This window comes from Podarcis gaigeae (assembly GCF_964106915.1).
Source record: "Podarcis gaigeae genome assembly, chromosome: 3".
In the NCBI taxonomy this organism is placed as follows: domain Eukaryota; kingdom Metazoa; phylum Chordata; class Lepidosauria; order Squamata; family Lacertidae; genus Podarcis; species Podarcis gaigeae.
The window spans coordinates 21,031,947-21,092,894 of record NC_139680.1 but is presented as its reverse complement, the minus strand read 5'-3'; the positions used below and the strand labels follow the sequence as shown (position 1 = coordinate 21,092,894).

The 60,948-nt window shown below is 44.4% G+C and overlaps 1 protein-coding gene and 1 long non-coding RNA gene across 3 annotated transcripts; one reads left to right on the top strand and one right to left on the bottom strand.

Annotated features, from left to right (window-relative positions):
- Positions 1-3,672: 3,672 nt before the first annotated feature.
- On the top strand, positions 3,673-40,626 carry LOC310840755. Of its 2 annotated transcripts, XR_014562095.1 has the most exons (4): positions 3,673-3,884; positions 4,531-4,590; positions 19,712-19,857; positions 40,289-40,626. It is a non-coding gene; the product is annotated as an uncharacterized lncRNA (long non-coding RNA). The 2 variants fall into 2 exon arrangements; XR_014562096.1 differs by lacking the exons at positions 3,673-3,884; positions 4,531-4,590 and adding an exon at positions 11,525-11,718.
- On the bottom strand, positions 32,536-49,422 carry LOC310840672 (uncharacterized protein). The gene is made up of 4 exons (XM_083730964.1): positions 49,165-49,422; positions 40,615-40,770; positions 35,125-35,202; positions 32,536-32,908 (listed from the first exon to the last, which is right to left on the bottom strand). Exons 1-4 carry the CDS (start codon positions 49,251-49,253, stop codon positions 32,881-32,883), a joined length of 351 nt encoding a protein of 116 aa, XP_083587090.1. The 5' UTR covers positions 49,254-49,422; the 3' UTR covers positions 32,536-32,880.
- Positions 49,423-60,948: the final 11,526 nt, after the last annotated feature.

Below are 60,948 nucleotides of genomic sequence, written 5' to 3'. Positions count from 1 at the left end.
CTCCCATCCTTACTGATGAGTGACTGAGTGTCAAGATGCTGCCAGTGGCAGTGCCAGTGGTTGGCCAGGAATTATAAAGACAAGGAAAAGTTTCTTACAGCCTTTTTAAAATTTAAGTCTTTACAGAGAGAGGCTATAGAACCCAGCCTCTTGGATAACGGCGTTGTCCTGAGTGAATCTCCACCCTCCCCTGTCTCTTCCTCATTCGTCATCATCATTATCTCCTCTACGGGTGCCGCTATGTGCCCTCTGCCTTTGAGCTCTTTGCTCTCCTACTTTTAAGGCTTGCCGGGTTCTGGGAGATGGAGGGTCTGGAATGCTTTCTAATGATGTGTCAGCCAGGTGTTGCTCTGGCTCTCCCATCATTTCCCAACTTCCCCCCTCATCTGCCTGTGAACTACAACCTCCCTCAAACCTCTGTTGTAATTCTATACTGCCTTCCTCTTCCTCCTCCCTGGAAGGGTCAGGATGGGAAGGTGGTCTCCACCATTTCGCCTCTGCCCAGTCCCAGACGCTGAGTGAGAAGTGATACTTTTAAAAGAAAGTTAAAAGAAACAATTTATAGCTGAAGCTCAGGTGCCAAACAGTATTTTAAGAATCTGTAGAAGATGGATACCTGTTTCCCCTTATTCATTTATCACCGTTATTTATACCCCACCTTTCAGGATACATATCCTTTCAAGGAGGTTTTACAAGTTACATGAAACTTTGAACAAACCGCCATAAACAATAAGAACATTTGAAAAGTCTCCGGGATTTTCCCCTCAGGACAGTTGATGGGAGAAGCTATGGGAGTTTATCTGCGGCAGGCCCCAAGACGGTCTTTGCCTCCCTTCCTCTGCTGGAATCTGACCTAAAGGCTGCTGTCCATTAGAATATAAAATAATGAGCTAAAGAGACATGTAATCTGACCAGGTTTAAGGCAGGAATCTTGATCCAGAAAGTCTTGCTGCCTTCCCTTCAAAAACAGCCTTTAAGACCAAAAAGCTGACCGCTTTTGGCAACCTGCATCACTGAGTGCTGTCGTCATGATAAACCGCCTTTGCATCCATCATACATTTTGTATCAATGACCTTAGTAAACAACTTCTGCAGGTATTGCATCTCCCATAAATAGATTGCTCCCAGTTTATGGGATACCTTCAGATCTCAATGACACAACATTTTTTTCATTGATAGAGAACATAAAGAGCTGCTGATGTATGGGATATTATAGAGCCTGGCTACTTGCATGTTTGGATTTATCGATGAACTCCTCCCTCCCTAAAAGATAAAATAAAAAATCCCAGCCGTTCAAAACTCAGTAACAGCGGCTCAGGTGATAATCTAAATGCCAGTTTTATACTTACTTGCTGCAGTTGCAAATGATTCCTTTGTTGCGTTTCCTCAGTGTGGTGCAGATATATGACAGAAAATTGATTTAGGCAGGTATTTATTGATTTACTTTCTAGCAAGAAAAGATGTACATTAACATGAATGCACTCGGGTTCTCCTCCTCTTCCCATTTCTTGTTGAATTCCCTTCTGATATGGCCATTCCCTTAAGGAAATAACATGTTCCAGTCTGGGGTTCCAGTTCTTCTGCTATGAGTTTGGCATGTGGTACCCAGGCAGAGGAAATCAGGAGAACGAAAGTGTGTGTGTGGGGATTTGGTTCAGTTTGCATTTTAATGTAAAACTACATGGCATCATGGTTCTCAGGTAAGGGACTTCCTGTGATGTCACATGACACCAGCTGTCAAACAGTTTGTTGTGAGGTGCTCACTTTCTACTACAGTGGTACCTCGGGTTACATACGCTTCAGGTTACATACGCTTCAGGTTACAGACTCTGCTAACCCAGAAATAGTACCTCAGGTTAAGAACTTTGCTTCAGGATGAGAACAGAAATTGTGCTCCGGTGGCGCGGTGGCAGCAGGAGGCCCCATTAGCTAAAGTGGTGCTTCAGGTTAAGAACAGTTTCAGGTTAAGTACGGACCTCCAGAACGAATTAAGTACTTAACCCAAGGTACCACTGTACTTACTTAGCATTGACCAAAACAAATGCATGTATATTGAAATGCAGCTCTCCTTCCAGATCTGCACTTCTTCACCCAAATAATGCATACACATATTCATATATTATGGGTGTGTGTATAAATATTAGTGAAAACAAACATAAACATGCATTATATTATAGGAAACTGCTTGTTAAAAATGTATGTAAGGCAAAGTTGCATACAAAAAAATGTATATTGAATACGCGTGGAAATGCTGGTGAATTTTCATGGGGTTGTTGTAAATAAATAAATCTGTAAACTGATGCTCAAATATGGAGAACTGAATGTAAGATAGTAAAAATGAGGTACCAAGAGAAAGTGAAATTGACAGATTCATCCATCCCTAGTATGGATGATGTATAAATGGGTTACTATACAGCTATAGTAATTGCATGTTTAGATGAGCTAAGACTAGTGCCACTTACTAAAGGAGCTGAAAACTGTATGAGTGACAGTACGAATTCTGATAAATCACCCTGAATGAATTTTTCATTCATTCCCTCCCTCCCCTCCCCTTGTTGACAATCATGTTCATAAACTAAGTGGAAGGATAACCAGCAATTACTGGTTGAAGTGAGGATGTAAGGCTAAGAAGAAATAAGAAGCATCCGACTGCACTGGCTACCAATTAGTTTCCGGTCCTTAAAGGTAAAGGTACCCCTGCCCATACGGGTCAGTCGTGTTGTGCGCCCATCTCACTTAAGAGGCCGGGGGCCAGCGCTGTCCAGAAACACTTCTGGGTCATGTTGGCGGCGTGACGAAGCTGCTCTGGCGAGCCAGCACAAGCGCAGCACACGGAAACGCCGTTTACCTTCCCGCTATAAAGAGGTACCTATATATCTACTTGCACTTAGGGGTGCTTTCAAACTGCTAGGTGGGCAGGAGCTGGGACCGAAAGACGGGAGCTCACCCCACCGCGGGGATTCGAACCGTCGACCATACGATCAGCAAGTCCTAGGCACTGAGGTTTTACCCACAGCGCCACCCGCGTTCGGGCCTTATTTTGACCTATAAACTCTTAAATGGCTCAGGACAGCAGTACCTCAAGGACAGCTTCTTCCCATATGAACCTACCTGGACCCTGAAATCATCTTCTGAGGCCCTTATTCGTGCGCCTCCTCCTCGAGAGGTCCAGAGGGTGGCAACAAGTGAACAGGCCTTTCTTTGCCATGGCTGCCCTTCTGTGGAATGTCTGGCGCCTTTATTATGTACCTTTAGGAGCCAGGTGAAAATGTTCCTCTTTAACCAGACCTTTGGTTGATTGACATCCAATGCCCTTTCAAAATGTGTGGGGTTTTTTTTAGGGGGGGCATTATTGGGTTGTTTTTATTTTTATTATGTATTTTGTGTTTTTATATTGTGATCTTATCCTGTGAACTGCCCTGAAGTCTGTGGGTATAGTGGTATAAAATTTTAATTAATAACAACAACGATAATAATTTTACATGGTTGTAACCTGCCCTGGGACCTCCTTGTGAAGGGTAATTAAATGAATAAACACGCAAGGGTTTATTCTGGTTTTCTGGACTTCTGGTTTTCCAATGTTCAGCAATATAGGACGACACAAAAAAGAAGGGTAGGACTACTTGAATATAAAAGAATAAATTTCATTTTACATACTTGCAAAAAGCTGAACATGGATTAAAAGCCATATAAGGAAATTTAGTAGTGTCAGTTGAGGGTAGTGTCAGTTGAGTGCTGGTGGTTGCTAGGTTGCGGAGGTCCTTGTGACACGCCCTTCATTGTGACACCTCCCTCTGCTGGCTCCTTGGTCACTAGGGCTCTAGAGGCATAGCCATCTCCTTTGGTTTGATCATTCAGCAAGTGAGAGAGAAAGTGGATGGAGATGTAAGTAGACTTTTTAACCAGGCCTTTGGTTGATTTGATTGACATCTTATGCCCTTTTAAAATGTGGTTCTTTTTGGGGGGGTGGGGTGTTATTGGGTTGTTGTTTTTATTTTGAATATGGTGGTTTTATATTTTGATTTTGTTCTGTACCACCCTGAGACCTCTGGGTATAGGGCGGTATATAAATTCAATCAATCAATAAAAATCAATCACTAATGACAGTGAAAAATTGGAGGTTTTAGTCTAGTGCAGGGATGGTCAGCCTTGACTTTCCCAATGAACTCCAGAACCCACCAGTCCCATTTGGCATGGTCTATGCCCAGAAATCATGGGTGCTGCAATCCAGCAACATCTACAGGGCCACCTGACCTCTGGTCTAGTGCATGAACCCAAAGGACCTAGAATTCAGTTCATACTGGGGCAGTCCTAGGTATTTGCACCCACAGTAATATTAATGACACATATTTTCATCACCACGATCTGCGGAGTTAGCGGCTTATTCTAAGTCCAAAGACCACAGAATCAAAATACTAGCCAAGACACATCGTTCATGCCAAGGCTGCTTCATAACTTACAATTATTGTGTGCACCTGTATTAGCCACACAAAAACAGCAACAAAAATATGTTTTAAAATGTGCACTACAGATGTGGATACTCAGCAAGGAGGCCCCAAATCTCATCATGGTCCACCTTTGTTGGGAAAGGGTAATGTTTTTGAGGCTGTATCATGGGAAGTGTCCCACATGACAGGAAGGAAGTGACTGGTTCTCAGAGTCGTGTGCTATGTTAGAAACATGACCAGTAACTAATCCTATGGCTCCTGGTTAACAGTCTAGTGTCCTTCTTTCTATATCCCTATAAAAAGAACTGATTAAAAACAATGGAATGGCCAGTATTGGGCCGGCTCATGTTGATTTAGGCCTTGAGGAACAGCATTTTACTCTGGAGCAGTTGAAGGAGTAATCTTTAACAACCTTGCAGGGTTTTCTTTCCTTCCTGAAGGAGAAAGGAGCTGATTAAGTTAAGTGATTGCCAAGTGTATTATAAGTTTAACAAAGCTCACATCATATTTCCCCCCTTACATGCCATACAGTAATTGTGCAAAATGCATGATTTTACTTTGGCAGCATTATTCAAACTTAATTACAGTGCTAAGAAGCAACCACAACTGAAAGAGAAAAAGCTACGTTGCTCCAGAGATCAGCGTGGCATTTCTGGCTTTAAAAAAACACAGTTCTTTTGTCAGGGAAATAAACTGTGTGGAAAGAACTTTTTTGCTGTATAGAAAGCACATTTAAAACAAACTTTAGACACCTGAATAGATTTAAACAGCTACTTGGTCCGTAGCTTTTAAGATAACACTTCTTTCATTGCCTTCCCATAGTTCTGTCCTCTATACACAATAGACACTAGACATTTTTTTAAGGCCCTGGAGGTAGATTGTTCTCTTAAGTAAAAGAGATGTTAAATAAGGAAATGACAGAAGGCCGTGCACTTCAGCAGTGGCATAGCGTTTGTTGCCAGCACCCGGGGCTGCGTGGAGGGGGGTGGAAAGGAGGAAAATGGACTGAGTACACATGCACATTCAACTGCCTAGCAGCATCTGAGACAGACACCCAGGAGATGGCTGCTGATAAGAAAAGAAGAGTTGTTCCATTGTCTGCAGAAGTCACTACCTGGTTCACATGGAAAAGCTGTTTTCAACAGAGCCCAGCAATGGAAGTGAACAGCTGTACAGAGGCAGCACCAGGTGTTGAAATTTTGCACCTCTAGCAAATTTGGGCCTGGGGCAACCACCTCTGTGCCCCCCACCACTACATTTCAGCCAGGTTGGTCAGCAAGGCACTAATGTTTGCTACCTGGATTATTTTAGCAAGGACATGTATTTGAGAGAGGAAGGGGTTTAGCCTCTCTTTTTCAGCCTAAGGGATTTTGCCCCTTTGAAGCAACCTTCTGTGGACCATATCCCCATGGAGGGCAGGGTTAAAGGCAACAGCAGACTGAGCAATGGATGTGAATTTTACCTTTGTACATAGGTTACTTTCTACACCAGGGGTCGGCAACGTTTTTGTGGCTTGGGCCAGTTCACGGTCCCACAGATGCTGTGGTGGGCCGGAGTGCGTGCGCGTGCACGCACGCACAAACACTATTTCCGACGCTCCTTCTGGCACAGAGGAGGTGTGCGCAGCTTCCCATTGGCTGCAGGAGCTTCCTGCAGCCAATGGGAAGCCGGCCAGCATCACGGAAAGTGGTCCCCGCTCTGCTCCACACTGGTTTAGCGCGGCGCACAGGAGCCAACCAAGTTGGTGGCAGGGGTTACCGAGCAGGCAGTGGGGGTCCATGGGCCGGTTAAATGACCCCCATGGGCCGCTTGTGGCCCATGGGCCTTAGGTTGCTGACCCCTGTTCTACACACACTCGCACACTCATCTTTGCCCCATCCAGACAAGAAGGAGGAATTACTGGAGGTCAAGGACACATTCCAGCCAGGCAAAAATGCCCAGGATGGGGAACATTATTGGTTGGCTGATTTAAGGAATTTGGGCCTCAGACGTGAGGCTGCCAGGCTGATATAAAGATGGACTAATGGACAATAGTTTGGGGATTTAAACCGGGGAAGGGAGGGTGGGGTTTGGAAATCCAAAGGATGTACAAAAATACTTTGATTTTTTCTATCTTTTTTTCCTTTTGTGTTGCCACTAGTTATAAAATGGGGAATTCATGGAAGGGAAACTGGGATGATCTTAGGAAAAGTCTTTAAGTATAATAATTGATGTTTATAAGCTAAAAGTTGATATATAAATTGAATTTAACATAACAATAAATTAAGGTTAAATTTAGGGATAAGAACTTGCTGAACAAACTTTTGGATGTGGAATACAAGAAGGGGAGGCGAGGGGAAGTTGCGGAAAAATGGTATTGAAAATATGGATTGTAAATGTTGAATTTTTCTTTTTTTCTTTTACTTTTTTATGTATTATTTGAAACTCCAATAAATATCATTTTTAAAAAAAAAAGATTTAAGGAATTTGGAATTCAGCTGTGGAATTTTGTGTTTTTAGGTGTACTTCTAGTGAGCTAGATCTAGATCAAGTCTTGCTTAGAGTAGATCCGTGGAAATGAAGGGATTTTTAGTTTATAACTTAAGCCCCCTTGACTTCAATGGGTCTACTTTAAATGTCAACTATGTCTGGCCACAACTCAATAGCATTTCCTTAAGAAGAATGAAATGAGGTTCTTGAATGAAGAGCAGTCTTTTGACACACATGCTGCTGGACTATCCATTGATGACTTTAAAAAAAAATCCTTTCCCAGGACAAATCACAGTAGCTGTGTGCCCACAAATTGAGGCAACTGGTTTTGACAATCAGTGCCTCTGCATAAGTGCGGTCTGGTTGTAAGCACAAAGTCGCTCTTTACTTGTTCCCCTGTGCGGTTTATCCCAATTGTGAGTTGCCACTCAACTGTAATTTGCATTGAAACAACAACTACTTCTAAAACTGGGTGTGAATGGGCGCTGGACTGCCCAGAACAGTGCATTTATTTGCTTCTGTTTCAGTTATTAGCTCTGGTACACCTGTGTATTATGGGGGGGGGGGGGGAAAGTTCAGGGCATTGTGATGCAATGTGTTTGCAAGTGTCCTGCGGCTCATCTGTTTAGCAGGGCTTTAGGGAACTGCTGTTAGAACAGCAGCTCAACATGATCCATTTAAGCAGCTCTAGAACTGGAAGGTGAGACTGATAGACTATCTGCAGATGTACAAATGGATCAGAGGGAAAGAGGGACACTTGCAAACAGAAGCATATCGAGACCAAATGCTTTGGGGACGTGAGGTGGCGTGCGATCTACCTGGCCATTTAAAAGACACAGCTAACTCCTTCTTGACTTCTGCTAACTCATCACAAGCTCACTAGCTGTTCCTCAAAAGAGTGCTCAGCATTCCCTTAAGGTCAGTCAAATGGGAGCAAAATGCACTGTGACCCTCCCTCCAGCCTCTGTACTAGAGAAGTACAGAAAAAGGCACTTACCTGGTGTTGATAATGGAGTGCTCTGCACTTTACAAGTGCTGTATGAATGATGAACAGCAACACCTAATGGAACAACAACTCCGTCAAAATAAACTTGCCCTTAAAATGTGCTGTGGGTGGCCATGGTGTGGAATGCAAAGGTAAGATTATCACTGGAGGGGGACACTTAAAATGTTGAGGAATGGCGGCAAGCAAAATGATTTCTTTCTTGTGGTTGGTGCAGATGCAGCTTTGTGACTCTTCAGTTTTATCTTCATGCACCGGTGATGTGGAACCTGTGGCCCTTCAAATGTTGCCAGACTCCAGCTACCACTATCCCTGACCACAGATCCTCCCCCATCCCTGTCCTACATCCTAGGGGAAGATGCTAAACTATCATTTGCTTAGCCAGGACATACTTATATTCAGTAAACTTCAAGGAAGCTTATCTTGATGGAAGGACACAGGGCTTACTTTTGCCCTCACAGAGGATGTTTCATGTGCTGTCATTTGTTTGGATTTTAGCAAGCTCAGGCATGGAGAGCTGCTTGAAATTACCTTTCCACCCTAAGTCGGTCTGGAACCAGTCCAGAGTATTTTCTTTCTCTCCAGGCTGCCTCTTAGTCAAATCCTTTCCATCAAAGGAGAATGAATAAGGCAACTTAATAAACAAGCTTGCACTCATCCGCTGGAAGGAGGGGGAAGAGTGAGCCAAGGAGGCACATCTCAGTGGCAACGCAAGGGCCGAGAAAGATGCAGACACTGTCCATGATGAGGACCTAGTGTGAAAGCTGGAGCTATTAGCCCAGGAAAGGTCTGGAGGACACTGGGACACATATCTGCCAGCTCCTCCTTCCCCAAGTCATCTGCGGGGTCATTCTTTACGGCTGAATCTTCTCCCACTTCCTGAATACGCCCTTTCTTACAAGGAAATATCTGTTTTCAGCCAAACAGTTTCTTCTGCTGTGACTCTGGGCTTCCCCGTGCTGCTGTCTTTGTGGTCCAGGGGTGGTGGTGGTGAAGGGAGAGAATCAGGGATCGAGGAGGGCTTGAGTTGGAGGGTTATGGGTGGGGTCTATGCAAGGTGTGCATTAGACAGGGCATTTCAGGCGGTCTTGGGAACAATTGTGGGTTCCTCCAGGTCCTCAGCTATAGGGGGTTTTCTGCAATCTTCCTAGCCCTTTTCTTTCGAAAAGGTCTTCCTGGGGTCTCGGTTGGGTGGGATCTTGACAGACTCATGGGAAGGGCCACATAGCTCAGCAGCTCATATTGTGCGTGCAGATTCAATCCCTGGCATTTCCAGGTAGCGCTGAGAAAGATCCCTGTACCCTAGAGAGTACCCTAGATTCCAGTTCACACCAACTCCAGGCTGCACTGCTAATGGTCAGAATGATGGGAGTTGTAGTTCAGTAGCATCTGGAAGTTCGCCATCCTTGGTGTGAGACAATACTGAGTTAGATGAATTAGTGGTCTGATTTGGTAGGAGGCAGCTGCCTGTGTAACGCTGTTCAGACTACTTCTGGTGTGGTTTGAAATGCCTCTTCTGGCTTCAGTATCCTATTTGGAGATAAGGAATCTTGTTTTCTTATCTCAGCCATTAGCTCAAAAATCATTTTAAAAGTACTTTTATGACGAAAATCCACATGTAGATCATTACTTGTCGCAACTGGTATCTGAAGAAGTGTTCATGCACACAAAAGTTCATACCAATAACAAACTTAGTTGGTCTCGTAAGGTGCTACTGGAAGGAATTTTTTAATTTTGTCAAAACTGGGTATCCATCTCTTTTGTCACACGTACAGATTTTGGAAAAACCAAAATCAGGCATGGGTTCCCAGCACAGACGCAGCTTCTTAAAATAAAAGAAGAGAGAAATGCTAAGCAGCTGGAGTCACACTCAATTTATCTGAATACCCTGACTCATTTGTGTTATGGCCTGCTTACTAATACATCCTGATTGATTCATTTCAGAAACGCAGTGCAGCTAATAAATCACATTACAAATCGTAACACATGACAAATCAATAAACCTTCTGCTACATTAAGATGCAAAAGCAAATCTTGACAAGACACAGCGCTAAATTCCCATCAGGCACAGCAGTTTATGCTGTAGTGCGGAACACTGACAGGGCCACCAATGTAAAGGCTCTGCACTGTAGCTCCTGAAGAATTGCTCCCAGAATGGATGGAAACCTGACCCTCTCTGGCATATCTTAATGGACTTTTCAGCTTATATAGGGCTAAAAACACAGAGCTCCGCATGTAGTTTTACTCATTTTCCTCCCTACAAGGAAGTGTAGAAACTCTGCCCTCCAATGTCACCTTCCTCTAAGCAGGGTTCTGATAACAGAAGCAAACTTGGCTGCAAGAAGGACCCATTGGATTTTGTGGTGGACAGGCAGGGAGTGCTCCCCTGTGCGACCTTTGGATCAGCTGTCCTCGCCATATTTTGCCATCGTCACATCTAGTATGGCTCTCAGCTCTCAAAGATCAAACATTAGAATTCCAGCACTGGGAGCAAGAATAACTTGCAGGAAGGCTGGATAAGGTTTTCTTGAAGCCTTCATTTGAAACCCTGCCAGTTTGTCTGAAATACAGTTGTTATTTTCCCTCCTCTTATGAATTTCTCTACACTCTCTGTATATTGGCACATCCAGGAATTGAAGTAAGGGACTATTTCAAAATATCTCTTAATGGGCGTGAGCTGAAAACGGAAACATTCCACCTTGCTGTCACTTCCCAGGATTTCTGGGTGGCTAATGTGATGGCAATCATGCTCAGAAGAGCCACCACTAAGGTTGTTGCCCAGTGTGCCAAACCATGTGTTCAATGACCACTTGCTCTGTTTTGTGCTGTAAGAACTGCATGGCTGTTTCTATAACCCAGAGCAGATTTTATTGGGTTGTGATGGGATGCCACCATAAGCTGGCCTTTGTGGAAGTACTTTGATCCCCTTGCCCCCATGCCGGGTTCTTACTGATGTCCACAGCCCCTAGTTATGGGCCACCATGTGGAGACCACTGTCAGTGCAGTCCCTGTGGCATTAATAATGTGCACTCCATTTCTAGGCAAAAGACACCAGATTAAACATTCTGAACATGTCTGGCCCCTGCTGCCATGGTTTTCTAGCTGCCTGTTCTGCACGTAGACAAAAATCTATTGAAGTGCATATAGACTATATTACATCTCCTTGCTTGATGTAATTAGTTGAGTCTCTTTTGGTTTGAGAGAACTTTTTCCCTGGAACAAAATTGATTTTTAAGTTATCTGATTTGTATTGAATAGTGTATTCAAATCTCCTTTCCCAGAATCCACAGACCATCTTTCTGACCTGCATTGACTGAAAATATCTCAGAATAGTTTTTAAACCAAATGCACTTACTCTCAGCACAGTTTTCCTTCCTAGCAAAAGAACTGAATGCTCCTTATTTGGGCTGGATTCTTTCTCAACACCCCCCCCCCCCCGTTTCATTGTTTAAAGCCAGGTTCTCATTTTCTGAGATCTCTTGCGTCCAGGTTTGAATGTGGGGCAAAAAGACATAGCTGGGAATACAGATTAATGTATGTAAGCATTATTGAGTATTTATAGTGCAGATGTGCGGTTCTGCTTTCATGAAAGCGAAACCCACAGATGTTACGCTTCAACATGACAAGCCATTTTTATTCTGGTTAGGAAAAGATCTTCCGTTTAGAAGAAAAACAATGCCACAAAGGAGACGATGCTCTTGGGATTCAGCAACCACAGCAGCTTTCAGAAGCCCCCAAACTCTTCAATTCAAAGAAAAGCTAAGCTCCTTTCCTCCAGAAATAATCCTTTCTTTAGCAGGTGTGTGTGTAAAACATATGTCTCTGAATCCTCAGCTGGTGTAATTTCAAAGATGAAGTCAATAGAACAGTGTTGATTTAACTAGACTTGAGATACAGCCTACAGGATTTATGGGTAAGGAGTCCCATACACACAGCTATGGCTACAGCTGGGCTTCTCGACAGGTGCTGCAGGGCTTGAAGTGGGAGATGTGAGTGAGGCATGGATTAGAGAAGGGGGACTGCAGGTAGTTCAAGTTAAGCTACTAGCATCACAGCACAGAATTTTCTTGGTCCTGGGAATCAGGTGATACCAGAGAGCCAATCCTGTGCAACTGTCTGCTGGCTGGTTGGCATTGCCCCGTGAAAGGGTCTTCTTGGTGATGGTTCCCTCTTTGTGGAATGCCCTTCCTGGTGAGGCGCATCTGTCTCCCTCATTCTTAATGGGGCCCATTGTGATGGCCTGGGATTCCGATTCAGAGGCTGAACCAGAGGAATCCCAGCCTGCACATGAGTCCCCGCCTCCAGGGCCGGCTGAACTGGGGCAAGGCCTAGATTCTGAAGAGCCTACACCTGTGGCAGAGCACCAGGAGCTGGCCCCAGGTGAGACCCTTCAGGCCCCAGAGGTGCTTGAGGACTCAGTGGCTACAGGTGAGCCTCCTCCGGGGCCCAGTAACCCTTCGGCCTCTCCTGATCTGCAGAGGCTTAGGGCAGAGAGGCGAAGGGAACTGGTTGCTCCCAGGAGGAGTGCTCGCCTTAAGGCCAGAGGAGGCGGGGCTCCTGGGGGCCGGGACCGCCCCTGGCCTTAGAAGAGGATAAAAGCCAGTCAGCCCGGTTCCAGGTTGCGGGAGCAACGTCGTTGTTGGCTTCGGACCTTCCTGTGTTCCTGATCCCTGCTCGGCCTCCTGTTCCTGACCAACCGGTGTTCCTGATCCCTGCTCGGCCTCCTGTTCCTGACCATCCGGTGTTCCTGTTCCCTGCTCGGCCTCCTGTTCCAGCATTCCTGTTCCCCGCCCGGCTCTCTGCCTCGGACCTCGCCCCTCTTCGTGTGGACTCTGACTATGCTCACGGTACCTATCCCCCGGGTCCAGCACAGTTTGCTCCCGCCACACCCGCACTCCCCCTTCGTTGGGGTGCGTTCGGGAAGAGCCAGAGGCCATGGCTGACCAGGCCTTGACTCACACCGTGCAGCAGCTCAGCGACGCGGTTACGGCACTTCAGCAGCGCTTGGAAGCCCTACCGGCTCCTGGGGCCGACGCCCCGGCTCCTGGCAAGTACCCAGTGGCCTTGCCAGAGAAATTTGATGGGACCCAGGCCAGTTTTCCCATGTTCCTCGCCCAGGCCAAGTTGTACATTCAGGGGCGAGCCTGGAACTTCCCTGACGACCGCACCAAGGTGCACTTTTTAATCAGTTTGTTAAAGGACCAGGCGGCCAAGTGGGCTTTGCCACTGCTCCGGCAAGACTCTCCTTTGCTAACGGACTATGTGGGGTTTTGTAACCACTTAGAGACTGTGTTTGGTAACCCTCTGAAGGAGAGCCAAGCCAATCGGGGGATTCGTCGGTTGAGACAGGACAAGTGCACAGCTGCCGCCTACGCCACAGAATTTCGGCTGTTGGCACAAGACTTGTCTTGGAATGACTCTGCACTACGGGACCAGTATCTTGAGGGACTGTCGGACGAGATACTGGACCAGTTGGCCATGATGGATCGTCCCACCACACTGAATACCCTCATTCAGCGGAGCCTGCAGATAGACGATCGGTTGGAGGACCGTCGCCAGGCCCGGGACTGCCAGCACTCCCGGCTCCTAGCGCCAGTCCTTCCCAGCAGGTCCACGCCCAGAGCCGAGTTGCCAGTCGAGCCAACGCCGCTCGGGGCTGCGCGACCTCGGCTCTCCCCCTCGAAGTCGCGGCGTCGGGAGGGGAACCTGTGTCTTTACTGCAGTGGGGGTGGACATTACGCCCGTTCCTGTCCCGAGAAGCTACCAGTCGCAGGGAGACCGCCAACCTCGGAAGCCGAAGGCCCTAGCAACATGGGGTCCCAAACCATGCAAGAAGGGCCCTCACCAGTGGAATTGCGACATCTCATGGTACCGGTGCGTCTCTACCCTCCAGGTGGGCCCTGGATTCTTACCCACGCTTTGGTAGATTCGGGGGCAACCCGCTCCTATATGGACGCTGCCTTTGCCGCTCATCATCAGGTGCCACTTCAGAACAAGCCAGAACCGGTACAGGTGGAGGCAATTGACGGACGGCTCCTGCGTTCGGGTGCCGTCACTCGGGAGACCCAGCCCTTGGTCCTGTGTCTCCAGCAGCACCGGGAGGTGTGAACTTTGGACATTGCTTCTATGCCCCGGTTCCCCCTAGTGCTCGGGATGGACTGGCTGGAAGCTCACAACGTTCAGATTGACTGGGTCAAACGGACTGTGCACTTCCCAGACCCATGTTCCCATGCTCAATCCGAGATGCTAGCGGCCGCGCCCACGGAGGAGGCAGCACCCACGCTCCCAGCCGTGTACCAGGACTACCAGGACGTGTTCGAGGAACGGGGGGCAGACCAGCTGCCGCCGCACCGGCCTTTTAACTGCGGCATAGACCTCCAGCCCGGAGCGCCCTTACCAGTGAGTCGCTTATATTCTCTAACAGAGCCAGAGCGTGAGGCTTTGCAGGACTTCTTGCGCAAGAACCTGGAGCGTGGGTTCATTAGGCCTTCCACCTCGCCTATCGCGGCACCAGTGCTCTTTGTTAAGAAGAAATGTGGGGAACTCCGCCCTTGCCATGATTACTGAGCCCTGAACAAAATTACCATCCCAGACCGGTACCCCTTGCCCCTTATCTCGGAGTTGCTGGAGCGGGTGCAAGGGGCACAGTGTTCACCAAGCTGGACCTCCGGGGGGCCTACAACTTGATTCGGATCCGAGCCGGGGATGAGTGGAAGATGGCGTTCGGGACCCGGTACGGGCAGTTCGAATACCTGGTTATGCCTTTCGGTTTGTGCAACGCGCCTGCTGTGTTCCAACGCTACATCAACCACATGTTCCAGGACTTGTTAGACAAGTACGTGGTGGTGTACTTGGATGACATACTGGTTTACTCCCGTGACCCGGCTCGCCATGAGGGACATGTCCGGACCGTGCTGCAGCGCTTGCGTGAGCACCGTTTGTACGCAAAGCTCAGCAAGTGTGAGTTCCATCAGCGGACTGTGGACTTCCTTGTCACCGGCTCTCTCTAGATGGGGTGCAGATGGACCCTGGGAAGGTGACAGCGGTTCGAGAATGGGCGGCACCTCGGAACCGCAAGGACCTACAGCGTTTCCTGGGGTTCGCCAACTACTACCGGACCTTCATTGCAGATTATGCTCATCGCACCACCCCGTTGACCCGGCTACTGCGCCCAAAGATGCCGTTTTCCTGGGACAAGGAGGCAGAGGAGGCGTTTCAGGGGTTGAAGGCCTGTTTCCAGAGGGCGCCAATCTTACAACATCCTGACCCCTCTCGACCATTTGTGATGGAGACCGACGCCTCCAGTACGGCTCTCGGTGCCGTCTTGTCTCAACAGAATGGACCTGAAGCGCCACTCTTACCCTGTGCCTTCTATTCCCGCCAGCTCCTACCAGCGGAACGTAACTATACTGTGTGGGAGCGGGAACTACTGGCCATCAAGGTGGCCTTTGAGGTCTGGCGCCACCATCTTGAGGGGGCACGACATCCGGTGGAGGTGAGAACCGACCACCAGAACCTGGAGTACCTCCAGACCACCCGCAAGCTGAACCAAAGACAGATCCGGTGGGCGTTGTTCTTTTCCCGGTTCCAGTTCCGGATCCGCTACATCCCTAGCTCTCAGAACCAGAAGGCAGATGCCCTGTCCCGGAAACCTGAAGACAACGCAGACACGGTACAGCAAGCAGTACCCACCACAATCCTACCTCCAGCTGCATTCCTGGCCACCCAGGAGGCGGAGCCACTGCAGGCTCGGGTGCGGGAACAGCAGCGGGTCGACGCTTGGGCCCAGGAATGACTCCGGGAGCTGGCTGAAGGGTCCAGCCCTCAGTATCCGGGGCTGGTCCTGCATCAGGGCCTTCTGCTGCACCACGGTCGTCTGTACATCCCGCCAGGGCCACTGCGGCTGGAGGTCCTCCGGATGGCCCATGATGCCCCAGCAGCGGGGCACTTTGGACGGTATTGGACCACCCATCTGGTAAGTCGTGAGTTTTGGTGGCCTCGCCTGAAGGCTGACGTGGCTCGCTACGTTGCTGGTTGTGATGTCTGCCGGTGCGCCAAGGGCCCTACCGGGCGACCCCCCGGCCTACTTCAGCCATTGCCAGTTCCACCACGCCCTTGGCATACGGTTTCGCTGGACTTTGTAGTGGACTTACCCCCGTCTCGTGGCTGTACCTGCCTTCTAGTTTTCTCCGACCATTTCACCTAGATGGTGCACTGCGCCCCCTGCCCATCTGTACCCACAGCCAAGGAAACCGCTCAGCTGTACCTTCAGCATGTCTTCCGCCTGCATGGCCTACCTGAGCACGTGGTGTCCGACCGGGGCGTTCAGTTCACATCCCGGTTCTGGCGAGCATTACACCAGACCCTCGGGACAGAGGTCTGCCTCTCGTCAGCCTACCACCCACAGACCGATGGCCAGACGGAACGGGCGAACGCGGTGCTGGAGCAGTAACTCCGGTGTTACTGCAGCTACCAGCAGGATGACTGGGTCGACCACCTGGCATTGGCGGAGTTCGCCTACAACAACGCGGTGAATGCGTCCACCCAGCAGACCCCGTTCCAGCCCAGTTGCGGTTATCATCCACGGCTGTTTCCAGAAGTGCTGCCGGCATCCGCGGTCCCGGCGGTGACGGAGTGGCTTCAAGAGCTCCAGTCCCAGCAACAGCTTTTGGTGGAGGAACTGCACCAGGCCAAGGATGCGTACAAAGCCCAGGCCGACCGCCACCGCCAGGTGAGGCCGGAACTTCGCATCGGTGACCTGGTTTGGCTCTCCACTCGCCACCTCCACCCCTCTCGACCTTCGCGGAAGTTGGACGCCCGTTTCACCGGCCCGTTCCCTATCGTGGACCAAGTCTCACCTGTGGCATTCCATCTCCGGTTGCCTGCAACCCTGAAGGTTCACCCGGTCTTCCACAGGTCCCTTCTGAGTCCGGTGGCCCCACCCGACGAGTTCCACCCGAACCGTCCCCGACCGCAGCCAGTGTTGGTTCAGGGAGAGCCCGAGTACGAGGTGGAACGCATCCTGGACTCCCGATACCGCAGGGGAAAGCTGCAGTATCTCATTGACTGGAAGGGGTACGGACCGGAGGACCGTTCCTGGGAACCGGCGGCCAACGTCCACGCACCTGCCTGCCTCCGAGAGTTCCATGCGACGTACCCCGGCAAGCCGGGTCCGGACCCTCGGTGGGGGGGGGCCTGGGAGGGGGGATGGTGTGATGGCCTGGGATTCCGATTCAGAGGCTGAACCAGAGGAATCCCAGCCTGCACATGAGTCCTCGCCTCCAGGGCCGGCTGAACTGGGGCAAGGCCTAGATTCTGAAGAGCCTACACCTGTGGCAGAGCACCAGGAGCTGGCCCCAGGTGAAACCCTTCAGGCCCCAGAGGTGCTTGAGGACTCAGTGGCTACAGGTGAGCCTCCTCCGGGGCCCAGTAACCCTTCGGCCTCTCCTGATCTGCAGAGGCTTAGGGCAGAGAGGTGAAGGGAACTGGTTGCTCCCAGGAGGAGTGCTCGCCTTAAGGCCAGAGGAGGCGGGGCTCCTGGGGGCCGGGACCGCCCCTGGCCTTAGAAGAGGATAAAAGCCAGTCAGCCCGGTTCCAGGTTGCGGGAGCAACGTCGTTGTTGGCTTCGGACCTTCCTGTGTTCCTGATCCCTGCTCGGCCTCCTGTTCCTGACCAACCGGTGTTTCTGATCCCTGCTCGGCCTCCTGTTCCTGACCATCCGGTGTTCCTGTTCCCTGCTCGGCTTCCTGTTCCTGACCATCCAGTGTTCCTGTTCCCTGCTCGGCCTCCTGTTCCAGCGTTCCTGTTCCCTGCCCGGCTCTCTGCCTCGGACCTCGCCCCTCTTCGTGTGGACTCTGACTACGCTCACGGTACCTATCCCCCGGGTCCAGCACACCCGTCCTCTGTCAGTGGGTCCTCCCTGCAGAGACAACACTCTAATCAGACCCAAGCATGTGATGAAAGTTCCTAAATTATTGGTATAGGAACTCAAGAGTGGCTTGTAAATGCAATGCGGTCTGAGCTACAGCAACCAGCTTAGACCTCCTTACACGCTGAGTTTCTCTGGTAGACTGGGTGGTTGTGGTGGATGGGAAGGACAAAGACTTGATGACCTAGTCCCTCCCAAGGTGAGCTAAGCCTGACAGGACAGCTTTCTCTATGGTCTTAACCCTTTCAAGCATCATTTAGACAGGTATGTTGGTTATATGAGACTGATTATCCACCCCGCCCAGAAAAGGAGCGTTTGAGAGAGATGGCATTGTGCGGGTGATCTGGGAGACAGTTCCAAGCATACAGAGCAGCGAGGAAGAAAGAGCAGAGACTTCTCAGGAAGGAGGAAAATGCTGGATGGTGGTGGCTTATGGGTGAGGAGTTCAGAACCCTCCCCATGCCAGCTTGTCTCTCACTGCTTTCATTTGCCCTTTCTCTTGAGCTGAACTCATATACCCAGACTGTGCTTGGCTGGGAGAAAGTGCTAGCAGTGGGAGGATATGAGCCATAGGCAGGCTCACTTCATGTAAACATCCCTTTTGCTGGTTTTCTCAGCACCACAGTCTGTGCGATCAGGGCACAACCTGTATGCAAACATACGAGCCTGCCGACATCGCATCTCATTTAGCCCCGAGGAGAAAGAGAAGGAAAACACAGCCCATAGACAGCAAAGGGACAAGTCTCTCTGTATTGTCATATGACATACTATACTTTCAGAGGATTTCTGCCTTTCTTCTTCAGTATGCACAGTATGGGTGTTCTGTACTTGGTAGAAATGGCACCTTGCCTGCTAGTTCCATGAGTGATTTCTTCTAGTGAGTCAGGAGCATGCTTCAAAATATTTGGCTTTGAAGTAACAGTGATATAAGGCTCCAGTATGCAGGAATCATTGGAGGAAATAGCTTAACATATTTTAAAACATTTAAGGAAGTTTTTTTATGTTTAATGTTTTATTATGTTTTTATATATGTTAGAAGCTGCTCAGAGTGGCTGGGGCAACCCAGTCAGATGGGTGGGGTACAAGTAACAGTAACAACAACAACACTTTATGATGTAAATTTGAACTGTAGATTCTCCAGTAGTTACACTGTTAGGCACTTATGTGCCAGTAGTGAATGGCTTTCTTCCTTTCTTTTCCAATACTGCTTTAATTGATAGATCAATTGCTTCCCCTCTCCCCACCCACAAGATCCACACAGAACTGGAAATCAGGGAATTGAACCATTAAAAACATGGGGATGGTTCCGAATCGTTATTTATATTATTATTTTTTAACAAACTCCCTGATTTGGTATCTGTTTAGACATTTCAAACTGGTTTTGAACCAGTTCAGAGACACTTCTTGCACACTGACATTATAAAACTCTTAGGCTGTGATCCAAACTCCCCCCTTATGTAGGGGCTATGGGGGGGGTTGGAATGAGTGGAGGCATCTCTCTGCTCATGTCTGCTGGTTCAGCAAGCCTCCCACTGTCTGCTGAATTGGTGGATGAGTGGAAGATCCACCAGCGATGGGCCCGCCAGAACAGCCCAGCTGACAGCTGCGAAATGGAGTGTTCTGAGGATGGGCCAGGGCTGAGACAACCTGGGATCCACTGGATCCTATACTGCTGCTCTCAGGGATTGGGCCTGAATTGCCTCCCCCCCCCCGGCAACCTTCCATTGTTGCCACAAAGAATTAGGTTATGCTTGCCTTTAAATGCAAACCGAATCATGATTTCTCCGTTCCCTAGTTGTGATAAAGGGGGGTATTGTGGGTGTGCCTCCATCATTACAAGTTCATTGGTTCCCTCTATTTGCAGGTATCATGCTGGGACCATAAGTCAGTGTAATCCTTGAATGGTGAACAGTGAGAGTTTGCAGAGACAACTGAGTCTTGTCTTGTTTTCCAGCTGGTTTTTTTTTTACATCTTCTCATTGCACATCTTGGACACGATGGCGTGAAAATGTAAGTAGCAATAGCCATCAGCTTAGATGACATTGAAAAACCTTTGTTAGACCTTCATAGGTAAATGGAGACTGCACACCCAGCACCAATGGACCTCTGAGGGTCAGAAAGAAAAAAAGGGATAGTGATCATACCCTTCCTGTGAATTCTGAAGGCAACTAGCTGGCTGCTTCTGGAAATGGTATGCTGTACTTGACAGATTGTGGTCTTTTCCAGCAGGGGAATTCTCTCGTTTCTATTTTCAATTTCAATGAAATTGAAAATTTCACCAGAGAAACTATGCCATTAGTTCCCTAGCAACCACCCACAGCCGACTTTCTGCTTCTGGGGTCATCAGAATGAGGTTTCCCACAGACCGAGACTCATTACCACAAAGGATAACATGGCCTTCCTTTACGCATTATTAACAACTGTATAAAAACAGAATGGTGCATCTAAAGGGCTTTTTAATATAAAGAAAATAATGATTAGACTACTGTTCATCTTCCACTTGTAATCCACGCATTGAATGTTTCAATGACAGAAACAGAAACTTGTTATGCCCTTTGATATGCCATCCATCCAAGTCCTGGGGACAAGAGGTCTTCATAGGATCTTCTTTTGGACATTCACAGTCAACCAAGACAGAAGTACTGTTCTTGGGGGACAGGGTGTGGGTGGGTGTGGGGGACTCCCTGGTCCTGAATGGGGTAACTGTGCCCCTGAAGGACCAGGTGCGCAGCCTGGGAGTCATTCTGGATTCACAGCTGTCCATGGAGGCACAGGCTAATTCTGTGTCCAGGGCGGCTGTTTACCAGCTCCACCTGGTACGCAGGCTAAGACCCTACCTGCCCGCGGACTGTCTCACCAGAGTGGTGCATGCTCTGGTTATCTCCCGCTTGGACTACTGCAATGTGCTCTACGTGGGGCTACCTTTGAAGGTGACCCAGAAACTGCAATTAATCCAGAATGCGGCAGCTAGACTGGTGACTGGGAGTGGCCGCCGGGACCACATAACACCAGTCTGAGAGATCTGCATTGGCTCCCAGTACGTTTCCGAGCACGATTCAAAGTGTTGGTGCTGACCTCTAAAGCCCTAAACGGCCTCGGTCCAGTATACCTGAAGGAGTGTCTCCACCCGCATCATTCAGTCCGGACACTGAGATCCGGCGCCGAGGGCCTTCTGGCGGTTTCCTCACTGTGAGAAGTGAGGTTACAGGGAACCAGACAGAGGGCCTTCTCGGTAGTGGCGCCCACCCTGTGGAACACCCTCCCTTCAGATGTCAAGGAAATAAGCAGTTATCCTATCTTTAAAAGACATCTGAAGGCAGCCCTGTTTAGGGAAATTTTTAATATTTAATGCTGTATTGTTTGTAACATGTGATTGGGAGCTGCACAGGGTGGATGGGGAGATTCAGTCAGATGGGCGGGGTATAAATAACAAATTATTATTATTATTATTATTATTATTATTATTATTATTATTATTAAACCTGTGAAGGTTTGCAGCTTCCTGTGTAGGTTTCTTTTTGTTTTTTTGCAATGGGCAGTGGCAGCCAATGCTGTGCATTTCTCAAAAAAAGGAACGTCCCTCGCATCAGGTGGTTGTGCTCGGTCATGTGGGCAGAGATGTTGGGCACTGGAAGGCCGGAAAGTCTTGTGTTCTAATTAGAGCTGGGTTTGTAGTAGCCCCTCTTCTTCTTTGGAGATGTTTGAGTGTTGTGATTAGCTATCATGTATGCCAGGGAAGCACCTCATGCTCCCGTAAGGATTGGGCTCCAACTGTGCTGAGTGATTTTTATATGCGCATGCATATGCAACAGTTCAGGGAGAGGAAGGAGACAAGAACGAACATAAGATGATCAAGGTGATGGTTGGCATATGATGTCGGTGGCATGTGTTGCTGTTGTTTGTATTCATCGGCCCACAAGCAGATGGTCATATTTACACATTTGGTTGTTGCCTGAAATTTTTCCATGAACATTTTGTTTAAACATTTTTTTTTAATGCAAACCTTTTTGCCATTTGAGATGCCGAACTTGAATATTGGTTCCTTGCCTCATCAAACTTGGGTTTCTTTCTCTTGGTTGGCAAGCAAAAGTTTTCTGTGTTACTCCTTTTACCTTGAAATAACTTTTATTTAGCCCTCAAATTCCAAAGACTGTACCCTCAATGCCTAGTAATAAAAATCATGCTTTTAAAAAATCTTCTCTAGAAAAAGGTCTATAATTATCCTAAACCATCTTAAAAATAACCCCCCAAAAGCAGAAGTTAGATTGTATGTAATTCCAGCTATAGGATCTATTGAATTTCAAGTACAGTGGTACCTCGGGTTAAGTACTTAATTCGTTCTGGAGGTCCGTTCTTAACCTGAAACTGTTCTTAACCTGAAGCACCACTTTAGCTAATGGGGCCTCCTGCTGCCGCCACGCCACCGGAGCACGATTTCTGTTCTCATCCTGAAGCAAAGTTCATAACCTGAAGCACTATTTCTGGGTTAGCGGAGTCTGTAACCTGAAGCGTATGTAACCTGAAGCGTATGTAACTTGAGGTACCACTGTACAGTTGTACCTTGGATCCCAAACGCCTTGGTACTTGGACATTTTGGCTCCCAAACGCTGCAAAGTGCGTGTTTTGGTTTGTGAATGTTCTTTGGAAACCCGAATGCCCAACAGGGCTTCCATGGCCTCTGATTGGCTGCAGGAGCTTCCTGCAGCCAATCAGAAGCCACACTTTGGTTTCCGAACATTTTGGAAGTCAAACGGACTTCCGGAACGAATTCCGTTCCGACTTCTGAGGTACCACTGTAGTAGTATTTCATTTCATTTTTCTAAGGGAACTCAAGGGAACTTGTTAAATTCTTCCTTGATTTGTATCCCATTGTGGTAGAGTAGTTTAGAACACCGGTCTTCAGCTGGTGGGTTGTGGCCTGATCCAAGGTAGGCCGCAACAGGAGCACTACTACTGTGTAAATCATGGTAAAAGATTAAGAAATTGATCCCCAAGTGCATGTTTGGGTTAAAAGTGGCTCCTGGGTCTTGAAGATTCCTGGTTTACAGCCACAGACAGTCAGGCAGAGTTGCTGGTTGCCTGCAAGTGTTTCAGCGGAGCAAGCCAAGCAACATTCAACATGGGAAGGCGAAATAAATAATTTTAAAAATCCAGGATCACAAGCCAAATATTCATGTGACGTGTACTTGAAGCAAGAAATGCAACATAAATTTTGAGGGCTTGAGCAGAAAGGATGAAAGGTTAGGCAAAGAGTTAAGAACATGAGAAATAGAATTGTCAGGGTGGCATAGAATTCTGTACCTAAATGCTGTGATTGTCACCTACTGTATATCACAGGCAGGGGTTCCATAACCTTAATATGTTTACAGTTTTGGTCATACTATTTCTGGGGGAGAGCTTTGCTACGTTTTAAAGGTTTGCCATAACTGAGGGCATGAGATGCGGAGCTCGCTGGACATCGCAAGGGTGTTGGTGTGCAGAGTATGTCTCAGGAAATTGGAAATTTCCAGGCGCTATGCAGCCTTTGGGCTAGAAATGTTCAATAAATATAGAAATTCACCAAAGAAGCTGCTGTGTTCCATGTTTCACATTTTGCACTGGAAGCCAAGACATATCCCTTTAAGATTTCCAGTACTCCCGATGAGGTGCTATTACCAAGTCTCTGAAAATACAACATGGGTGGGTTGGGGGGGGGGGAAGAGATTTGAATACTAATGCCAAAGGTTCAGAGAATTGCTATGTGTACCTTCACCTGCCTTATATGACTTATTAATGAATCAGCAAATGGCATGTTTTATTTCTAGTGTACAGTATTAAAAGTAATTTGTAAGCATTAAGTGAGTTGTGAAAGCCTCTGCAGCATTTTGAAAGTGTGAGCATTTGTTATTAAATTAGACGAGGCTCATATGGAGAACATAATTTCCTCCTTATATATGAGCTGCCAGGGAGGCAGGTTGCTTAGCACGTCAGACCTGATCCTTGTTTTCCTTTGCACGGGAACACTAGGTCACCCTTCTGTGTCTCATAGAATATTTCACACCATTATCCTCACATATATCTCATTGTTATTCCTCATTGAGTTGCCACTGGGAGAGTTCAGCTCGAGTTCATTTTTCATCAGTCCTGGGTTGCTTTTCCCTTTTGGAGACGTGCAGGGCTCTCTTCAAATTTATGGCATACTTCCCCTGAGAAACTAGCTGAAGCGAGCAGTCTTTCATTTTTAGCAATATTGGCAGGGAACAGGATGATGCCATTTATGCCTCTAATGCACTCCTCCAAGTATGTGGCTGGTCCAAAGTCACGCAGTTCCTGAATGGCCATGAAGCCAGGTCTATTTGACCCAAATCTACCAACACACAGGACACCATACTGCAGACTTGATTTCCCTTTTAGAGTTAAACTGGCAGCATCACTGTGGCGTTTGCCTCCTAGGATGGGTCATAAGGAAAGGGTTAAAATAGGTGTGATGTGATTGGCCAGTGAGAATGCAAGGGGGGAATAAAAGTTAGAGTAGGAAGTTTTGAAAGGAGTTGAGTTGAGTTGAGTTGGGGGTTGAGGTTTGGGAGTTGAGTTGAGGTTTAGGTGTGGGTTGGTAGAGTTGTATTGTGAAAGAGTGAGAGGATTGTTAGGTGGAGTCAGATAGATAGTTGGAATAATCAGTTTGGAGTTGTTAAGAACTAAGAATAAGAAACTGACAAGAGAAAAATTAACTGAAACCATAAGCTTGTTCCTGCATTTAAAAATAAACTTGATTATTTATGTTAACAACTGACTGGACTCCGTGTGTCCCCGTGAGATACGGGGTGGTGGCAGCGGAAAAAGCAATCACAGTGGTGGCACAGGGTCAATAGACCGTCAGACGTCCGGGGGCCCTGTGTGTGATAGCCACAATCACACTTCCTTCTAATATATTTACTAATAACATGGATTGCAGAATTTTCCTGCCCTGATGTGCATATCATTGCCTTTGATCAGATGAGAATGGTCAGAGTGGCTGCATGTGCCGGCAATATTTATGCTGAACAAGGTAGATTTGCACCAGTGTTTCTAGAATAAAACAATGCACTATGGGTGACTTTTGCTTTCCATGCAGAAACTCTGAGGTCCAGTGTCTAGCGCCTCTGCAAATAGAGCTAGGAAAAACTTCTGGCTGAAACACAGGAAAGTTACGACAAGTCACTGTAGACAAAGCTGAGATTGATAGACAAATGGTCTGATTTGGTATAAGGAAGAGCCCTCTGTTCTTAAGAATATTCGTTTCAACCCAGTGACTTAAGCTCCCTGAGCATTTTTAATACTGCAGCAGATTCAAGCCATCATCATTTTTCAGAAACTAGCATCTAGAAATCAGAAGACGGTTGCAACTAAACGATGACGCTCTTGAGAAGACAAATTCTCGCAGCCAAATTAAGTGCTGCTACTGAGCCTCGTTCTTCAGTGTGTTGCACCTCACTGTTCTGTCAATTATTCCTCTTAAAAGAGCATGGGAAATGGATTTTAAAAGGCTGTCACCTGTGTACATTGGTAAAGAATTCCAATTTGGCACTGTTTTTAGTTCCAATTGGCACATGTGCTGCACAAACTGGCCTAAGTGACAGAAGTTGCTGCAGAACTTCCATTTCTGAAAAATGCTGAACACACCAGAGAGCAGGGGGGCTGACTTGGGCCCCAGATTATGGGTGCCCAATGACACCCATGACATAACGTGACGTCATGTTACACCGGCACACCAGATTGCCTATTGATTTGATGCACCTTTTTGAAGTAAATCTACATTGTAGGGGGAAAAGCAATGTGTTCTGTTCTTATGTGTGGTGTGGAGAATTGTAAAGTTCTCGTCCTTCATTCTTCCTAGTCTGTTGGAGGGAGAATCTAGTAAAGGAGGTTGTGTTCCTGCTTAAGATCATGGTGATATGTCTCTTCATGTAATAGCTCTGCTGGATCAGGCCAAAGGCCCATCTAGGCTGGCATCTGTTCTCACACTTGCCACTCTCTCAACTTGAGGGAAGTGCCAGTCGGGGAACCCTCAACGAACACCGCAGGGGAAGAAGGCTCAGAGCCAGGGGACTGGTGGTGGGACAACAATGAGTGGTCAGAGGGAGAAGAAGGAGCAGATTGGGAGGAGGAGGTGTCAGAAGCTGAAGAGGCAACAGGGTTTTTAGTGAGCAGGAAGAGGCTGTGGCAGACAGCAGTTCAGACTCCGAGGCAGAAGCAGAGGCTGGAGAGGAGGGGGCCAGGAGACAGGGGGGCAGGCTACTGAAGAATCCAGGGTGTCTCTCCATCCTGCTGCGATCAGCTCCCCTTCCCCGGTCTAGGACACACAGAGAAATGAAAAGAGCAGAGCAGAAATTACTTAGGGCAGATGCAGTCTGAGATTGCTTGGGAGAGGAGGAGTCTCCTTTCAGTCCTTGCAACTCCCTGGTTGGAGCAAGACCTACTGGGAAGAGCTGCTGGGGTCACTAGGCTTGTGCTGTTTTGGTTTCTTAAATAAAGAGTTAACTTCACCGACAGTGTTTTGCTCTGATTGCTGACCTACGCTTCACTCCATCTCCTGACAAAAGTTAACTTTGTGCTATATGAAGTATCTTCTTTTGTCTTCCAATATTCATCTTCATTGAATGTCCTTGAGTTCTAGTATCATGAGAGGAGAACAAACTTCTCCCTGATCACTTTCTCCACACCACATAATGTTAGACATCTCCCTTGAGTTCACCCTCTGAACTAAAAAGCCCCATGTTGTAACCTTTCCTGCAGCCCCTTACATAGGGGATTATAATTTCTTGTTTTTTTAGTTTAAAAGACACTTGTAAAGTATAAGTTTAACAAGTTTGATGACTAGCAACCTTAACATTAATGACTTGTGTCTTTGCTGTAATTCATTGGACCACCTGCTGTCCATGAACATCTGCTAAATTATTGAGTTCGACGCACTTCTATCATGCAAGAGAAAGACTGGCATTTGCAGTTTCCTCCAGTGACTGGAAAATGGTAAGCAAATGAAGGAAAATTGGCACATGCGATCTGTTTCTACTGCACTGCTTGACTTGGTACTGATAATTCAGCATCTGACAAGCTGTGGCTTATGAGAATGGCACAGCCATGTTAAATTATCGCTTCTGGACTAAGATGCAGATTGAATACAACCCCCCCCACCCTGCCCCCCCAAAAAGGTAGAAGAGGGAAACAAAGGTTGTAATCACATGTCCATACGATTCTTTTCCTAAAATATCTAATTTGGGGCTATAGCATACACCTCCTACAACAGTTTCATTCCATAAACTCATTCTTTCTAATGAAAGAGATGCAGTTATTGCCATTTATGAAAATGTGCTGTCAGTTTTCCCCAAGTCCACTTCAGACACTTTTGTCTTAATCCTAGACCCTTAGCTCAGATAAAGCTTAAGGTGAAGATAGTCAATAATTTAGAAACATCTCCGTATTTGGGATACCAGTAATCCTATCTTAGAAACTGGTCATTAGTGGCCATGCCCTGAGGGCCATTGGAGCAGAGGAAGGCCTGATAGAGATGAGGCCATGGTTCAAGTTCTATTGTCAAATATCTCATCCATCAGAATCCCTCCCAACTGTACAATTCTATGAATCTATGATCCATTCATCCATTATGTAGGCTCATGTCAGGGACTGAGAGGGCTCTGATGGGTGTGTGATGGAGGCAGGAGGACTGGAGGTGGACCAAGGAGACGTTTGGTGCCACCTGATTGGTAGAAGCCAGGGAAAGGGAAGGCTATGAGCCATCAGAGACAGGGGCAGAAGTTCCAGATGGGTCAGAAGTAGAGGAGGCTGCTCAGGTGGGTGGGCTGGTCAAATCCCTACCGTCCCCTGCTCTGCTGTCTCCTAGAACCAGGAGGTGCTTGAAAAGGGAAGTACAATGAAGATTTCCAAGCAGGAAGTCTCAGGTTGCATTCATGCACCCCATCAGACAAGGGCACATAAGCTGTGGAGGTGTGGAGCATGGCCCCACTTTTGCTTCAACTGCTCTGCTGGGCAGTTGGAAAACAGCCACATACTGTAGATGCTAGAAATGTGCATCTATGCTGTAAGTGCCTGCTTTTGTCAATAAAGAATTCATTCCTTGGCTGGGTATGCACAGGACAGCTGATACGTAATAAGGGGTAAGTTTTGTAGATGAAAACCACTGTTAGTCAATGTAACTTCACCCAATATTCCAGACTATAGCACTGCTTGTGTGCATCTGTCCTCAGCGTTCTGCATTTGAAACATTTTTTGCTGAATTTTGTCCTGAGGATGCAGCCGCCCAAGTCTGTTATGGCAAAAAAGTAAAAAGTCTTGTGGTACCTTAAGATGATATTTATTTACTATTTTATTTCTTTATTAGATTTAAACGCCACCCTTCATCATAAGATCTCAGGGCGGTTCGCAAAATAAAATGCAGGATAAAAACAAATAATGAAAACAAAAACAGCAAAACAATAACAACAATATTGTTAAACATCTGATGAACTGGGCTCTTTTCCATGAAAGCTAATGCCACAATAAATCTGTTAGTCTTCAAGGTGCCAGACGTTTCCCCTTTTTGTGTGTGTATGTTGACTGAATTTCATGGTCACGATTTTAAAAAGAAGGGTTAGCCAGTCCTTTTGGCTACTTTGCATTTTCTCCATCAGTTTGAAACTTGTCTCATTTCTCTATCTTGTTCCATCCTAAATAATAGAAATCATGATTCTACTTAATGCACTAAATGAAAGGAAGATGGAGCCACAGTTGGCAGCAACTAGAAAAGATAATGCAGTCGAAGTAATCAATTTATGTTTTATTGGCTCCTTCCAGCGAGCTAATGAATAAAGGTACCCTTATGCATGCTTTGCTCAAGGCTGATTAATTATCTCAACAAAATTTGCTTTTTTCCATGTACAAGTCACATGAGGTTAAATGAATCCCTGGGCGTTTAATTTTGCTTGGACCTATTAAAGGAAAAGATGCTATATTGATCATTATATTTTAGAATTATAATGCTTATGTGTTATATATATGCGCAGAATCCTTATATGGAGCCCTGTAATCATTATGTGTATAATCCTTACATCCATTCACCTATGTACTTACTCAGTCAACCCTGTCTCTCTGTGTGTGTTCATATAAACCTGGTATCTGTATGAAGAGAAGGCTATAAATAGAATTTATCTATCTACACTGTGTTTATCCATCTTTATCTATCATCTATCTATCAGAATGTATCTCTATTTGTTTATCTAATCTCCTCGAGTTATTAAAAACAGGCAAGCTCTTTAATTCAGGGCACACATGTTGAAATATCTGCGCAGAAGAGCTGGATCTTGTCTGCATACTGTGCTACTTTACTACTGCCACACTGGTGCTTTTAATTAGCTCTCATTGTCTCACTACTTGGCTGAGTGGTTTTTACAGCTAACCTGAGAAAAAGGTAGGATGCAGAAATCCTTCGTCCGATACATCAACTTAATTAGAAGCAGGAAGCATGACTTCTCCCTATGACTTTTGAGGAATAAAAAGCTCTTTAAACCAATCTTGAGGTAGTTTTCAAGCACAGTAATACCAAGATATTATATATATATATATATATATTATAACAGCACTATTTTTTTCTTAGAAAGAGAGGTTCTGGAGCTCACCACGAATGCCTCCCTTGTTCTCTTATTACTGTATAATGGGAATGGTGCCCACCTGAGAGGTCTGGCTGAAAAAAAAACGTCCTGTTGTGTATGTCTAGTTCATATTTGAGGTCAGGCTGTAATTGCTCCAACTTAGGCAGCATCTTAAAAAGCAGAGACATCACCTTGCTGACAAATGTCCATATAGCTAAAGCTATGGTTTTCTCAGTAGTGATGTATGGAAGTGAGAGCTGGACCATAAAGAAGGCTGTTCACTGAAGATACTTTTGAATTATGGTGTCGGAAGAGACTCTTGAGAGTCCCATGGACTGCAAGAAGATCAAACCTATCCATTCTTAAGGAAATCTGCCCTGAGTGCTCACTGGAAGGACAGATCGTGAAGCTGAGGCTCCAATACTTTGGCCACCTCATGAGAAGAGAAGACTCCCTGGAAAAGACCCTGATGTTGGGAAAGATGGAGGGCACAAGGAGAAGGGGATGACAGAGGAAGAGATGGTTGGACAAAGCTACCAACATGAGTTTGACCAAACTGCGGGCGGCAGTGGAAGACAGGAGTGCCTGGTGTGGTCTGGTCCATGGGGTCACAAAGAGTTGGACATGACTAAACGACTACCCTTACCATTCTGGAGCCGTGCACCAAGCAGGCCTTGCAAACACCCCCCCCCCAAACTTGATGGGCTCCAGGATGCTCTTGCACAAGATTTCATGGGGCTGTCCAAGTTCCTGTGAGATTTCGGGAGACCACCCACAGCCTGCACAAGAGCACTCCAGAGCCTGGAATGCAAGGAAGGCGCAGAGCTTAAAAGATTTTTCCGTGCCGGGAAAACCCTGCACAAGAAGAGCTTTTAAGCTCTCCCCCTTTGCTGCATTTAATTCATGTAATTTCAACCAGCCAGCCTTCGACCACATCAAATTGATATCACACATGTTAAATACGTGCAAGTTGCAATTTTACTGTATTGAAGAAGAAAGGCGGTATTGGAAACTGGTTTCATGGATGCAGGAAATCCATTCCCTCTTAGCTTGGCTTCATTATTATCAATCGATGGGGAGGAGGTGTGGTCGCCTTATACTTATTTATTTATTCACGTAAAGCATTTCTTAATTGCCATTCGTCAAATGATCCCAGAGTGTTGTACAAAACAGTAAATAAAATTAATTCACACAGCATATAAATACTGATTAGAAACCAATCAGCAAATCACTTGGGCCTTTGCCAACAGCCAAGGGACCGAGTCACTGAGAGGCTGTGCCTGCTACCTCTCAGGAGCAACATCAAAGCAAGGTGGAGACCAGCTTGGCCTTGTCCCTTGGCCAGAGAAGCAGCCGCCACAAGGAGCTTGCTTCCCCTATCTTGATGAGCTTGCCCGCTGGACCCCTGCCCCCATTCTTTTATGTTCGGCCGAAAAGAATGTGGAGCCACTGCCACTTGGGGGCCGTGAAAGGCCCAAATGGGTCCTTCAGAGTGAGAAATTCGGGGCAACGTGGCTTGGGAAGAATGCCTGCCACGGCTCTGCAGTTACAAACACTTTTTAAGCTTAGATTCTAAAAACTGAAGGCATTTTCCTGAATACCTGGCTCTGGGAAGAAGGACCCCCTTTGTCCTTTTGCATCAGCCCAGATAAGGCAGCAAGAAGGCCAAAGGTGGAGGTGGGTAGCTGGCTGCCATGAAGGGGAACCAAGTTTAGCTCCTAATTAGAAGGTGCCTGCACATTGTCACTGATGCTGAATGATGAGATGTGCTTTGGCCAACCATTGGCTTGCCTTCACCCTACATGAAAGAATGCTCTGCTTCATCTGCCCATCTCAACTAAGACTGCAGAAACAAAGGGAAAGGATACTCTGGCCTCATCCATTGGCCGAAACTGCTGTTTAAGCAAGAGCACCAGCAAAGGAAGATCAGCTTAGCCCAAACGGGATAATAATGCCCATGTATAGTTCACCACTTTATTCTCATAGGCTGGCTCTGTAGCTTCTTGGGAGAGCTGGCAGATTTGCTAGTGAATGACTATTGCATTATTACAGCAGTAGTTTTAACCAGGGAAGCAAAGGAGAACTCAGCGTGCAGAAATGATTTAAAACAGGCCAGAACTGCCACCACTGCAGTGTAAAGTTTCTGGCTGGGAAGAAACTTAATAATGTTGACTTCTCCTGGCTTTTTTTTTTTTTTTTTAAAAAAATATTATTCCCCCAAACTGTGATAATAATGAGATTTCACATTTGCAACATCCCTGTCTCCCTGGATAAATTATGAAGAGATCAATTTCCCCCCATTAGCTTCCTCCTCATTAACAACTTGGCTGAGGTCAAGGAGCCCCTTTGCTTGCACTTAATGGTGAACAACCTTTCTCTTCGGATAGAGATTTTTCTTTGTCGAGATGAAATGGAACAAAATCAATGACTCTTATTTAAAGTTCAAAGTGAAATAGGTTTTCTTAAACAACAAGAAAAAGCCACACATAACACTCTCACATAAATGATATGCACAGATTCTGACTAGGGCAGTATATATTATTAATCTCAAACCTGATAGAGACTGTATGAAATGGGAATATAATTTGCTGCCCTTTCATGAAAGTCAAACTCTGCTGCTTGAGGTGGCTGCCTCACTTTGCCTAATGGTAGAGCTGACTGAAATAAGAGTTTTGAAAAGTGGAAGCAGTTGGCAAATGCTTGAGCACTCTCTAAAATCTGATGAACAGATGCTGGCTAAAAACAGTGCAGCTGAGCTCAGTCACCTGAGGAATACAGCATTTTTCTACTTGCAGGTCAGTCCCCTTAGTCAAAGGAGACAATGTGCAGGCAACGTTGTGTTTGCCAACCTTCCAATCGGCAAGCCCAAGAGGCTCAGTGGTTTAGACCACAGTGCCACCCGTTCAATAGCATTCTTATAGCATGCATAATACCCTCCAACATTTCCCCAGTGAAACTAGGGACTTCCCATTCAATAATTATAATTTTACTATTTATACGCCACACATCTTATTGGGTAGCCCCACCACTCTGGGTGGCTTCCAACATATATAAAAACATAATAAAATCTTAAGCATTAAAAAACCATTTCCCTATACAGGGCTGCCTTCGGACGGCTTGGGAGTCAGATAACTCCAGACCCTCCAACATATCTCCAGTGAAAATAGGGACATCTTAAGGAAAAGCGGGGCATACCTGGATCAAATCAGAAACCGGGATGGCTTCTCTAAATCAGGGATGTCCCTGGAAAATAGTGACACTTGGGAGGATCTGCATATATGCATATGATAAGTCTAATGTATTCATTCAAACTAAGTTTCCTAGAAATGCCCAGGCTTTCAGAGAGGCTGTTCTGTTTCCAAAAAGAGTCTCGCAGGTACTGGTGGAATAATGGCTGCTGTTGCTGACAATTTTGGGAGGCTGAAAAAAACTATAGTTCACAAGTTGCTTTTTGTCGCCTGAAAGAAAGGGCAGAAGTAGGGGATTTCATAGGTAAGAAATTGTACCTACTGGGTACAAGGTTGCTTTTGCCTCATAAGAAGTCTGCTGACAGACATAACTACAGTAATTATCATGTTACCATATTCCCTGTAAAGAGTAAGAGTCAAAATAATTTTGCTGGTGAAAAGCATATTGGAAAGCCAATGAGAAATCAACTTATTCTAGGATAGCACTAAGTGAACTCCAGTTGGAACAAATGCTCCAGTGGGCGTTTGGCTCATATTGAATTAACAGCATTTACAACTGTCCTACTAGACAACCATAAATACTAGTATTTATTTGCTTATTACAGTTGTTTTCTAACCTTCTAAAGAGCTGTCAGCTGCACACAGGGGGCTTTTTCTTATTTTATTCTGGCAACAAACATAAAGCTTAATGGCTTTGGGCGTAGATCATCCTAGACAAACTCCAGAACTCTATCCCAGGGATAGCCAGCAGACCAGCTTCCAGATGTCAAGCATTGCAACTCTCATCATCCTTGCCCAACAAGCCATGCTGCTTGAAGCTGATAAGACCTGCTTAGGGCTAGATCAGGGGTAGCAAATGTAGTGTCCTCCAGAAGTTGTTGGACTCCAACTCCCGACGATATCATAACACTACTTCATGGCTGTCTATAGAAATAAACCCTTAAGAGAACACAGAGTCACTGTGCAGTACATCTATGGCATGTTTATTAATGAGTGATGCTAAACTAGTCAGGTGCTCAGAAAGGTTTGACAAAATAGCTTCAAGCATGCTCAGATTAAACCAATTTTTAGCTTCATGCCTGGTTGGGGGACTGAAGCCCTGGTCAGTGGCTGCCACCAATAACTATTGTTGGAATAGAGATGGGGGAGTACAACCATGTTGATTCTTTTGGACTTTTATTAGCATTGACCACAGCATCTTTGGGATGAGCTTTGAGGAGTTGGGGACATTGCTTTGTGGTGGTCCCATTCTTGTCCCCAAGGCTGCTTTCTGAAAGCAGCATTGGAGACTTCTGTTCAACCCTGTAGGAACTATCCTATGTGGTCCTACAGTCATCAGGCATTTTACTGTGCATTATCTATATGAAATTTCTGGGAGCAACAATCAGGGGATCTGAAGCTAAGTGTCATTAGTATGCCGATGACACCCAGCTCCATCTCTCTGCTCCATCAGTATCAAAAGGGGCAATGAAAGTCCTAATCATTGCCCATAGACGGTAGTTGGCTGCATGTGGACTGATAAATTGAAACTAAATACAAATAAGATTTGTATTTGGTTGGATTTTTACAAAATGTGGAATTTGGTGGAACAGCCTGTTCTGGTTGGGATTACACCACTCTTGAAGGAGCTGGTTCATAGTCTTAAATTCATTGTCCTAGAACCATAATCGCCACTCCTCAGTATCTAGCCATTCCTATGCTTGGTTTTAGTTAGCGAGATAGATTTATTTTTTATGGACAGTAATAGCTTGGCTACAATTGTTCACACTCTTCCAACCTTCAGGATGGACTACCATAATGTGCTTTATGTGGGGCTGCCTTTGAAGATGATCCAGAAGTTGCAACTAGTGCAGAATACAGTGGCCAGGGTGTTGATGGTAACAGTGGGTGAGTAGCATATAATTCCTATTCTCAAACAGCTACATTGGTTGCCTATTTCCTTTCAGGCTCGATTCAAAGTGCTTATGTTGACATTTTAAGCCCTGAATGGCCTTGACCCAAATATCTTTGAGGAAACCACCTCCTGTATCAATCTGACCATGTATTAACATATGCGGAGGAAGTTCTCCTGATACCTCCTCTGTTAAATGGTGTGTAGCGTGGGGCCCATTGAACAACCTTTTCAGTGATAGCCACTGAAATGAGTCTCACCCCAACCTTGTATTTATTTAGATGCCAGATTTAAGAAATAAATCTCATTTTTGGCCGAGTTTATAGAGGCTGTTGGGTTAAGCCATTTCTAGGATGTTAATTATGTAAGTTATGAAAATTGTTTTAATATTTCTCTTTATTATGTGTTATGTTTTTATATTATCTTATTTTTGTAAACCACCCTGTGAAATCTCTTAATAAAATAAAGGAATAAACTGGAGTGTGCTGCTAAGCTGGAAACAGACATATTGAAAAATAAAAACTGAGTTTTTACAAAGCATAGCACAGATATTTTCAAGGGGTGGTAGGGAGAAAACCACCTTGGTCTCTCTTACCTTCTGTTTGTGTTTCTAATCACTGGAATGTTTTCAGAGAGCCAAGGCTGGGTGTGGGTCCTGATACCACTCAGAAATCTGTGCACCAGGAAGCAAACACATTGAACAAGAAGGCTAAGATTCAGCTTCTTGCAAACCACAGCACAGCCTAAATACAGAACCCATGGGGGTACCATTAGTTCGCCACTTAAACTTCCAGGCATGCATTTGGGGGCCTGAACACAGTGAATAGATGCACAGGCATGGAGACTCTGTTTTGGACCTCTGGATGAACACATGGAGTTTAGGAGTGAAGCTGGCAGATGCGATGCCATTTCCCCTCCCCTCTCCATCATGTGTTCGCTTTACACATCTTTGTCGTGTGAAGCTTCTGCTTCTGCTGTAATGTATACTATTTACAGAGACACTTTGCTCAGAATGGTTGGAAGCGCTTCTCTCCTCTTGGTACTATGTCAGGGCGCTGGGTATCAAAATGGCACCCAGCTCAGATGTGATGGGACTGCTCTGGAATACCTGCTGCAAAACTAGCAATACATGTTTAACATATTGTTTTAATTCTGTTGTATAGTCTGCCACCTTGAATATTTCCCCTGTAGAGGTGGGATATAAATCCTAAACAAACAAACATCTTAAGCGCCTTTAAGCTGAGGGGTGCTCCGCTTACTGGAAGCATCCATGCTGTCTTAACAGCTGCCATGATAATGTCTATTCCAAAAATTGAAAAAAGAAACAGATTTGCAGATTTCCCCTTTCAGCCAATATTGTATGCATTAGGGACATTCTTTAGAGAGTTAAAAAGACAAGGGAGTTATCTCCTACAAATCTTTAAGCTAATGCTTGGCTGGAGTCAATAATCACTTGCCTGCTGGACAGATGTTCACTGATATTAACTGCTGCCGAAGAGCTGCCAAAAAAATGGAAATGAGGGGGAGGGGGGGAACCCACATTTCTTGCCCAAAAAGAAGGAAAGAATCAGATAAAAGCTGTCTTTTCAATTAGTATTGGCTGCATATTGTATGTGATGGAGCCAACTGATTTACATATGTTACTTATTAAATAATTCTTAAGGCAAAAATTCACCTGACTACTGTCTTGATGCCAGTGAACAGAAGACAGTTTTATAATGTCTATGTTGATAAGGATGATAGAATGAAATGGAAGAGAATCTACAAATGGTCATTGGACAGGGGAATCGGGGGAATGAACACAACATGTGGACATATGTATATGTGTACATATGTGTGGAAATACCCATCAGTGCTCACAGTATGACAGTATTTGTTTATAGTGAACATCATACGTAATAAGAGTATGGTTGCATAGGATAGGCCCACCCATGAGGCAAAGTGAGGGGACTGCCTCAGGTGGCAAGATTCACAGGGGCAACAGATTCTGATGTAGATTTTTATCCCCCCTCACCCCATGTTCCTGATGTAGATCTTCACTCACCCTTTCTTATCAGGGGAAAGAGGCACCATTTTGTGGTTCACCTCAGGCACCAAAATATCTTGGACTGGCCCTGGGATAGTCACAAGTGGATACAAGAGGGAAATTATTATTGCTGACCTAAATGTTCACCAGGAAATATTTTTGTAGTAGTCAAGGTGTTTGGAAGGAGTTTGAATGTTCCCCAATCCTCTTTCTCAATGCTCACCCCCACCTTGACATCAGCTTTAGTGCAATTTTAAAAACACTGTCATTTTCTTCATGCTGTCTTTGTGAGCCCAGCCAATGAGGAATTAAGTAGTACATCGGGGGCCACTAGGGGGCGCATTGGAAGATGGCCAACAATACCATCTCTCTGACCCACACGGGGTAATTAAGAGGCTGTTATGGGAGTAGGCAGACTCCCTTGTTGCCCCAAGGAAATGGGGAACACTGCCCTTGCCTGCTGTGCCCATAAATCACCCCCTAATTCGAAAGAAGGGGGTGAGGGCCCTAGGCAGAATGCCCCCGTGTGGACCACGGCTCTCCTGGACGCTGTCTCTGATCGCACACTAGTTGCAGCAATTTGGAATTATTAATTACAAAAGAAGCAAATGCACATATTTCAAGTGAAGAAGGGGAATGAAGTCTGCTAATTTAAGTGACCTCTGCGAAAGAAGACGACGGGCTGGAGAAACAGGAATATTTTACGATGAAGATACACCAAAGGCGGGGTATGTTGACAATGGGGCTGAAGGGGGGGGGGCTTTTTTACTTTCCTTCTATGTGATTTAGAAGAACCCCTCCTCATTAGAATCGTCGGTTGAACTGACCCAAGCAGCATGATTAAGGTCTGTGTGGAGATAAACTTTAACCAAAAGTATGCTTTATGGAGACCGAGAAGCAATAAGAGCTTTTGGGAATGGCGCAGCAATTAATTCGGAGTCGCCATCTTGCCAAAGGATTTATAGCCGGGAGGAAGAACGGATTTGTTTTCAGACTGCATTCCTAGTGGATCTCCTCAGAGGTTTTGAGAAAGGAGGCAGATTGGTGAATATTAATGACGCTAAGACTGTTCTGATGTATGGAAGTGATGTTATATGAAAAACGTCTGGATATGGCTACTGGATAAAAAAAATAATATCCACGCAGGATTACAAACTGTTCTAACCAGCTTGCGGAGGCTATCAGAGGTCACAAAGAGAAAGGAAAAATATATGAAAATAACAACAAGAGATGTGGAAAAATAATAAGAAAGGACTGGATAGTACTGTGAACATCATAAGGTTAGATTTGTGGACATTAAAACAGCAGTAAGAAGCAAGAAGTTGATTGGATCCCTTCGGAACTTGAAAAATGGGTACCCCCAACAAAAATTTAAAATTTGGCTGTGTAATTTGGAATTTATGTAATTTGGTTTGATTCGATGTGATTGGTCGGTTAATAAAAAATTATTCTTTAAAAAAAAGGAATTAAGTAGTACGCCCTGGTACCATGTAGCCAATTAGATTTGGACATGTGACAATGTCACAAAGCCAATTCAGAGTGGCTGCATAAATCATTCCCCTCACTTTGAATATGTGAATAGTTTTGTGTTTGTTTGCCACTCTCCTGAAAAAAGAAAAATCTGTCTAGAGGGTGCTTTTTACAGGGTTGGAAACTAAAAGCCCCCTCAACTCTTAAATAAAATACCATGCAAATTTTGGGCGAAGCAGGCAAAAATATGATTGTTTGAGAGTATTACTTTCAACCTGGTAATGTTGGTGCTACAAAAGTGTTCCATGTACCAGAGTTGTTCAGGGCTAAAATGATTCAAGAAATAGGCTGGCAGAGATTGTGTCAGCTGAAGGAGGACAGTATTTTCAACCTGGTACCAAAGTGAATTAGCTTTCCACTCACAACTGGTTTTCAATATTTCCTGAAAAGATATTAGCAGATGAAAGATGTAGGGAATTCTGAAGGAAATAGCACAGCTGCAGTGATTGTGTGTAGCCAAGAATATCAGCGATGCTACTGTAAAACAAAGTGCTCCCCTAACAATATTGTTTCTGCACCTAAAGTGGGGGCATATTTCCACTCCCAACCTAACTCTAATCTAACATATTTACCTACATATTTAACACAATACATAATATCACATACAGGTTGACCAAAATTACTCTCACATTTACAAATTTCATTTACATATACAAACATACCTCAGATATATAAAGTGATTATCACAACAGAGTCACACGTTTTTTGTTTGTTTCCCAGTGCATGTAAAAGTTATTTTCACACTATAATGTAGTCTATTAAGCCAGCCCCCCCTGGCTGCAGGGGCGAGGGTGGAACCTCCCCCCCAGCCCTAGCTAGCTCCTGTCAATTTCAATTTATCTCAGTGTTTTGCTTTTTCAACCTTAAATTCAATTCTCCACATTTCCACATCAGGTTTCATTTGTTTTTTTAAAAATCCTTATGAAGATACATTGGCATTTTAGGGCTGATTCCTCCTAATATATAAATGCTTGTCTGCAGTTCTGCCTAACATATAAACATGTTTGCAAAGCAGTTTCCACTAAAGCAACAGCTAAAGGAACACTTGTTTGTACAGTACTTTGACTAATACATGCATTTTCACACACATTACTTGGCTGGAGAACTGCAAAAATTCAGAGAAGCAAGAATGTCAAAGGATGGTTGCGCTGTATTTTGCTCTAGTGTGAATCAGGTAGATTTGTGCTTAAATTTGAACTGAATCGAATTTCTGTTCTACCCTTAAAGTTGAGTTGTAGACAGCTGTGGGGTGGGATCCACGAGTGAACATGGAGAGATCAGATCAGTGAGCAACCCCAAAGCCAGTCGTTTCCTTCTGTTGGCTGCCCAGGTTAATCTGTCCCAGCCTGAAGACTTTATAGCTTTCCCTATTGAAGAGAGCCAATGATGAAACTGGGCAAGTGGAATCGATCTGATACCTGTGAATTCTTTGATGCCTAGAGAGAATCACCAATCTGAAGCTCAGGAGCTCACAAGAGCCAGGGATTTCTACTTCTAGCTCTAACAGCACCTAATAATAGCATGATTTATAGACAGAGAAAGCTACAGAAAGGTTTTCTCTGCAAATGGACTAGCTATACTAAAAGTAGTGTCAGGTTTGGCACAGCCTGTGGGGTTTTTGAAATGGCGGGAAAACATGGCATCTGAACTCCTGACTTGATCTTTTCCTACTGCTAAAATGATTTAAGTATAATACAAAGTAAAATATATGTACAGTGGTACCTCGGGTTAAGTACTTAATTCGTTCCGGAGGTCTGTACTTAACCTGAAGCACCACTTTAGCTAATGGGGCCTCCTGCTGCCGCTGCGCCGCCAGAGCACGATTTCTGTTCTCATCCTGAAGTAAAGTTCTTAACCTAAAGCACTATTTCTGGGTTAGCGGAGTCTGTAACCTGAAGCATATGTAACCTGAGGTACCACTGTATAAGTAGAATAAGTAAGAAAAGAAAGATAACCCAACAACATGCTGAAACTATAATTACAAACCAAAGATTTGGTTTTAAGAGTGGGAGGGTGGAAAAGAAATCGCTGTACATAGGAAACACAGCATACAAAGACGGACAATAATATTTATGAAACAGGTTGGGTATTTTGACAAATGCACATACACCCTCCTGCATTAATTAATGTGTGTTCTGCTGTTAATTTGGCTTATTTTGCTAGTAAGAAGGATGATAAAAGAACATAACCAATTTATTGACAGGTACAAACTGGCAACTGATAGATTTCTGCAGAGTCCGGGATATAGCTACTATGATTAACAGCATGATTCTAGCCATGTCTGCTCAGAAGTAAGTCCTATTGAATTCAGTGGTGCTCGTTCCCAGGTAAGTGGAGTAAGGATTGCTGCCCATGTTAACCAGTCTTATATGGATTAGGGAAGGGCATCAACTAGACAATAGTTTTCTAGATAAAAAGACAGGTGTCTCCAATAGAGGCTGGTTCATTAGAGCCGCCAGAGCTCGAATGAAATAGCTAGCTTTTAAAAAAATTAAAATGAAAACCATCTCAGAACCACACTCCTGTCACACATGTACTTCCACAATCCCTGTCAATGTAGAGAGAATCTTGGATGCTTTTCTGTCCATTTCCTGTTCTCTGGCCAATTCTTCTAGACTCTGGGGCCTTCGCTTTTTCTTCCTCACCACGATCTGCCCAAGGCCATCAATTGTCAATTTCTCCCACCTCCATAAAGGGAAAATGGTTACATGCTTATATACATGTTCAGATATTTGTGCTTCTTTAATTTTTTTTTATCAGGGTCTATGGAACTTAATGGCATAATAATTCACAATTCCTCCATGTGACCAGTGGTAACTTTGTGATTACTCTGGTAACTTTCAGACTAGATTATTGCAATGCACTCCATGCAGGGCTGCCCTTGAAGGCGATTTGGAAACGATAACTAGTCCAAAATACATCAGACAGATTAACGTATTTTTCGCCCCATTGGGCGCACCGGCCCATAGGAGGCACCTAGTTTTTTTTTGGGGGGGGGTAAAGAAAAACAAAATTATTCCCCCCCCAGGCGCGGGGCTGGGGCAGGCGAAGCCCGAGCTTCCCCCGACCCCAGCCCCTAGAACAGGCAGCTCTCCGCAAGCCTTAGGAGACCGGTGCGACTTCCCGCTGGTCTCCTAACCAGCCCAAACCAGGTCGGGGAACAGCGGGATGGCGGCGCTCCGCATCCCCGCTGTCCCCCGAGCTTGTGGGGCTGGTTTCGGCTTCAGGCAGATATCCACAAGTCGTGGGAGCCCGGCGGGGTTTCCTGTCGGGAAAGGCTTGCGGAGAGCTGCCTGTGCTGTGCAGCGCGCCCCAGGCTTCAAGATGCAGGCTGCTATCCGCAAGCCTAGGGAGCCCGCGGGGTTTCCTGTCGGGAACTCCCGCAGGCTCCCAAGGCTTGCGGAGAGCTTCCTGAAGCCTGGAGAGCGAGAGGGGTCGGTGCGCACCGACCCCTCTCGCTCTCCAGGCTTCAGCGAAAGCCTGCATAGGACGCACACACATTTCCCCTTCATTTTTGGAGAGGAAAAAGTGCGTCCTATAGGGCAAAAAATGCGGTACTGGCTGGGGTTTCCTTTAGAGATCATATAGCTGCTGTTTGAAAGCAGCTGCATTGGAAGGCAGCTATGCTCACCACTATAGCACCAACTAAAGAATCATGGCAAGAAAAATTGATGGACTATGCAGAACTGGCAAAACTGACACACAAGCTACGGGACTAGGATAACTGTGATTTTAAAGATGAATGGGAACCCTTTACAAAGTATCAGAAGACGCAACAAAGCGAGCTGGATTCCTTGGCTGGTTTTGAATAAACATTCACAAACTTTTTATTGATAATTATTACTTAAATAGTTTGAGGATCTATACAACTGTGTAACATGCAGAAAACAGCATTTTTAGAGAAATCAAAGACTGGAACTGAGGGAAGTTGGGGGTGGGGGTTCTGTGGGGGGAGGGAAGAAAAAAGGGGGGGAAATAAGGATGATACGGTTTTGGATAATATGTTTTGTTTTAATTTTGAATAAAAAAGTAATTAAAAAAAGAAAGAAAAAGAAAGCAGCTTCATTGGTTGCCAGTTCATTTCTGGGCTGAAATCGAGGTGTTCATTTTAGAACTGAAGCCCTAAATGACAGGCCCCAAACTTCTAATTGAAAGTGTGGGCCAGAGGGACTAGCCTAGTCCTCCATGTTCCTGATAAATTAGGCACACACCTCTGTGCTCCATTTCCAGAAGAAACCCTTCCTCCTGACTCTCCCTTCTTTCTCCTTCTCTCAGTCGTCCTTGGACCTTACTTCCTGAGCCTCTTTCTTCTTTTGCCTGCTTTACCCAAGCCGCTGTGCTACTTGCATGGGCATCTTCAGGAGGCATCCAAGGGCGTGTCCTCCTGGAGCTGTGTTGGTGGCACAGCCTTGCAGTGGCGCCACATGCCCAGACGTTGAGGGAAGCAGGTTCTCCAACAGACTCCCTCTGTGTACTTTTTAATGCACAGACACATGGTTTGCTCTTTAGTTAGAAAGTATGGAGAGGGACTGAGCATGTGTCACCCATGCACAAGCTCTGGGGAGTCCATGTTCCCTTCAGGCTCCTGCTGCCCTCAACTATCCCTACCAGCAAAAACTGGGAATTGGGGGGGGGGGATCCTTAACTTTCAGTCGCTTCTGTTGGACTGAACTCCCAGGGGGGTTGTAAGTGGCTAAGAAGGGATGCGGGTGGCGCTGTGGGTTAAACCAGAGCCTAGGATTTGCCGGTTAGAAGGTCGGTGGTTCGAATCCCCACAACGGGGTGAGCTCCCATTGCTCGGTCCCTGCTCCTGCCAACCTAGCAGTTTGAAAGCATGTCAAAGTGCAAGTAGATAAATAGGTACCGCTCCGGAGGGAAGGTAAATGGCATTTCTGTGCGCTGCTCTGGTTCGCCAGAAGCGGCTTAGTTATGCTGGCCACATGACCCGGAAGCTGTACGTCGGCTCCCTCGGCCAGTAAAGTGAGATGAGCGCCGCAACCCCAGAGTTGGCCACGACTGGACCTAATGGTCAGGGGTCCCTTTACCCTTTTAAGTGGCTAAGAAGAGTTGAGGAGGGCGGGGGGGGGGGGAGGGAGAACACAGCAGCCTTGGGTGCATATTTTGTGTACCTGCAGGCACTTCCAGCTTCTCAGTATGTCTACTATTGAAGAAATGTTTCCCTCCGTAGAGAAGTCCGCTCATCTTCTTGGTGTGGTGGCGTTGCGGGATGGTGGAGGCTTCACTGGGGCCCCGACGAGGGAACTTGAACGTCGGTGCCCTTTCTGATAGGCGGTGGGGTCATAAGCCACCCCCTGCCTACCAGGAACAGGATCCTAGCCTGCACCCTGCTTTGGCGAAAGGGGACGCAGGCTGGCATTTGGGCTGTGCCAGGGGGCAGAGCCGATGGTGGGCTTCCCTCAGATCCACCCCTTGCCCATTTAAGCTGCCTGCACCTGCTTGTTCCTTCACTGGTTTCCAGCTTGGATCGTCGTTGGGCTCCTTTTTCGACCGTCCTCCTCCACCTGTCTGCAGCTTCACTCCTGGGATCCCCCTCACCGTAACGCTAAGCTTTAGCATCAAGTTTTTGCTTTTTTCTTTTGTTTGGAGGTTGCGCTGAGCCACGTGGTGTCACTGAGGCAGGTCCTTCTGGGTGGGCGTGCCAAGTAAGCACGCAGCACAGCTGAACGCATTTCCATTTTGGTTTTAAAAATAAATAAATAACTCTTGAGAGTAATTGAGCCGTTGTTCTTTCTGCTTGTGTCTGAATCTTATGCCTTCAGGGACACTGTGCAGGCAGGTCTTGTCCATGGATGCTGCCGCCTTGTTTCATAGATAGGATTACTCTCCAGGTAGTTTCAGCCGGACAGGTTTTGCTGGGGCATGCGGCTTTTGTTAGCAACAATTTCAGTGACCGCTTCCACTGTAGAGCGCTGCCTAAAACGGGTAAAAAGTTACATTCGAAACACGCAGAGAGTCTCTTCTAACTGAACTGCAAAGTCAAGGAAGCTTCTATGATGCGCAGAAAGGAGACAGGAGAATTGCATTAACTTATGAATGAAGGTAAGATCAACTGCATTTGTTTTATTTAGTTTGTTGTGATTAAGTGCTGGGAAGGTGTGATCGCTCTAATACTTTTACCTGCCAAATATTGGACACACTGAATAGTGTAAAAGCAGCTCCACTGTATGCCAACAGTCAGGTGGAGCTTATAATTGCTGGATACTATCTAGTGGCGTAGTTTTCCAAAGGCAACTAGCCCTAACTGTCCCCCTACACAAAATGTCACTGCACACCACTGAATGGAAGCCTCCTTCCCCACAGACACACTTGCTCACCCTTAGAAGCTTTGGTGTGTGTGGCCCAGGAGAGAGCATTTCCTGTGGCAGCTCCTTGGTTGAGGTATTCCCTTTTCAGAGGTGCATCTGACATCTTCATTATATAGTTTCTACCATATGCTGAAGACACACCTCTTTACCTGACCTCTGGCACCTGAGATATGTGTTTTCAGGATTCAAACTGTTCTGGTGACTGTAATTGGTCTTAACTGTTTCAATGCTTAATTTTAGATGGTTGTAACCTGCCCTGGGACCAGCTAGTGAAGGATGGTAATAAAACGAATAACATGCAAGGGGCAATTTCTTTGTTTCCAATGACACATACAGCAATATAGAATGACATTAATGCTCAGTAGGTGCAGGGATAACTGCAGCTTGAATATAAAGGAATAGGCACATTTTACATCTTTTTAAAAAGCTGAACATGCATTAAAAGCCATATAAGCAAACTTACTAGTGTCAGAGGAGCTGCTAGGTTGCGGAGGTCATTGTGACATGCCTTTCATTGTGACACCTCCCTCTGCCGGCTCATTGGTTACTAGACATGTCCTTTTTAATACATATACTTTATTGAAATTCATAGATATTGGAACCAGAGGAGTCTCAGTCTGCACCGGATCCTTTGCCTCTGAACCAAGTCTGGGGCCTGATCCTGAAGAGTCCCAGTCTGCACAGGTTCCCCTGCAACAACATGGATGGAATAGTACTTGACACACTAGCAGTAATTTGGACATTGGTAGACAAGTGCTTCTGAAGAGAAATATTGCCATGGATGTACCGTCCTTATCTTCTAAATTTCTGTGCTGCAATCTGCGGAGACTGCTCTAATGTCTCCTCTCCAGTGGCATAAAAGTGGACAACTTTGTGTTAGAATTGAAAATGTCTACAAATGTTTCAGGAACAATCCATGAATAAGACAGTAGATTCCTCTTGGGATGCAGATCAGGAGAGTGCTCTGGGTCCCATTTGTCTCTTTCTTTTCTAGGCTTTCAAGATTGCAAAAAGTCTTATCCCGCTTTGGGAAAAGAAGTAAGGTCTCACTCCTCCCAGAGACCTTCCCCTCCCTCCCCTTCCTGCCTCCCAGGGCCTGATGTGGCGTTTGCCCATTCCTTGTGGTTATGTTTGTACAGGGGGATGGAAATGGTTAATGTAGATTGACCAATGAGAAGGCTCAGAGGTGCAGCCTACCTGGTTTTGAGGCTCAGCCCAGGGGTTTTACCATTGGAGATAGGGGAGACAGAGCCAGTAAAAGTCGAACTTAGCGGTTGTGACAGTTAAGTGGGAAACAGGGATAGAACTGAAGGAGAAGAGTGTGACAGTGTGAGATAGTGCCACATCTAGTTAAGGGCACGCATTTGAGAAACCATTCTGAACCTATTTAAAACTCGATAAACGTTAATCTTCGTTGTTGACATTACAACCTGACTGAGACTCAGTATTTCACCAGAAGAAACCTGGTTGGTGGCAGCGGAAGAATAAAGCAGTGGTGTACAGGTCAATAGTCTGTGAAACGACCAGGGCTCTGTACGAATGCCACAAAATTGGCAGCAGCAGTGGGATAAATACACCCATGAGGGGAAAGGTAGATCGAGGAATGACCACCTTATCCTGGGTGAGAAGACATACTGGTGTATTTGTGGAAAACCCAGTGTGTGAAGTGAGGCCAAAGTAATAAATCAAAAAGAGAACTTGAAGCTATTCTGGCAGAGGGTTAGACTTGTGGTTGGGTGAAGTGAGCTTGCAGGGTCAGTGTAAAGACCCAGTGCAGAACTTCTGGGCCAGAGTCTAAAAGGAAACCTAGCTGGAGGGAATAGCAGTGGGTTTTAAAAAAATAATAATTCTATCTGACCCTGGTTTGCTGTCAAATCACACTCACTCCAAATGCCACCCACAAAGCCTAGAAATCCTGTTAAGGAAATACCATATGAAAGCTCTGAAGGGGGATGGGGAGAGAAATGGGGATCCTTAGGAAGAGGGGCAGATTTTAGAAGAAATATTAGAAATTCCCTCTGAGGCAGTAGAGCCTGAACTCACTTTAGAATTTGAAAAATGGAAATTGGAACAGGAATACAAATTTAAATTAGAAAGAGAGACAAAGCTGAACAAGAAAGGGAGCAGTACGATCTGAGGGAAAAAGAGATGCAATTCCAGTTAGAAATGCAGAGACTGGAACTAGTAGCTGGGGAAAACCAAAATAATAATAATAGTGCAAGGGACCAAGGCCAGTTTAGGGTAGATCTCAAGCGGTTCCCTGAATTCAAAGAGAAAGATAATCCAGAGGCCTTCCTCATCTCGTTTGAAAGAGCATGCAATGATCTGCAAGCAAAGGATGAGGAAAAAATGGTAATATTAAGGGCTAGAATTAGTGGAACCTTAGCAGAAAGATATGCCCAAATGCCAGAAGACCAGTCCAGAAACTTTGACGTGTTTAAACATTTAATCTATACACAATTTGGAATCACCTCAGAGCAGCTAAGGGAAAAGTTCAGAAGGGTAATGGTTTGACAAGGAAACATTGAGCATGTATAACGTAAGTATTAATGTGTTGATTTGCTGTGCATGTCAGATGCAGTTTGATTAGAAGTGTAACTCTGTTCAGTTATCCATCCTGAACCAAAGTTCTTTAAGGGGGGTGGGATGTGGCGTGGTGTACAGGTCAATAGTCTGTGAAATGACTGGGGGCTTTGTATGAACACCACACCCATCTTTCAAAGGACAGCCAAGGTACAGCATGGTGATGTTCCTTCTATAGTAGTATTAGCCACTAAGTTTGCTTAGGAAAGGTATTTCAGCCAACTGTCTGAGGCCTATTTCAAAGTTCAGAAAAATAACAATCTCTTTGGGGACAATAGATGGTTGGGAAAACTAAGAAGGGTAGTAGGGGAACCTCTTCCTTCCTGCTGGCTCTATTTCTGTGTCAGTTAAGGAGACTGCCTGATGTCTGTGTCAGTAAAGGAGAGCCAGCCCAGAAAAGAGCATAGGTGGGTGAAATGAACAGAGAATGCAACACTGAGAAGGAAGAGGCTTTCCTCTGGATAGCAGAGCAGCTGCATAAGTTTTTCAGGTGTGAAATAAAGCTGTGACTTCAGGAGTAAGCTAGAGCTGGTGTTTTTATTTAAATGCAACAGCGGAAAACCTGGCAATCGAGTTACTGGACTATTCCAGAAGAGAACTGTGATGGATAAATGAGACCTAGAATCATAGGCTCTAGACCTATGCCTACAACCACCCAAATGATTGGGATTCCCGGTTGCAACATTTCCTGTTTGGGTACAGGGAGGTACTCAAGAAAGCTCAGGATTCAGCCCATTTGAGTTGCTGTTTGGAAGACAACCATGTGGTCCTTTGGACACCTTAAAAGCTGCATGGACAGACCAAGAACAAATTGAGAGCCAGGAGGTGATGGCGTACCTACATGAGCTCCAGGATAACCTTAAAGAACTGAAGGAGTTGGCAGCGAGCGACATACAGAAAGCCCAACAACGGCAGAAAACATGGTATGATGCCAGAGCCAGGAACAGAGAGTTCAAGCCAGAAGATCAAGTGCTGGTGCTGTGTCCCAGACAGAAGAGGAAGCTGGAAGTTTCCTGGGAAGGTCCCTTCTGTATTGTTAGTAGAATCTCCAGTATAAACTATTTGGTTAATTTAAATTTGGAAGGTGTGTGTAATGTAAAGGTGCAGTCAAGTGCAACATTCTGACAGAGGACTAAGGGCCTCCATGTTCTAACCGGTTGCTGTGACAACCAGTTTGTCAGTTGCTGGTAATTTTGAAAGATAACTGCTCAGCTGCAGTTACCTCAGGACCAACTTCCCTCTGGTATAATTTATTTGCTTGTTATGTAACCTAAGCCTGCCTTCAGGTACAGTTCTTTTAAACCTGAATGAATCTGAGAGTAAAATAGTTTTATATTAACATGAATCAGCTTTGTGTGTGTATTCTTTAAGAGGGATTCAAAGGGATTTTTAACCAGGAAGGCATTTTTATTAGTTGAACTCAGACGAGTCAGCAACAAGCTGACCGCTGCATAAACTTATAAAGGGGATTGTTTAACTTTGCTAAAGTAAACCTTCCCACAAGGTTGACATTGTAAACTTTTCCATGTTAACATGCTTAAACCTTATTATGAACAAGGCAACGTAGTCTTAGAGACTAGCGGGGAAATAAAGCCATGAATTAAACTATCAGGTTAGGGGAGGTTAAGTAAAAGAAGCACCCTGAAAGAGATGATCCTGTCCCCTGATTTAACCAAAGAACAGGAATGGCAAGTTAAAGCTGTTTTTACGGAATACCAGCAGGTATTTTCAAACTTCCCTGGGAAGACTAATTTGGCTTTACATAAAATTGAGACTGGAGATGCTAGACCCGTAGCTTCACCCCCATATTGGGTAACAGGTTCAGAGGCTGCAATCATCTCTATCGAGATTCAAGAGATGCTGGACCTGGGGTTAATCCATTGGGCTTCCTCAGTTATTCTGGTTCCCAACCAGACCAGACTGTTCGTTTTTGTGTGGACTACAGGCATTTAAATCAAGTGACCGTGCCTGATGTCTGTCCAATGCCTAGGGTAGACGAGTTGGTGGAAACAATTGAGGCCGCCCAATTCATTTCAGCTATAGACTTAACCAAAGGATATTGCCAAGTGGCTATGGATCCGAAAGATCAACCCCAAACTGCTTTTAGAACTTGAGATGGGTTATTTGAGTTCACTGTTTTAGCTTTTGGGCTAAGGAATGCTCCGGCTACCTTTCAACGTTTAATTGAAAGATTTTGCCCTTGCTTATATCGATGATGTAACCATCTTCAGCCAGACCTGGAAGGAACATCTGCAACATATAGCCATAGTGTTCCAACACATAAAGTCAGTTGGCCTAACTGTCAAAGCTTCTAAATGCCAGTTTGCTATGAAGCAGATAAAGTATTTAGGTCACGTCCTAGGGGGTGTTGTGTTGCATTTCATCCCGGGGCCTGTCTTGTTCATCTCGGGATACTTTAATCCTTAAATATGTGGATTAAAAGCCTTATAAGCAAACTATGTAGGGTCAGAGGTTGTGGTTGTGGTTGCTAGGTTGCAGAGGTCCTTGTGACACGCCCTTCATTGTGACACCTCCCTCTGCTGGCTCCTTGGTCGCTAGGGCTCTAGAGGCACAGAGATCTCCTTTGGTTTGATCATTCAGCAAGTGAGAGAGAAAGTGGATGGAGATGTAAGTAGACTTTCTCATCAGCATCTGCATTCTGTGCTGGTAATGCTCCCTGACAGTCTTAAAAAGGTAAAGGACCCCTGACAGTTAAGTCCAGTCGTGAACGACTCTGAGGTTGCGGCGCTCATCTTGCTTTACTGGCCGAGGGAGCTGACATTTGTCCGCAGACAGTTTTTCCGGGTCCTGTGGCCAGCATGACTAAGCCGCTTCTGGCGAAACCAGAGCAGTGCACAGAAAAGCTGTTTACCTTCCTACCGGAGCGGTACCCATTTATCTACTTGCACTTTGTGTTTTTGAACTGCTACTTTGGCAGGAGCTGGGACTGAGCAATGGGAGCTCACCCCATCGCAGGAATTCGAACCGCTGACCTTCTGATCGGCAAGCCCTAGGCTCAGTGGTTTAGACCACAGTGCCACCCGTGTCCCTTTCCCCTGACAGTCTTAGGGAACATTTAAAAGATTAAGATCAGGAATGATTTAAATGCTTCAGCCAGCCCTTCTGGGCATTTTTATGACTCCACTGTTTTGTAACAGTGAAGGGAAGTGGCTGTGGATTCTGCTTACACTTTAGGAAAAGGAAAACTAATAAAAGGGCATTTTTGGGGGTTTAGTGACACAAGAGTCACTTGATAACTCGCCATGGGAGCATTAAGCATGCCCTCTGGAGAGGGTAATATATTGCATTGTCTTCCTCCTCTTCCTGCCTCCCAGGCCCCATCTTTCAAAGGATAGTTCCTTCTATAGTAGCATTAGCCACTAAGGTTGCTTAGGAAAGGTATTTCAGCCAACTGTCTGAGGCCTATTTCAAAGTTCAGAAAAATAACAATCTATTTGAGGACAATAGATGGTTGGGAAAACTAAGAAGGGTAGTAAGGGAACCTCTTCTTTCCTGCTGGCTCTATTTCTGTGTCAGTAAAGGAGAGCCAGCCTAGAAAAAAGCACAGCTGGGTGAAATGAACAGGGACACAGCACTGAGAAGGTAGAGGCTTTCCTTTGGATAGCAGAGCAACTGCATAAGTTTTCCAGGTGTGAAATAGAGCTGTGACTTCAGAATTATGCCAGAGCTGTGTTTTTATTAAAATTCAACAGCAGATAACCTGGCAGTTGAGTTCCTGGACTATTCCAAAAGAGAGCAAGGGGGAGAGAAAAAGCGCAGGACACTTGAGGTCCACAGTTGTGTCCATCACGCTGAGGGAGACTTTAAAAAGTGAAGGACGCCAGATTTTAGCTTCTGGCAATTTTATTCATTTCATTGTCTTCACTTGTGTGTCCCCAAATTAGCTCTTAAGAAATCACTTCCAGGGGGCGGGGACTTTACTGGTTGCAGGTTCAGCAACTGCACCATGATTTATGTGGAGAAGTGGAGGGTGGGAAGAGTTCTACCTCTCGAGCTATCCCACGTGGCTCTTTATTTCCCTGTGGGATCTGCATACCTCTCCAGGGCATCAGATGGCGGAAGAGCTCCTGCTATGTCAGAGGAGCTCATGACACTCCCAGGACAATATGAAGGTAATGTCTATTTCCAAGAATATGTGCAATGTATGTAAAAAGCAGAGACATCACCAGTGTGGCTCCCCTTCATTACATACACAACCCAACAACACAAGAAGAACCCACTGACAGCATACGAATCAATTGACATCACCTTGCCAACAAAGGTCCATATAGTTAAAGCCATGGTTTTCCCAGCAGTGATGTATGGAAGTGAGAGCTGGATCATAAAGAAGGCTGATCGCCAAAGAATTGATGCTTTTGAATTATGGTCTTGGAGGAGACTCTTGAGAGTCCCATGGACTGCAAGAAGAACGAACCTCTCCATTCTTAAGGAAATCAGCCCTGAGTGCTCACTTGGAAGGACGGATCGTGAAGCTGAGGCTCCCATACTTTGGCCACCTCATGAGAAGAGAAGACTCCCTGGAAAATACCCTGATGTTGGGAAAGATGGGGGGCCCCAGGGCATGGTTGGTTGATTTTAGTTGGCTGAAGTGAGTTTTGCATGTGTTTGTAAGGGGAAACAGCCCTACTAGAAAAACTAGTTGAAACTAGTATGGGGACAAAAAATGCCTTCACCCCAGTGTGGCTCCCCTTCATTACATACACAATCCAACAACACAAGAAGAACCCACTGACAGCATACGAATCAATTGTGTCAGACATGTCCAACACGTCGATTGTGATGGATTTTGGTTGATCGCATTATGGCTCATAGGAATTGAAAGCCGGACAGTCATACCTTGGGTTACAGACACTTCAGGCTGCGTTTTTTCGGGTTGCAGACCACCGAAACCCAGAAGTACTGGAACGAGTTACTTCCGGGTTTTGGCATTCGCGCATGCACAGAAGCTCTAAATCACACTTTGCACATAAGTGCCAAATTTCAACCCGTGCGTGCACCACTGCGGGTTGCGAACGTGCATCCCGCACGGATCACGTTCACAACCTGAGCGTCCACTGTATTCCAATTCCAAGGCCGCAATTGCGTGAAACCCGGAAATCGGCTGTGAGTGACTTTTTTCACTGCAGTAAGGGCTCTACTGTATTCCATTCTGTAAAGATTTATGGCTTTGGGTCAAGAACACAACTTTTGCTGGCTTAAGTGATTTTAAAAGTAATATTTAAAGCTGAAATTTTTTTATAGAATATTTATTAAGATTTTCAATAATAATACAATGAAAAATAAAAAGAAAAAATAACAAAAATACAAAAATAAAAATAATTAAAAACACACAGAATTTCCATTACTTATTTTCCTTTAACTTATTTCCCGGACCTCCTCATACCTCCCTTTTTTGTATTCCAATTCAAATTGTTAGTTCAGCAAATCCTTACCATTAAATTTTTACCTATTTCTAAACCTTTTTTTTCATATTCTCTTAAGCATTACAGCTGGAAACCACTTAATTTCTATCCAACATCATTCTAACATTCATTAATTTTACAATATTTCTGTAAATAGTCTTTAAATTTAAAAGCTGAATTTTTTTGAGCCATAATTATGGCACTGCTGCAATTTTACTTTAAACCTGCAACAGCTTGGCTGGGGAACCAATACACACCATTCTCATTTCCGAAACCCAGAAAGGGAAGATGTGATTCCCTGCGCTTTAAACTGAAGCATAGTTTCCTGTTACCATCGTACAGTAGGCTCTTTGCGCAGCCGTAGTTTTTAAATCAATTATTTCAGAAGGCCTTGGCGCTATTGTACAAAAATGAGTGCCCAAAACTTATTCTCTTCACAACAAATGGGAAATTGAGTATTTCCTTGTGATGGTGAAAGATAAGTGTTGCTGTTTAATTCGTGAAATCTCAGTGTTCTTACCAAAAAGGGAACACCATTATAATGCTCTCCATTGTAATAAAATTGATGTTGATTTTCCACTCAAAAGTGAAATCCATAAACTTAAGCTCAAAGAACTTAAATCAAAATTAGCTGCTCAGCAACAATTACTGGCAAAATCCAACTCACATTCTAACAATGCAGCCATTTCATCCTTCAAGGTGAACAACCTGATCGCTAAGAATTGCAAACTTTTCACTGAAGGAAAGCTTGTAAAAGAGTGTTTTCTTGCAATAGCTGATAATCTTTTTTGAAAGATTTAAAAATAAAAAAGATCACAGCTGCTATCCAAGATCTTCAACTATCAAGAAACACGGCCGTGCAGCAAATGGGAAAAATGTGTAAATATACAAATGAACAGCTGTTGAAAGATGTGTCCAATTGTGCTGCTTTCTCAGTTCAATTGGACGAATCTACAGACATCAGTGACACGGCTCAGATTCTAGTTTTTATTCATATGGTTTTTGAAGATTTCAGCACCAAAGAAGAACTACTTGGGATGGTTTATTTAAAAGAAAGAACTACAGGACAGGAAATATTTAATTCATTCTATTCCTTAATGTAAGCTTAATGTACCATTACACAACCTTGTTGCCATCACTACTGATGAAGCAAAAGCCATGACAGGTCAGGCTAATGGATTTATTGCCCTTTGCCGACAGCATGGCGATTTCCCTCACTTCCTTGCATACCACTGTATCATTCACCAGCAAGTTTTGGCAAGCAGCAAGTTTTGGCGAACACAAAGAATGTCATGGACATAGCTTTTAAAATTGTAAATTCAATTTGTGGAAAATCACTTCAAAGGCTGCTTTTCAATCTCACTCTTGAGAAAGGACAACTTGAGGAAGTAATTTTACACACTGATGTAAGGTGGCTCAGTAGGCACAAATTTTTGCTCAGATTTTGCAGTTTGTTGACAGAAATAATATCCTTTTTGAAGGAGAGGGGAGATGATTATGCTCAGAAGATGAAGAGTGGTTGTTTGATCAGGCTTTCCTTGTCGATTTCACAGGTAAACTTAGTGATGTGAACCTAAAGCTACAAGGTAAAGGTAAATGCATTGGAGAGAATTCTAAGAAATTGACAGAGCTGACAACAAGACTAGATCTGAACACGACGGCAATTGCAAATAACACAGATTCTATAAACCGTCTTGTGCAAGAATCTACAGAAACGAGAAAAATAGCCGAGAGCGCAAGGAGCACAGCCGAGGACACCAGGGGAAAGTTTGTACCCATTGCAAAGAAAGTCAACGAACATGATTCAGCTTTGGCCTTTTTGGAACTAGAGAGGAAAAATAAGAATTTGAAATTAAGATCAGTACCAGAGGAAGAACAGGGTAACTTGGGAGACTTCCTGACAGATAAATTCCTAGAATTTTGGATTGATGAACTAGGAGGGGAAGAGGAGCAGGAATTTGCAATCACTTCAGCCTTCCGGATTGGCAGAAAACAAGGCAAGAAACCAAGGGATTGTTTAATCACCTTAAGATCCAAAGAAGAAAGGGATAAAATACTGAACCTACATTTCCAGAAGGCCCTGATTGTTAAGAATTCCCAGGTACAGATCTTCAAGGATATTCCTAAGCACTTCCTAGAGGTGAGGTCTCAATTTAAGACTTTAGCAGATTTGCTGAAAAAATACAATATCCTATTTAGGTGGGAATTTCCACAAGGATTGTCCTTCAACTTCAAAGGGAAGAAAATTAAGATCAAAACAACTCAAGATAAAGACCAATTTTTGGAGAAATACTTTGAGGACTTTGAGAAAGGAACTGTAGAAGAGAGGGAAATACCAGATATAGCAAATCTATCATTTGGACTTGCCCCAGCACCTACTGACGAGGAACAAGAACTTGGAGCAGTCGGCGGAAAAGCAGCCCAATAACAGAAATGTCTCTGCAACTTTTGAGTTGGAACTGTCACGGCCTGAACCATCCCCGAAAAAGAGGACAGGTGTTTCATATACTAAAGAAAGAACATCTAGATATAATATGTTTGCAAGAAACCCATATTGCCAGGATAAACAGAAAACTTTTGATAAATAAAAGATTGGGACAAGAATTCATTTCTTCTGACAAAGTTAAGAAAAGGGGAGTTGTGATTTATGTGAAAGAAAAATTAGAACCAAAATTAATTTTTAAGGATGAACAAGGAAGATTTCTGGCAGTGGAAATTCAAATTCAAGGAGAAAAAATTCTGATTGTAGGAGTTTATGCACCTAATGAAGGGAAGGCCGAGTTCTTCAAGAAGTTGCATGAGACGTTAATGGATTTTATGGACTTTAAAATAATATTTATGGGCGATATGAACGGAGTAGTCTCCACAAACATGGATAAAGCGCAGAGACAAACGATTTCCAAGGATGGGAGACTGCCAAAGACCTTTTTTGAACTGACTGACACCATGGACTTGATTGATATCTGGAGAACAAGGAACCCTCTAGAAAGAGAGGGGACCTTCTTCTCTGAAGCAAAAATGACATGGACCAGGATTGACCAAATATGGATTTCCAGCAATCTGGCACCAAGGGTTAAAAAGACAGAAATCTGCCCAAAAACTTGATCCGATCACAATGCAGTAAAGATGGAAATGAAGCTGACAACAACTGGAACCTTCAGATGGAGAATGAATGACACCCTGTTTAAAGATGAAACAATCTACAAAAAGGCCCAAAAGACATTGAAGGACTATTTCGAGATAAATTTAAGATCAGAGGTGGAAAGAAGAATAATATGGGATGCAAGCAAGGCCGTGATGCGAGGCTTCCTGATTCAGCAAAATTCCATAAAGAAGAAACAACAGAATGAGAAGAAGGAAAAAATCTGGAATCAAATAAAAGAAGGAGAGAAGAAATTGAGGTCTAAACCTAAATCTCAGGAGATTCTAAGAGAAATAAAGTACTATCAGACTCAATATATGGAATTGGTGAACGAGGAGATAGAATGGAAAATAAAACAAATGAGGCAAAAATCATTTGAATCAGCAGATAAATGTGGGAAATTGCTATCATGGCAACTGAAAAAGAGACAAAAGTTGAACACCGTGACATCCCTAGAAGTGGATGGTAAATTTATCAATAAACCAAACGAGATTAGTAATTGTTTCCAAAGTTATTTCAAAAAGTTATATGCTCAAGGGCCAAAGAAAGAACAAGAGATTGAAGAATTCATTAAAAAATATGGACTCTCAAAGATTTCTGAAAAAAGCAAGAGGACTTTAAATGAGAAAATTACAGACCAAGAAATAGAGGGTGCCATCCAAAAAATGCAACTGGGAAAATCACCAGGACCAGATGGACTGACGGCCAGATACTACAAAGCATTGAAGGAATGGTTAATACAACCATTGAAGGAAGTATGCAACCAAATCTTAGAGGGGAAAAAGGCTCCCGAATCGTGGAAAGAGGCATTCATCTCACTTATACCAAAGACAGAAACTGAGAAACACCAAGTTAAGAACTACCGCCCTATATCACTCTTAAATGTGGATTATAAAATCTTTGCAGAAATTTTAGCAAAAAGATTTTAAAAAGTGTTATCAGAGGAGATTCATAAAGACCAAACAGGCTTTCTCCCAGGGAGATATATGTCAGACAATGTGAGAAATATCATAGATATATTAGAACTCCTGGAGATGGAGATAAACAGAAAAGCAGTGTTGATCTTTGTGGATGCGGAGAAAGCCTTTGACAATATTTGTTGGACCTTTCTAAAGAGGAATCTCCATGGGATGGGGGTAGGCCATAACTTTGAAAATGGTATAAGTGCAATATACTCTGAACAAAAGGCTAAATTAATTGTGAACGGTATGGTTATGGATGAGATTCCAATAGAAAAAGGGACACGACAGGGATGCCCAATATCCCCTCTATTATTTATATCTGTCCTGGAGGTATTATTGAACATGATCAGAAGGGACCAGCTGGTAGAAGGGATAAGACTCGGAACTAAACATTATAAGTTAAGAGCTTTTGCAGATGATCTAGTTTTAACTCTGCAACAACCAGAAGCCAGTACGAAAAGAGCTTTAGAACTTATTGAAATATTTGGTCAAGTGGCAGGTTTTAAATTAAACAAACAAAAGACGAAGGTGCTGGGGAAAAATCTAACGATCGAGGAAAAAGATAGCTTTCAAAGAGAAACTGGTTTAGAAATAACAAAAAAGGTGAAATACCTGGGGGTGAACTTAACATCAAAAAATGTGAACCTATTTAAAGATAACTATGAGAAATGTTGGTTGGAGGTGAAGAAAGATCTCGACATATGGTCTAGGTTAAGACTCTCCTTGTTAGGCCGAATTGCTGTTATTAAGATGAATGTATTGCCGAGGGTGTTGTTTTTATTCCAGACATTACAAATTTTGGACAAAATGGACTGTTTCAAGAAGTGGCAGAAAGATATATCTAATTTTGTCTGGCAGGGCAAAAAGCCTAGAATAAAATTTAAGATTCTAACTGATGCAAAGGATAGAGGGGGCTTTGCCCTGCCGGACTTAAGACTTTATTATGAAGCAGCAGCTTTTTGCTGGCTGAAGCAATGGCTACTTCTTGAGAATACAGACATTTTAGATCTAGAAGGATATGATAACAACTTCGGTTGGCATGCATATTTATGGTATGACAAGGTAAAAGTGCATAGAGGCTTTAAAAACCATATTGTCAGGAAAGCATTGTTTAATGTATGGAATCGTTATAAAGATTTGTTGGAAAATAAAACCCCCAGGTGGTTGTCACCCCTGGAAGCTAAAGCGGTAAAAAAACTTAATATGGATTCAGACTGGCCAAAATACAGTGAAATTTTGGAATATGATGGTGAAAAGCTCAAATTACAGAGCTTGGAGAAATTAAAACCTAAAGTCAGAGACTGGTTACATCACCAGCAGATTAATGAAACGTTTAAGCAAGACAGGAAAGTAGGATTTCAGAAGGAGAGGTCAAAGTTAGAAACGGAACTATTGGAGCCCAATACTAAGAATTTGTCTAGAATGTATAATTTGCTGCTGAAATGGAACACCCAAGATGAAACAGTTAAATCAGCAATGATTAAATGGGCACAAGATATTGGTCATGACATCATGTTTGCGGACTGGGAAAGGTTATGGACCACAGGCATTAAATTTACGGCATGCATTGCCTTAAAAGAGAACATAATGAAAATGATCTATAGGTGGTACATGACCCCAGCCAGGCTAGCAAAGATATATCATTTGCCCAATAATAATTGCTGGAAGTGTAATGAATGTGAAGGAACTTTTTATCACCTTTGGTGGACCTGCCCAAAGATTAAGGCCTACTGGGAAATGATCTATAATGAAATGAAGAAAATTCTTAAGCGGACATTTGCTAAAAAACCAGAGGCTTTTCTCTTGGGCATGGTCGACCAAATGGTACCAAAGGAAGACAGAACATTCTTCATGTATGCAACCACAGCAGCAAGAATTCTACTAGCAAAATATTGGAAGAAGCAAGAACTACCCACTCTGGAAGAATGGCAGACTAAGGTGACAGAATTTATGGGATTGGCAGAGATGACCGGCAGAATCCGTGACCAGAGGAGAGAGACGGTGGAAGAGGACTGGAGAAAATTTAAAGTTTATCTTAGGAACTGTTGTAAAATTTCGGAATGCTAAAATGTCAAGGGATATAAGATAGATAATTATAGCTGTTAAATCTTAAATTTAAATAAAATATAAAGAGAATCAGTTATGAATTGGAATGAAGGATTGCTAGAAATGCTGTCTTAAAAAAAAAATAAGGGTGCAGTGAAGGGAAGGCTTGGGGAAGTCGTGTTATGTATGTTATTGTTTGTTATGTTTTAGTATGTTATGTTATGTCATTGTATGTTATGTTATGTTTTTATTTTGTTATAGTTGTGAAAATGAATAAAAAATATTTAAAAAAAACAAATTTTTGCTCAGATTTTGCAGTTTGTTGACAGAAATAATATCCTTTTTGAAGGAGAGGGGAGATGATTATGCTCAGAAGATGAAGAGTGGTTGTTTGATCAGGCTTTCCTTGTCGATTTCACAGGTAAACTTAGTGATGTGAACCTAAAGCTACAAGGTAAAGGTAAATGCATTGGAGAGACGATGAGCATAGTTTCACCCTACAAAACAAAATTTAAGCTAGTAATGACTGACCATGCAATCAAATTTCCTAATATGCGGGACCATCTGGGGGAAAAAATCCTGACTTTGTTTTTCAAACAGAGAAGTATGTGCCAAAATTGGTTCTGTTATTCAGGAGTTTGAAAAGAGATTTGGTGACTTCTCCAAAATTGAATCAATTGTAGAGTACATGTCATTTCTATTCAAATCTGATTTGGACATAAGAAATTACAGTCATTATCTGTTAATATTACTCACTGAGCAAACCATCTCTTGAAAATGAGATATTAACTCTGAAAAATGACATTTTTCTGAAGGCCCACGCAGAAGAATCATTTTGAAAGTTCGTGCCTAGACAAAAATTTGAGAAGATGCAGTGAAATTCTACCCATGTTTCGATTCAAATTATTGGTGTGAATCTGCATTTTCACATCTAAAAATGACAAAGAGTAAGGAACGTTCCAACGTGACAGATGAACACCTTAAGGGCTCTGAAGCTGGCCTCACCCAGTACTCACTTGATATCCAACAGATGGTGAACGAAATCCAGACCCAGGTGACACACTAATGACAGAGGTAAGCATGTATTTTTAAAAATATATTGATTTATAACAAACTTTTCAGGTTTTATGGAAGCGACGATCCTTTGTTATTATTTTTATCATAAGCTCAGACAAATATAGTATGTTTAAGTTGAAGAATGACAATGGGAGTGTGTTTTAGATCACTACCAGTTTTTGTTTCTGGATAGTAGATCACAGCCTACTTGAAGTTGGGCATGCCTAGTGTACGGTATGCTTGCCGTTACAACTGATGGAAGGAAGTTACTGGCTTACATTTTTTCCGAGAGGAAAACAATGCCTCAGGGTGTACAATTTTCCTGCGGAATTATTGTGCAGGTGCAAGCAAAGGGTTGGATAGATTTAGAACTCATAGCTGACTGGATGAAAACCATGTGGAACATAAGACCGGGCGTGCTATCAAAATATAGACGCTTAATATTACCCACTGATATGCATGTGGGTAATTCAGAGTTGGGACCTCATACCACAAGAAACAGTCATCAAAAGCTTCAAGAAAATGGGAATTTCGAACGCACAAGATGGATCTGAAGATGACAGACTGCGAGTGACGACGAAGACAACGCATCTGACATGAGTGGTGCTGAAGAAGGCGTGTTGTATTTGTGCTGTTGTGAGGGATTCTATTCACAAGGTTGAATAATAGTGAGACCAGAGAAACTAGTGTAAGTTGCATTTTCAGCTGAATTTGAGGAAACCACTTGAAGCATCCGTTGTGTTGAGCTATTCAAATTGCTTTTGTTTGATTTGTTCATTGCAAACAGCTGAAAAGTCTGTAAATTTTGATAATAACCTTATTTGCAACGGGTGTGTGTGTGTTGAATAATTTTGATTGCAACTGTATGAGTCATGAGGATGGGAAGTGTGTGTGTGTGTGTGATTTAAGCAGTGCTTGGTTTTGGCTGTTAGTTTGTTAATGTTGTTAATACTGTTTTGTGGATTTGAGTACTGTAATGCTTTGTGAATTTTTTAATATGACTTTTAAAGTTGTTTTGTCAATAGTGTTTTATAGAAGGGGGTGTTTTATTGATAATTTGTTTATTATTTTATAAGATATATGTTGTGGTTGTGATGTTGTACTATGTTATTATTTATGATATGTAAGCCGCTTTGTGACTCGTGACTGAAAAGTGGCATGGAAATATAAATCATCACCATCATCATCCTCAAGGTCAACATTCTATTGGGATAAGGATGCTTTACAGCTGATGCTTTACACCCACCAATGGCAACAAAGCTGGCAACATCCATCACAGCCCTATAAACTTGGACAACACAAACTGCTATGATCTCTACAGTCAC

What these genes read in the sequence shown, in the direction of transcription:
- LOC310840672 (XM_083730964.1), bottom strand. Translation starts at nt 49,253, where the DNA reads ATGTTGCAGATGTTCCTTCCAGGTCTGGCTGAAGATGGTTACATCATC. An exon ending in TTTCAATTAAACGTTGAAAG is followed by an intron (nt 40,771 to 49,164) that starts GTAGCCGGAGCA and finishes CCCTTTATGGAG; the next exon opens with GTGGGAGAAATTGACAATTG. An exon ending in ATTAGAAACACAAACAGAAG is followed by an intron (nt 32,909 to 35,124) that starts GTAAGAGAGACC and finishes CCTTTCTTTCAG; the next exon opens with GCGACAAAAAGCAACTTGTG.